Source organism: Arachis hypogaea, chromosome 17, assembly GCF_003086295.3.
Source record: "Arachis hypogaea cultivar Tifrunner chromosome 17, arahy.Tifrunner.gnm2.J5K5, whole genome shotgun sequence".
Taxonomy (NCBI): domain Eukaryota; kingdom Viridiplantae; phylum Streptophyta; class Magnoliopsida; order Fabales; family Fabaceae; genus Arachis; species Arachis hypogaea.
The window spans coordinates 7,118,233-7,190,321 of record NC_092052.1 but is presented as its reverse complement, the minus strand read 5'-3'; the positions used below and the strand labels follow the sequence as shown (position 1 = coordinate 7,190,321).

The window sequence follows — 72,089 nt, the reverse complement described above, 5'->3', positions numbered from 1 at the left end:
GATGATATGCTCTTGATATTCACTGTTAATGCGAGAGACAGAAAGAGTAGGATTTTTGTTCTTTACTTGTTGAAAAGCTAAGCAGTTGGTTTGGTTATGCCTATAAAATTATATATTAACTGAAACTACATGTGATCTAGTATTTGATTGATCATTGATCTTAATCATAAAACATATAAAATCAACAATTAAAATTCCTGAAAATCTTTAATATATCTAAAATGCATTCAATAATATATAGATATTCTTTTCCATATACACGTATGTTATTGGAAACAAGAAGAGTGAAATGAGACATTGACCATAAATGAATTGTTGGAATTACTGTGAGTAAACGACAGGGCATGTGAGTTAGTGGAAAATGACAATTTGAGAGTTGCAGTGATCAGAGTTGAGAGAAGAAGAATCTTAGATATGTGCATCACAGCTCGTGCTGGCTTCAATATTCATTCAACATAGCCCGACACATTAGGCGGTGCCACCACCTAATCATTTCTGTAAGCTTTCCAAGTAACATGCCTTTTTATCCATTTCTCTTACCTTATCATTACTCTAATATTCTCACATCACAAATTAATCCTACTATATTATTATTCGTTTCTAAGAAAAGTATAAAAAGTTGTTTTATTATGAAATCACTTTCTCCTAAAATTAACTTCAGCAAAATCAAGATCACCATATGGATTCATTCTTGTTTGATAAGCACATGGGCAGAGTTGCATCATCTTCTGATCGTTCTCAAAATGATGTGAGGATTTGAGAATAGTTTACTGTGTCAAAGGGATTAGATCATGAATTGAAACACTTGTACATGTTCGTGTACTTAATCAATTATGAAATAAGAAATTAAAGTTACCAGCTATTATTAACCAACACAAAACCCTATCATTGTTGCACACACATGACGTATAGTGTCAGAGGGTAACTATTTTTCAAGTACCTTTAGTCACATGGGTTCAACTTCCGGGGCCCAGTCAGGGATAAAAAGGGAAAATTACAATACACAATAACACAAAGAATATGCACTTTTAGGGTGTCAAAAATATATAGTATGATGCGGAGAATGTCATGTATAATTTGTGTGCAACTTTAGGAAATTTGTTTCAATTAATCCACTGAAGCATGCTGCATATATATGCAAATTTCATTTTAGATTTCGGAGTAGACAAAATTAATGACTTAAGACATGATAATAATATTCTTTGACTCATCAAGTGGATTGCATCAAGTGGGTTGCACTGTGTGTGGGATATTCATTGCAATTGAATGCATGAATAAAGAAATTGATTTTACTTAGATAATTAGTAAACAAACTTTTGGCAGCGTTTGTTGAATAATAATGTACTTAACCATCATTATTAAAATTGGCACTACTGTAAGCTTATCTAGTGAGAAGAGCCGTATTATTTTAGTATTTCCTTTTTCTACGAGAGAATAATGCTAGTTTCAGCGATTCTTCTCATTCCCATTGGCAGTAAAAAATTAAAAATAATTCATTCTTAGATTCCTACACGTTATCAAGTATTGGTGCTCATCATCTTATAGAAAGTTGCTCTACTCTTTTGCCTATGTGTTTTTCATTTTCTTTAAGAAGGAGGATTCACCTGCGGGTCATCTAAACGGGGAAGATGTTTCATTTTTCAAATGATTCTATTTCGAGTTTAAATTATGTTTCTATCTGAAAGTAAAAAATATTATTCTCCTGTAAAAGTATTTACGTAAAAGAAAGTGTACTCGCTCTCCCGTCTTCCCTAAAGTTCGTATGTCTAAAGAATTACAATAAAATAAAATAAAACATATAAATATATAAGTTCACTTGCAAATGTCAATAAACAATTAAACATCTCCTCAGCATCGTTGAGTGGCATTGAGATTTGAGAACCAAGAGAGAAAGAAAACAAAAGAACAATCCATTTTCCTTGACAGTAATCACTTCAAGTATTCTTGGGAATATTATAGCTATAGTTTAAACAAGTTTTCTTCTCTAACCAAGATTGTCAGAAGTTAATCCACATTAATCTATTACTACTACTCCAACATTTTGACACAACTCAGTGTAAGAAAAGGATTATTTGCCTTAAGATCTAGGTTTCAAAGTTCAAATACAAGTAATAAGTATACATATCTAAACCATTACAATGATTACTACTTTAGTCCCAAAATAAAGTCTACTGCAAAATGAAAATGAAACTTAGATATACAAATTTAGTAATCTCCAAAAGTTAATATAGCTACCCACTCCCCACCAACTGGAATGACTAAGTCCAAAAAATTTCTTGAAACTGATGATCGTCAACAACTACAATAAATTAACTCAGCTACTCTGAACTAGCCAGTAGCCACACTCCTCCCACCATATTCTTTTTTCAAATAACTTTACAATGCATAATAAGCCAAGTGCATCATACTCTTCATTCTTCAGTATCCAGTAGGGAAGTCACAGGTACCATACTCTGCACGCAAATAAATAAATAATAGTAAATTAAAAATAAAGACCATGAACATAAAAAATAAAACAAAATGGCATCCCAAAATTCACCACAGGCATATATAGATGGAATCCAATGTAATCCAGACACCCCAGTCTGACTTTTTGACTGTGTCTTTATTTCAGTAACCAATTTTCAACGCCATTTTTTATTTAATGTTATCTTTTTTTAATTAGCTCAATTAGACAATTACCCTTTTCTTCCACCGAATTAGTAAAAGGCAATTTTTTTTTCCAGCTTCCAAGGTATGCTAATACACACTATCCAATAAAGCCATGACACGTCATTCTCACGAAAGATTCCCTCCCAACCCTAATCACGTGCCTCTCTTACGTACCTGCACTATTTCCTCACCCGCTCACGTTAGCAACCCGTGTCACCATCATTCTAACCTACACCCCATAATCATAACCAAAAGACAGAAAAAAAAAGTGGAAGGGTTTTTTATAGAGTACTCACTAGGCTCTTGCGTGACCACGTACGCCGAACCCCCAAAATAGCAGCTACCACCCGCACGCGCCTTCTTCTGATAGTAACTGTTGAAAGCGAACGACGCGTGCGCCACGAGCGTGTTCGGATCGTAACACGTGGCACCTGGCTGTATCGGACGGCAATCAGCACCTCCCTCACCACAAGCAAAATCTAGAGCCACCTGAAGCTTCTCCTTCTGCGCATCGGGGTTCGCTACGCACCAGGTGTTCGCCGCGCTGCTCTTTGACACGCCACCATTACCGGTCGACGGAGCAGTCACAGGGTTCACAGGAGTCGCCGGAGCTGCCGTAGACGGCGATGGTGACGTCGACGGACGGTCGTGATAGTCCTTTAAACCCTCCGTTGTGAACGGAATATCGTAAACCTTCCTCTCGTCGGGGTAAAACAGTCCAAAATTCCTCTCAGACGTGGGTCCAAATTTCTGATTCTCATTAAAAAGCGCGAATAAATAAACGGTGAGATCTGCTTTAGGCCTTAGAGGGGTCCCGCCACCTGTCAAGATCTTACGGACAAGATTTCCATTGTAAGCTGCGGCGTTCTCTACACTCGCGCCTACCTCATTGTTATCTCCCTTGGAGGGCCAACCCGTCTCCGTTACAACGATCTCAACGTCGTTGTACTTAAGAGCCGAAAGCGCAGCAAAAACGGCGTCTATTTGAGCGTCGAAAAGGTTGAAGTACCTCAAGCCGTTACCGGGATCAACCACGCCGGCGTTCTGTCGGAACAGTGCATAGTCCAAGGAGATTACGTCAGCATTGGACTCGTAAGCGAAGAAGGGGTACACGTTGACCATGAGGTAGGAACCGGTTTCGCGGAGGAACCGGAGCATGGGCTCGAAAACGGGTTCGATGAGTTCCGGTCGGAATGACCCGGCGGAGGAGGGGTAAGAGTTTCCGAGTGCGGCTAGTGCGATCGGGGAAGAGACCTTGATTTGGTTGTGGAGGTTGAAGCGTATTAAAGCTTGGTGAATGTTCTTCATGGCGGGGACTAGGAACTTGGTGGTGTTGCCCGGGTCGGCGAAGACCTCGTTGCCGACGGCGATGGCCTCGATTTGGGTGTGGGGGTGGTAGGCAGCGACGTTGCGGTTGACCCATGCAACGGCGAAGGAGAGGGATCTGGCGGCGGCAAAGAGCTGCTGGTTGGGGAGGTCGACGGTGACCTTGATGTCGGTGCCGGAGAGGGCGTGGAGGACGGCGGGGTCAGTGTCGTATACCTTGACGCGGTTGAGGCCGTTGGATTTCAAGAGCTGTACGACTTTGACGGCGGATGGAAGGTTGTTGGCTATGCGGCCGTAGTTGACGCCAATGGAGCCGCCATCTGTAACAGAAAACGGTTAGTAACTTACTTGCCCAGCTTCAGCTAGCTAGCATGTAACAGAAACAGTTATTTAGTTATATGTTTAGTTAGTTAAAGAAAGAGTAACAGAAAAGAAGAATGCTTGCCTGTGAGAGTGAGGAGAGTGAGGAAGAGGGAAATGGCGGGAAGAGTGAGGCGCAACATGCTCTGTTTTTTGTGGTGAACACTAGACAGAGCTTTGTTGGGAATGTGGGTGGGTAGAGTGTTGTTGTGTGGAGCGAGTGGAGAGTGTTGTTGTTTATGTATATGAATGGCGAAGGTGGTGGATTGTGAGGCTTTGAGTAGCACGAGGCAGAGCGAACTGGGTGGGACCCACCCACGATGAAAGAGAGAGGGAGCTAAAAGACGAGTGATAATAGGACCACCATGGACATGGACATATGGTTGCCATTACCAACCTGGCCTGCACTGCTCCAACGTCGTGCTTAGCTATGCCATGCCAATGTGCATTGCTAATTGCGAAAAGAGAGAGGGTGTACTCAATGAGAAAACGGATCCATGTTTTTTGGTTCGTTTACGACCCCACCAAAACTGGACCGTTACTAAATTATTATCATTTTTGTGATTCTTTCTTCTTTATTGTTAATTAATTTAATTAATTACTTCTTATTTTAAGCCAAAATCATTACATTTTTAGTTTTTGTTTGTTTTTTTAGTGAATTAGTAATAGAATAATTTACTTTTTGCATGTATAACTTAGGCTTCCATGATTATAAAATAGATTGTCGTTTATATTTTAAAGAGTAACTCTCATTCTAAATAATGTTCATACTATATATTAAAAGTTTTATATCTCTTACAAATAAGGTCTATAGTATTTATAAGTATGTAACATTTTTTTATCTCCCATCTCTCAATTTTAAGCTAGTATTAAAGTCTATTCAATATATAATTGCCTGGATTCAACATCGAATATGTTGTTGAAAAATCTCACATGCACGCTTCTCTTTGTTTTGTGCATGTTAAATTGACTTTATTTTTAAACTAAATAAATCATAGAAAGATTAAGAACTTTTTGTCAAAATTTTAAAAATATTTCTAAATTTTATTTTGTTTTAATTTTGTTTTATAAAAGTTTTCGATTTGTATCAAATATACTCTTGATTGTTAAATTTTTAAAAAGGTTTCAATCCAACAATAATACATAATAAGTTAATAACTGTGTCTAATTTACTTGTGTTAAAGGTTGTTATTGTAAAATTATTTCAATGATCATAAATTTTTTGAAAAATTAACTGTTAGGATAAATTTAACGTAAATTGAAAATTTTTAGAATAAAATTAAAAATAATTTAAAATTTTTTTGCATATTTTAAAGACAAAACATATAATTTACCAATTTATATTTTATTAATCAAATTTTATCATCTTCCCCCCGAAAAGGAGATCGAAAACGAACTGAAGCAGCCAATAGAGTTAATATGTTGAGTAGGATATATTTGTTCATTTGTCATTGCGACACTAAAATTGTGAACTTCGTGAGGCAATGTTTTAGAGGGGCCAACATCAAGCGATTAAAAAACAAGTAATATTTGAGATTGTCAAAATTTTGTGCACCAAAGAAAATGAGTGCCAAATTTTCATAATGAATATTGACAAATCAAAGCCCGATAACTTTTTCTGGAGAGCCATACATCACTGAGTTCGAATAAAAGCTCATTTTCCAAAGATAACCATAACATATAACATTGACTCATGGCCATGAGCCCATGATCGTTTGGATAAGTTTGCTTTATACTCTTTTTTTTTTTTTAATTAAAGGAGATTAATTGCGGTAGTTTTTTGTTTGTCCTCGAAAGGAATTTGATTTCTATGTATTGAACCTAATTAATGATTATATTGGTATAACTTTTTACATAATAAATAAGACTCCACTTTTGCTAATATAACAATACATTGTTGGATACAAGTATAATTTTTGTTAGGGGCACTCTACTATACAGATTGAAGTGGTATAGAGAGAGTATAAATTCTTTTTATAGTTATTTTTTATTATTTTATTGTTATTTAAAATGTGAATCCTACCTTTATCAATTTCTCTTTCATCGTATTAAAGGAAAAATCTACAAACTTATATCTTTACCATATAATTCACTTTTTTGTTATATTATATTAGAGACTCAAGGTTTTTTTTAACCAACAATTGGCTAACAGAGAAGTGAATAGTGATGTGCAAATGTTAAGTAAAGAAAAGAAAAATTTAAAAGGTAAGATAAATATTGGCTGATTATTTACCTAAAAAAAGTTGGTTTTTCAATTTCTTTTTGTAATACTCACAAATGAAATAAAAAAATTTGTTCAAATATTTTTTAAATTTCTTTTTATAATATTACAAATGAAATAAAAAATTTTCCAAATAATTTTTAAATATTTTTTAGAAGGAGAATATATAATAATTTTTAAATATAGTATTTTATTCAAATAAAAAATATATGTTTGGGTAAAGCTTAATAGTTAATACTTTTTTTTTTGGTATTAATACAGGGTTAAAGCCCAAAAGAAAGACCTTAACTTTTTTATAAATTTTCTTTTGGTTTTTTTTTAGTGAAAAATATCTTTTTGGTTGCAACATGTAAATCAGCGAATCCAGATTTTGTTTAGCAAATCACCCTCTGACCCAACAACATATTGATCCAACTAAGGCCCATTTTAGTGATCGATATAGCCTGTGGGCCTCAGAGACAATTCACTGATGAATATCATGATTCCTGGCCCGTAATTTCAGCGCCACTAAAATAGAAACGTGGCTCTGAGTTATGACTTATGATTTTATGAAAGAATCAAAGAAAAATTAAAAGTTCGAAATCAAAATAAAACCCTAACTTTCTGAGAGAGAATCGCAGGAAGAACGAAGAACGATGGCTGAGGAAGACAAGAAGCCCAATGATCAATCTGCGCACATCAATTTGAAGGTCAAAGGCCAGGTTTGTTTCTATGTTCTGAATTTTTCTCACTAAATTTACTCCTTCAAGTTTTTAGAACAAACGAATTCACTGAAAAAACAAAGTACTTTTCTAAGAGGATCATATTATTCTTTTAATTTTTGGTTTATGCGTCTTCCTTGATTTTCATAAATTTTTCGTTTTTAAGTGCTCTGTAGCTCATTCGCTCCCTCTGGTGTTCTGATTTATTATCGTGATTTTTGTTTACTATATTTTTTTTCCCTCTCTATTTTTTTTATATCTGCACTTTATTTTTTAAATTGATGATTGCTTATAATATCCAGAATTCTTTCGATTTATGCTTAACCATCGCTCATAGTTGAAGTGTTTTCACTTCTAAGTTATCAGCTACGTTTTGTTTATCCAAGAGGAAATATATTAATTAGGTTTGATACTTTATGTGTTCTTGCGTGATGTGTGTGCTGTTTGAGATACATACAACTATGCTGAATTCCTAATTGTTGAAATCCTGCTATCTATATAGAATGCTCAAATGGCATAGTTCTAGTTATGTCAGTGCCTCAATTTTATTCTGAAGGGTTATATTTGCATGTCATGTTCGTTTTTCATTTTTCATCTTTTTGAGCATTCATGCTTCAGCTAAATCCTAAATGTCTACTTAGCCAAATTGCCATATAAAGAAGTGTGTGTTTGTTGCGCTTTACTGTTGTGTCACTTGCTATCCCCTATTTTCTCATCATGAAAACACATTACCAGTTCATCTGTATGTAGAAGTTAGTAAAATGACATTCCAAGGTTCCCTTAGAGAGTTGCATGATTCTTTTAGCACTTTGTTTCCTTATGTTCAATGCTGACTTTTCAATCAACAAAAGTTTGATGCCTCTCTGACATAAATTTTGTTATGGATGAAATCTGGTATTTTTGTGCAGTAGTGCAATTTATATGAATTGTTTCAGTTTGAAGCCGTGTTTCTTTTCTGGATTCTTTTTGTTTTGCATAATATGATGAGTGTATAATATAATCTGGTCAAAGGTAACCAAGTCTAATCGTTTATGTCGTGGTGTTTTTCTGTCATCTTGCATACAATGATTAGTCCTAAGTGTACAATACAGTCAAAATTTATAGCTCCTTATGGAGTTGGTCTTTTTTGTATGATGATGACGATGATGAACACTTGATCAAAGACTAACTTCTTATTGTTTTCTAGGATGGAAATGAAGTATTCTTCAGGATTAAAAAGAACACTCAACTGAAGAAGCTGATGAATGCGTACTGTGATCGACAATCTGTGGACTTCAACGCCATCGCCTTCTTGTTCGACGGGCGCCGTCTCAGAGCTGAACAGACCCCCGATGAGGTTTGCACTGTTCTTCACCTCTGTTGTTTCTTGATGCTGGGAAAAATATATATTAACATGCACCGTAACCCTGCTTGTTTTGTGTGTATTGCTTCAGCTGGAAATGGAGGATGGTGACGAGATCGATGCGATGTTGCACCAAACTGGGGGAGCCCTGTGAATTCAATCTATGAATATGCTTGTGAAGAATTTGATACGTAATCTAGTGTAGTTGTTAATTTGTTGGTGAGTGTTACCATGGATATGCATGATGGGAATTGTGATACACCCTTTATTGTAGGCCCTGCTTGAAATCTCTTATGGGGTTTTGTCAAGTTTGGTCAAATCGTATGATTATGAAACCTGGATCCTTAAGTCTATATTTTGATCCTTTGACAAAAGGTACAATATAATGTCTTGGAAGAGCCTCCTCTTATGTGCTATGGCCTTGAAATGTTGAGGATATACACATTTTTGGGAGAAATTCAAAAGGCACAAATAAGGGGAATACCCGAGAAATGCAATCCTTTTAATAATTCGCTGTTTCTTTCTATCTAAAGCATTCAACTACGATTTAGCTTTATGCAAACCGAGATCTGAAAATATTGCTTCATCACGATCTTTTGTAGTTTCATAGCCAACTGTATCACTAACAAGAATATATTAATTGAACTGAAAATAGGTGAATCAAATGTACCAACTGGTTTCCTGAAAAATTATCAGTGGCCAAAACATCCATAATTAATTATAATACCAAAAAGGCTTTAAGTATTTGTCATTAACAATTTAATTCGCTAATTTTTAAAAAATTGATTAGTTTATTTGAGAGTAAAGTATTTTTTTTTAGGGCAAGTTACTTAAATAAATAGAATAGAGAAAATATTTACCCAAATGTGCAAAACTGGTTCTTGTTACCTGCATATGCAAAAAGTCATTTCTATGTAATCCGTGGCAACCCACCACGGTTTCAAAACATGCATAAACCGTGGCAGGTCCCAACGGATTATGGCCAAAAGATATAGAGTGTAAACCGTGGTAGGTCACCACGGTTTTACTAAGGAGAGATGGCGTGCATAAACCGTGGAGAGTCACCACGGTTTATGAAGAAACTTGTTTGCACATAAAACCTTGTGGGTCACCACGGTTTATGTGTGGTAAATAATGGCCAGAAAACCTTGTTAATTTTATGTCCAAGAGACACAACTTATTTTTTATTTTTTTTTTATTATTCTTGTTAATTTTTTATAATTATATTTTTTATTATTATATTTTTTATCTCAAATTTTTTAATGAAAAAAATGAGAATAAATTATATTTTCATAATTTGTTCAAGTTTATCATCAAGCAGAATTACAAGAACACAAAATTTTATGTCTCTGTCCATCAGTATCTTGTCCTATCCTATTTTCAGTGTCTTATCCTATTTTGTTGTTGAAAACAAAGGCAGCCTAATAAATACACACTATATAGTACATTTTATAAAGAAAAAAAAATCATCTATTTCTATTGAATATTTATAATAAAAATTTTTCGTTCTCTTTATGTATTATTGACTAATATATACTATAAAATTTTTACATGTATTATCAATTATTTTTTCATTATGTTTATCCCTATTTTTCATTTTACACTATATTTAAATATTTATTATACTATAAAAAATATTAATGAACATAATAAAATAATTACTTATTAATAATTTTTAGAGTACTCATTAATATTCTTATAATATAATAAATATTTTTTATTTTAAATTTAACAAATACTAATGTATCAATATACACTTATATGTGAATTTATTAAATCTATATAAAAGATTTAATCAATAAGCATGTTAATGAATATTAATATACCAATATTAACGAGTAATTATTTTATTGTACTCATTAATATGTTATAGTGTAATAAATCTTTATTTCATAAATGAAAAAATAAAGATGAATATAACGAGAGAGGTCACCTTAAGCTTAAACGAACTTTTGAGTAGTTTTTATAAGTTCGCCTAAGATTTTAAAAACTTTATAAAAATTCAAAATAAAAAATAAAAACACAGATTCCAAACATTAATGTTTGTGTAATTTATTTTTAAAAATATTTTTTTTATTTTATAATAGAAAAAAATCCAAAAATTTCATGGTGTTTATTATTGGAGTCTAATTTTTTTCTAATTTATTTTACATAAAAAATTTTAAATATTTTAAATTTATTAAATTTCATCATTTTAAATTAAATATTAATTTTTTATTTTTTAGTAAATAGACATCAATTTTTTAAGCACTATAAAAATCATTTTCTTAGTATTATCTGATTTTTTTTTCTATTGTACTCTTTCTATTATAAAAAGTTGTTGTTGATAAGACATAATTTAAGATTCTGCTCATAAATTTATTGTGCTAATAAATTCATTTTCTATTAGATATAAAATTAACAAGGTTTTCTGGCCATTATTTACCACACATAAACCGTGGTGACCCACAAGGTTTTATGTGCAAACAAGTTTCTTCGTAAACTGTGGTGACTCTCCACGGTTTATGCACGCCATCTCTCCTTAGTAAACCGTGGTGACCTACCACGGTTTACACTCTATATCTTTTGGCCATAATCCGCTGGGACCTGCCACGGTTTATGCACGTTTTGAAACCGTGGTGGGTTACCACGGATTACATAGAAATGGCTTTTTGCACATGCAGGTAACAAGAACCAGTTTTGCACATTTGGGTAAATATTTTTTCTATTCTATTTATTTAAGTAACTTGCCCTTTTTTTTATATAGTCACAAAAAAAAAGTATGTTTTTTATATCTAGTATTTGTGATTTTTTAAAATATTCATAACATTTAATCTCATTTAACTTTGTTCTTGATGTTTTTAATTTGAGTAAAAAAAATTTGAATATTTATTATATTTAAAATATTAGAGACAAATTGACAAAATTAAAAATATTTAAAAATAATTTTGATATAAATAAAAAAGGTTAGGAATAAGTGGAATAAAAAATGTTCCATACTACTTTGTTAAGTTACACGTAGGAGGTCCAAGCGTATTGGAGTTGAGAACATACTTTACTTTTTTTCGTAAGTGAAACATACACACACAATAGGATGGTGAATTCGTGATTCAGTAATTAGATAGAGTAATTATTAATAATTATTAGAATTTAGTTTGTTGTAACGAACTGAATGACCCAACAGAATCTCATCGGCCCAATATATAGATTCGTGGCCCGTTATGTCAGCGTCCCGAAAATACAAGTCATTCTGAGTAATTAAAAAAGAAGCAAAGCAAAAGAAAGAAATTCAAAATTGAAATAAAACCCTAACTTTCTCATAGAGTGAGTGACGATTACACAGAGAGCGAAGAACGATGGCTGAGGAAGACAAGAAACCCAACGATCAATCTGCTCACATCAATTTGAAGGTCAAAGGCCAGGTTTGTTTTTCCTTCTCTCACATTATATATGTTTTAAGCCATCGAATTCCTACCAAAAATTGTTTAACCTTCTTGAAAAGCATCTCATGTTTTTCTGTGAATTTGTGTTTATGTGCCACCTTTAATTTTCGTAAAGTTTACGTATTTTCAGTTTGCTATAGCTAATCCCCTCATTTTGGGACTCTGATTCTCATGATCAGTTGTCTTTATTTGCTATATTTTTTTTTATTTTAGTCTTGAATTTATTTCTATCTACTTTATCTGCAAGTGGAATCGAAGTTTTCAAAGATCGGAATTGAACAGTGTTATATACACTCACATACTCTTACTTAATTGGTTTGATCCCTTGTGTGTTCTTTTGTGTGTGTGTTTGTGCTGTTTGGGCTACAAGTATAACCTAGGTATGGTATGCGAAATTCCCTTTTGAAAATCAAACCCTGCATGTGTCTATGCAATGCTCAAAATGTTTGCTATAGTTATGTTATGTCAGTACCTCAATTTTCTTCATATGTGTATGCATAGCATAATGTTGTAAAATGACATTGCAAGCAAGTAAATACATTTTTGTGCAATGTTCAGCAAAGCTGCTTTTCCTTTTATTTAATTGTTGCAGTTTCAGTGAAAGATGTATAATATAATGAGTTAATAATGCACTTGAAAAGTTTTAGTTCTTTATGGAGTTGTAGATTTATGCTTTGTATTATGGTGATGAGCACTTGATCAAAGAATAATTTTTATTGTATTGTAGGATGGAAATGAAGTTTTCTTCAGGATTAAAAAGAACACTCAACTGAAGAAGCTGATGAATGCGTATTGTGATCGACAATCTGTGGACTTCAATGCCATCGCCTTCTTGTTCGATGGGCGCCGTCTCCGAGCAGAACAGACTCCTGATGAGGTTCGCCCCCTTTCACCCCCTACAGTTCATTGAAGCTAGAAATAAATTTTGATATGCATCATAACCCTATTTGTTTTTCGTGTATTGATTGCTTCAGCTTGAAATGGAGGACGGGGATGAGATCGATGCAATGTTGCACCAGACCGGTGGAGCCCTGTGGACCTAATCTATATCTTTTCTCATGTAGTTCTTGTGAAGAATTTGTTAGTTTAGTTTTATTTGGTGAATGCAACTGCTAACACTATGGATTTGCATGATGGGAATTGTGATGGGTAACTTCATTGTAGACCTTGCTAGGAAATCTGTCTATGGGGGTTTTGTAAGTTTGGTCAACTCGTATGATTGTAAAACCTGGATTATTAATTCTGTAATCTGATCCTTTGATAAAACGTACACTATGATGTCTTGGGAGAGGATTGTGTTGTGCGTTAATGCTTGAAATATTGAGACATATAGACACGTTATTAGGAGAAAGTCAAAAGTCCAAAATATGGGACATATACGAGATCGTACATTGTAAATTATGATTTGTCAAAAAGACAGAAAAAAATTGTGATTTTTATGGTTTAGGGAGCTTCATGTTCTTTTGTAGTTTCTCAAAAACCATTGTAGTGGTGGCAGCTAAAATAGATAACAATTATTCTTTACTTCCCTTTGCCGAAAGAAGCTTCAACTTTTGTTTCTCAAAGTACAAGAAACGACAATTCAAATCTAATGCAACTTTTGTCTTCATCAAACAAACAATCTTTTGGTTAGAGTCTCAAATGACAAAACACAACTCCAATCAAATCCAAAACCAGTAGGTAAAGGACCACCATGTTTGAGGTTTAGAGTGCTCATATGGTTAAGAATTAAGAACTTATGCAAGAAAAAGGAACTATTAAATGAGTGGAATTATGGAAAATAATAAGACCCAAAATTCCGTTTATGGGTCAATATTACAAAGGTTGGAGGGTCATGTTAGGTTTTGTCTAAATAAGTTCAAGCCAATTTATAAAACTACTAGGTTGAGCTAAACCTAACATAGGAGATAAAAGGAGGGGTAAAAAAAAAGAATCACTTTTATTGCATCTACAAAGCATGGTCCCAAATGCTTTACAATCCACAGTTAGACCATGGTTACATAAATAGTCTGCAAAAAATTGAGAGATGTAAGAAAGCTAATATTAGCATTTTGTTAGTCATGAATTTTGGTCCAAGAAAATCTAATTTGCATTGCTGCTTCTGAATTCTAATCTTGATCAAGATCAAGTAGGTGGAAAGAATCTGTTGAGATTGAATGGCAAAGTGTAGAACTCCTCATTTCTGTTGTCTCCTCTAAAAGTTCTAAACTTGACCCACCATGGCATCCCTCTATCTTTCTTTGATCTTTCAACTTCAATAGTGTTGTCAAGGAACACTGCTACTATCAAACCAACTGTTGCTGGTGATGAGAATATGGTATTTAAGAATGCATTGAACTGCAATCAAGTAAATAGAGGAAAATGTAATTGGCCTCAAGTTGAAACTTAAGTCTTGAAATAACTGAAAGTGGCAGCACATGTTTACTGATAGCGAAAGATAAAGATGCTTAAGAAGAACTCACCCATCCGGCATTCGTATGAACAAGGCCGTGTCGATTCCAATACTGATTGAAAAATTGAGGCACAGATATTCCAAGGAACAATGTGAGGCCAATGATGATAAGGTTTCTCATGGAGTTCATGTTTGTGAACTGAAGAAATGATATTCCAACCGAAGCTGACGAATAAGAAAAGGTAGCAGTCAATAGAAGAATAATTGAAAAAAGAGTATGTAGTGATGGCAATGGAATCTCACTAGAGAAAGGGATGACATGACATACCAACAAGGCCAAAGAGAATGCAGTATAATGCAGCAAATATTGGGAAAGGTATGGATGCAAACACAGCACCAAACTTCCCTGAAGAATACACAACAAAAAGAGCACACAAAGAAGCATCAGTGATTAGCATTTGGAATGATTTTAGTGATGATTTGTATGTACAGACCCAGCATAGAGAAGAATATCATGAAACCAGCAGATATCTGAACAACTCTGCGACTTCCTACTCGCGTTAGTCCTAGGAGTCCCACATTTTCCCTAAAATGAAAAACAATCATGCCACTCATCAATCTCCATTGAAAGATACATATAAGAAACTTGTTATAACTTGATGAAGAGGAGGACTTACACAGAAACAGTAGAACCTGTCCCAGTTCCAAAAAGGCCATCAAGCATGATGCCAATTCCCTGAGCAATATAAACAAGGTTAGCTCCAGCCCTCAGTCGAAGGAAGTTGACCATACTATAAATATTACCCTTTCCATTCCAAAACATGTCATTTTAAAAATTTGGTATATTCATAACTCATCACATCCGGATACAGAATTGTTTGAATTAATGCTAACCTGCCAACCAATGCCGCGACTCAGCACAAAAGCAGGAGGTGGAGTGGCAATTGCTAACCGAGATGCCGCCTTGTATGCAGCAGTTGACTGCAACAAGAAAGGCCATGATCAAGGGATTATAGAAGATTCAAGAAAAACCCTGCAAATCTGAAAATTTGAATACTCCCTCCTCCTCAAAACAAGTGTCTCTTTTACTTTTAGGATTATTGAAATATTAATGTATTTGGACAATTTCTTAATTTAGGTACATTAAATTTTCAATTAATCTAAATGTATAAGAATCAGTTATTTTGAGAAGGAGGGAGTAATAGGCAACGGATAGAACAAGAAATAGATACCTCCACCATGGAGACAAGAACTGCAGACATCATAGCAAATGAATGGCCAGCCGAAAATGTAGGTGCACCCCATTGGAGAGGGTATGGGAACATGAACCTATTTGAAAGAAAAGAAACTTTAAAGTTCAAACACAGCAAAATTATTTAAGCATAGAAGAAGAAAATAATACATGCTATTTGTTGTATGTACCATGGAGCAGTGGATATCAAATTCGCTTTGTCAGTACGACAACTGTGTTGTGTTCTAACAGGTTTATGCCGGTAAGCTCCACTCGCTGTCAAGATTACGGCGTAAATCCAGATGATTGGAACACAAATCAACACCGGAAAACGTTCAAATATAGGGATATCTCTAAATGGCCTCACATGCTTTAAGTACTGCAATTATACCAAATTAGTGTGTGAACAATTTGATGAAAATCAGTTTCCATTTTGTTTAAGTTCATATTAAAGGCTAAAGCACTTACTTGTGACAATCCAATTACCAACAGCAGCATTGGTATACCAATTTCTACACAGTTTCCCAACTGAAAAAGAAAATATGAAAGAAAGTTATATAAACTTCAGTAAATTGTGAAGTACTGGTATATATCATGCTACAATGAGCATGGTGAATTGAAGGATTTTGCTAAAGAAAGTGTCATCAAAGTTAGTATCCACGGATAAATTAAGCATTATCAAATAATGTATAAAGATAGATATGTTCCTCAAGTATTATTTCTGAATAGAAACTTTCTTTTTCTCATCTTTGTATTTTCTGTCGAGACACACTTACCAAACTAGAAAAAGAGAGTGAACGATTTATTATAAAGATCATGACAATTAGAATTTAAATCACAGGCACACCTACCACAGGAAATCCGCGTTGAAATAATCCTAATCCAAGCAATCCAACAACGGGTGCCATGCCAAGAGGACTAAAAAATCTGAAAGAGAAAATCCAAAGTAAATGCTTGAACAATCAAACATTTTTTCTTAATTAGGTTCTTCATAAATTAATTCACATGTGAATAATTACCTTGAAAAGAGTCCCCATACTTGGCTGTAACCAAGGATTATCTGAATACTTGAGGCTACAATCATAGCTCCTTGTATGGCACGCATTGTTTGTGTAAATCTCTGCAAACCAATCACATGGCAAGTTCTCTTTCAATACCCTACCAAATAAGAAAGAAATTTAAGTATATTTCTAAGAGAAGCTTATATGATATGCAGATCCCTTAGTTCTTTTTAGTTTGCCAATGTCATTTATATGCAAATAACAGGTTTAAATATTCAGTGGAAGTTAAATGATTAACATTTCGAAACTAAAATTGAGTTTCACACTATTACCATTTTTGCAGCATAACCAATGGATTCTACTGATACACCTTTAAATTTCACTTCAATATAAATGCTTACGAAATAGATACATATACTCGTATAGATGTCTCAATTCTACAGATAATGTATAATTTTAAGGTGCTCTCTAAGTCCTTGTTTGGTAACTATTTCAAAACAAAAATCAGAAATACTTGGAGATAGAAAGAAGGAAAATTACTTCATGAGGATCCGTAATTCGCTGCAATGACGAGTCATTGATAATATAAGCAATCGGAAAAACATATGCAAATGAACCTCCAACTACTGCAGGCAATCTTGTTCCAAAAAGTGCTTGAAGAAGTGTGTTAATTCCAGCTACAAAGAGTAGAGTCTGTATCACCCTTGCCTTGTCACCCTGACCATATGAACAACCAAATCAATAACATAAGAAGACAAATTTTGAAGCAATAAATGTGTGCCAAAATCAACTATTGCTTTTTATGCAAGGAATTGGAAATTTTGGCATACATCACTTCCTCCCATGGCTTGAACTAGCAATGAGGGAATCATCACACTTGTTCCCAGCATCAATATGTAATTTTGAAATGCTAAGAGCACAGCTTCAGCTGCAATACAAGACCAGAACTTCACAGTGAGTGAAAGAGAAAAAGAATGCAAACCATAGTTACTAGAAATCTGGAAAGCATATCGATACACAGTTTGCTTCGATATGCAATTCGCTACTTTGTATGATTAATCTACAAATAATTTTTTGAGAGAATTCAGCATACGATACATACAACAGGAAATCCAATACATGATACAAGTAAACAAGAGAACCAAGATAGCTGTGGCCTAAATTGGATCACGAAACTCAACATTTAATTACTTAAAGCATATAAAACCAATGATCACATCACATTATCCGAATTTGCAAGAAATGAAGAATTCCAAATTACTTAGAACAATGCTATATAATAAGAAAACAGCAGCCAGATTTTTTACAAATAACATACATCATCATTAAGTAGGATGATTCACTATCTATACAGGAGTAAGAGAGGAGAAAGAATTATGATATATCTCATAAGTAAATTCAAATAAAAATTGTGACTATCTATCTTTACTACCAAGTATGTGTGTCCAGGTGACATAAACACATGATTAATGATTTACTTAATCCTAAATTAAAATGGGGGACCACATGCTTTAACATCATTATCAATGGCTAATGTTTTGATTTCATCAACCCACGCCAGAAGAAGAAGAAGTTATGTCAGGGTAAAATGGTAACTCTACTACAACTGTCATCATTACTAGCCTGCTGTTGTTATTACTTATTAGTACTGTTTCATATCAATAGCAATAAAGGACAAGTACAAATTAAAATTATAATCAAATACAGAGAAGCCAAATACGTATCTATTTAAAATTACAAATATCTCCACACCAAAGAATGAGTTTTGAAAAAAGTGCATTCGTTTAAATTTTTATCTTTATTTTAATATGATAACATCATTGTTAATGTTAAAATATAGATTTTCACTATATTCAATTTGAAATCAGCCCAACTAGCAAACAGAACCGAAGATCAAGGGAAAAAGTGCTAAACAACAGAAACAGCAAAAACATTAGCCCCACTCCATCTCAACAGAATAAAAATTTCAACTTTTTGATCCATATCGCCAGAACCGAAGTAACAGCATAATCTAGCACTTCTGGGATAACTCATTCGATAGCAAAGGAAAAAAACAAACAAACACAATGTGCAAAATCAAAACAATAAAAATAAAAAAAATAAAAAAGAAAGAAACTTTCTTCCATTTCTTCAATTCATTTGATTTTGCAATGACAAAATGAATCCACATGAAGAAGTTCTAATAACACTTTCATATCATAGTGCTGCAAAGCTTACAACCCTCTGTTTCCTCTGTTTTTTTTTTTTTAATTATTATCCTTCATTTTAAATGAATATAAGATAAAAGTGGAAAACTTAAACATTAAGAAGCTTATATATTCTTCTCACATGGTAACCAAAGATTATGAAAATGAAAATGGAGGATGAAGAGTGACATATACATATATTTACATAAGCAACTTTAAAGCTAGAGAGAAACAAGGTACAAGCACATTTCTGTGTTATGTTTGGATTATGATGAGAGAGAGAGAGAGAGAGAGAGAGAGAGAGAGAGAGAGATACCCCAAGGAGGGTTAGAGTCTAAGCAGTAGTCAAGGTCCTGAAGCTGTTCCATAGGTAGATGGGTAATGTCAGCCATTGTTGAAGCTTCTAATGAAAGAGCTTCAGAAAGAAGCAGAGAGAAGAATAAGAAAAACAGAGAAGAAACAGAGTGAAGCAGAGAGAAAGAAGAAGAAGAAGAAGAATTCCGAACAAAGTAAAGTGAATATATAAAGTGAGAAAAAAATTAAAAAAAGAAAGAAAGAAATAAGGATGAATATTTATTTATTAGACTGTGGAAAAGGAAGTGTCTCTGTAACGCCCTCTTCTCTTCTGTCATCAATAAGCTTTTGGCAACTACTCCCATGAAGATGGCAAAAACATCTTCTCATGATGATCCTTGTTCAAAAAGTGTAACTTATTTATTTAGCAACATTTTAAATAAAAGTAACACTTTTACTTCAAATCAAATCAAGCCCTACAATCTATCATCCAATGGTCAAAATGATGTATCTTCACATGATGATAATCATTAAATCTTCATTGGAGTAGCCACCTAAGCTTTGGCAACTACTCCCACGAAGATGGCAAAAACATCTTCTCATGATGATCCTTGTTAATAACAAAAAAATAAATTAATAACAAAAAATAAATTATATTAAAAATAATGAAAACACATAAATAATCACTAAATATATATTAAAAATATATAATAACTTTTTTAATGTACACATAATATTTTAATAGATTAATAATTTCGATTTAATATAAATATAAATATTTAGTTGTCACATTTATTACTTTAATTAAAATTAATGTTAAAATAAAATAATGAAAATTTTTTCTTACCAAAAATAGAAAAACTCGATCCCACGACTTTTTAAGTGAGTATAAAAAGACTATGTCATTTGAGTTATAATTCATTACCTAAAATAATGAATCCTTATAAATAATAAAAGTAAGAGTTTGTATCCCAGTGAGATGTCATTTTCATCCTAAGAAGACCAAGACAGTTTAGTACAATTACTCAATTAGTAAGTAGTTAAACTCATGAGTATTTTCATCAGATATTCACATTCAACCGTGTCTATTTTAATAATTTGGAAGCCTTGTCTTCAAGAAACTACCCAGTTACCTTTTTTAATCTTGGTGTAAATATGTTTATATAAAAAAATATTTTGATATGAGTAATGATTTGGGAGTTGCATAGTCCTACAAATTTGCAAGTGGGGTAAAGAGAGCAGCGAATAAATGATACTAAATAAGGAAGCCAGCAATGCACATTTGTCACTTTGGTCTTCTTCAGTCTTCAGAAACTTGTAAACTGTGTGGCCCAACTATTGTACATTTCCCTGCTATTGCAAGTTTAAATTCTCTTGTTGGGTCGTAGTCACAATGGTAATTTATTTGTCTTCTGAGTAATCTAATCATATTTCGGTCAAAATTAACCAACTTGAGTTGGTCGAGTGGTCAGCTCACTCATCCGCTTAAGTTGGGGGTTCGAATCCCGCCTTGTACATGCAGCAACCTATTAGCCAGCGACAGATCCTTAAATAAAGCTCCGATCCACGACAGATTTGTCATTGGCCTGTCGAATTGGGGAATATCGTGGGCAACCAAAAAAAATATATTTGGGTCAAAGTTTATATGTAGTAAATTTTCACGTAAAATTGATCGTTGAGAGTCATTATTAAATTTTCGATTATCAATTTCATATGAAATTAATTGTACCTAAATTTCTACCTCATATTTGGATTTAAAATTTGATTGAAATTAAGAACTCTTAAAGTGAATTAATATGTAATGTAAATAAAAAACTAAATAAAAATAATTTATCCAAAGTGACCTTAAATGAATTAGTAGGGGCGTGGTTTTGTTACATTAAATGCAACCAAACCAAAAGAACCATTTAATTTGTGTATTCTGTTTTGTGGCATTACTTTCACTCATATTCTGGTGGTTGTTTCGTTGGTGTTTCGTAATGGGAATGCAAAAGAGAAGAATATGTGCTCTTGCCTAAGTGGAAGCCGCCGCAAACAGTGCCTACTTTTTCATTTTTGTTTGCCAATTTACTCTTATTGTGTTTATAAATAATAAGTGACTCATGCTATGTAAATAAATTATTCTTATCAATAAAGTTCACCAATATATATCACTTTTGTGTAAAGTAATGTTAATTATATCTATTTATTTTATTTGTTGGTGAATTTTAAAATATTTATTTATTTACAATATTTAGATATATATTTAGTACTAATTTAGATCTCTAATTTTAAGAAGGCCAGGAAAACAAATATCATATTTTTATTCATATTTTTTCTAATATTTTTATTGTTACCAAACTATCTATTTTATTTTTTCAATCTGAGTATTTTTTTTTTCTTTTTATCATTAAAAAATAGAGGCAATATATAGAAAATACTAATAAGATAAATGTTATGATATTTATTATTTTGTAACTAAGTTACTAAAAGAAGTAAATAAATAATATTTAATAAATTTTATATAATTTATTTATTACTTTTAATATTTTATTTTTTATTTTAAAAAATAAGACAATTTAAACACCATAACAAAATACAATAGAATTTACTTACTAATAATAAGTCCAAAGACAAGACAACAATAATAATCAAATGAGAAATGGAGAAGATTGAGTTTCATCTCACACGAGCATTTGCGACTACATGATATCTAGTCATCTGCTCTCAAGACTATAATTAAATGGAAAAGTCTAGGAGACAGCAACTTTATTAAATTTTGTTCACTGTATAACCAGCAAAAAAAAGTGAGTCATTAGATGAAATCTCATATCAATTTCACACCATTAAAATTATCTTGATGACTATTTAATGGCTACAAATCACAAAAATTACTGTCCCCTAACATTCTTCTAATTAAATTATATTGAAATGTATGACGATTAAATATCTAAAAGTGAGTGTTTATGAATATGCAATTTAACTCAATTCAATAATAATAATAATAATAAAATAAAAATTTATATACAATTATTTTTATATAATACTATTTATTAAAAATTATTAGATAATTTAACATATTTAACTAAATTATTATCGACTTTCAACTATTGCATGTATGAGAGTGTTGACTAGACGTTTGAGTTTGAGAAAAAGAGCTTAAATGGATATCCGGTTCCAATGGGAACAGAGGAAAAAAAGATGGTATGCATCGTCATATTAGGAAGTAGGAAACTCTGATCTGTTTTGTAATTTGTCGTCACCATTGCATGCACTTTGCAGCTTTATCTTTCACTTCTCCCATCTTCCATAATAATTTCAAGACTTTTTGCGCCTATACATACGCTAACGCTGGATTTTTACAACTAGTATTGCTTTCGTTATTCAATCTATTAATTGCTTCACTTCAATTCCTTTTTTATTACTCAAAATGTATTATTATCAACATTCAAGGTTCATATGATACAATTTTTTTTGGGTTTTATTATTGGAGGATTTCATTATGTTTAAGAGTGCTGAATATATAGATAAATAATCTAATGCATAAATTAAAACTCCGTGAAATTATTAATAAATGGTTCCGTGTGGATTTAATTAGAAATGTTAATGTATTTAGGATATTATATATTACAATTATGCTACGTGTTCGTATGTAAAAAATCAGCAATTAATTATTTGTTGTATATAGAAATACGTATTTGATATTTAATAATTTTTTTATTATACTATTATAAATAAATTTAATTATTATTAGTTTATTTCAGGTTTAATTTGATTATATATTATGATAAATTTAATTACTCTAATGATTGATTATTTAGTTAAAAAAATTATGAATCAAATTATCAAATGTATGAATATACATAAATATATAATAACTCACTTTTAATGTACATAAAATATTTTTGTATATATCAATATAATATTTAAGTATATTTCGTATTGATTTTATATTTATTTAGTTTGATATTAGGTTATTAATTTTGTCCTTATGAATAAATTATATCATTATTGTTGGTCTATAAAAAAATAATCCTTGTTGTATAATTTTTAGAATATCTATATATTAATAAATTTATTTTTGAATTATTATCATAAAAAAACCTCATGTATGCTTAATTTGACGTGGTGGTATAGTATAGTACCTAGTGAGCATGGGTAATAAAAGTGTATAGAGTTAAGTTAGGCCTTTGGGGTTTGGACTTTGATAGAGTCAAATTAATGTATAAACTAGTCTTAACACTTTGATGGCTTCTATTCCATTGATTCAAGTGGCTCTCAAATATTAGTTAGGAAGAAGAAATGGAGTATGTTTTCAAATACAATAACATACAATATGCTTGCACCAGAATAACACTAGTGAGAGATCCAGAATTAATGTCTTAAACAGATTCTAGGTTCTTCAGGATATTTTAATTAGTATTTATGACGTCAGGATGTTGCTTGGATTACCAATCTTGGCGAGATTAACAACTTCACTATGGTAAAAGTAGCCAAAAATCCACTCTAGTTGGCAACTCTACTATGGTAAAAATAGCTAAAAACTCATTTTAGTTGGCTAAGCCAATGATACACCTCTTACTCTCAAAAAGCCTAAAGGAAAATAAGATAAGCACATAGCTTATTTCAATATATAACTCAATCAATTCAACTCATAAACAAAAGGGGTACATACGCATATTTATACTAGTAGGGGAGGGAGAACTTTCATGACTTGGGCGATGTGGGACTAACTCATAACACAATATAATAATATATGTTAAACTAAACTACTTTAATTAACAACACAAACATAAAGATACATGCTCCTGCATCATTCTCCCTGGGTTGGAAAGTGTTCCTGCATTATCCTCCCTGGATTGAAAAATGCTCATCTTGTATTAGCGAAAGATTTCATTGGTGAGTGCATTTGAAAGATGTAAAAAGGCATAGTTCAGCTTGATTCTTTTGACCATCTACATGTTGTAACAGAGTTAATACGATCTTCTTGCCATCTTTGATAAAGGAGTATGTATTTTTGAAACCATCATGAATAGCTCGACGATCATATTGCCAAGGACGTCCTAACAGTAAATGACACGCGTCCATCAGGATGACGTCACACCATACTTTATCCTTGTATTTACTTCCCATAAAAAATTGGACACAACATTAGGGATGGCAACGGGTCCCCATGGGGGCGGGGACATGCCCCCGCCCCCAATATATGTCCCCGTCCCCGCCCCGTCCCTATGACGGGTAACGGGGACTCCATATCCGCCGGGGACCTGGGTCTCCACGGATATCCGCGGATTTTTATAAAAATTAATAAAAATTAAAAAAAATTAGGGAAAATCAAAGATAATTCTCAATTGCCATTACAAACATAATATCCATAGTCTTTAAAGACTTAAATAGAAATAACAACAAACATAAACATTCAAACATATCCATAAACAACCAAATATTACATAAACAAGCTACCATATTCATAAACAACCAAATAAAGTACATGACATCACAAAAACATAATTCCACCGTCTCAATCTTCCTTTCATCCTGTAATGGTAGTGATGGTAGATTCCGACTTACTTGAATCCTACATCGACAAGAAAATAATTTAATGTTAAAATCATATAATAACTCAATAAGTCAATAATATAAAAACATAGTGTGTTATATGTAATTTAATAGTTTACTTACGTCAACATCTCCTTCAATATTATGAATTGTGTAGCACTCAAATCCTATGTTAGTTGTGGTGCCAAGTTCATTCCAAAGCCAATCTTGATTACACATTAGAGCTTCTAATGTGTCCGGACGCAACCTACTATGATGTGGTGTAACAAATCGACCATCCGTACTAAATGAAGATTCAGAGGCAACGGTAGAGATAGGAATCGCCAAAAAATCCCTAGCAATAGCTTGCAAAGTAGGAAACTTCGCCCCATTTGACTTCCACCAATTTAAGATATCAAAATCATGTTCAGTTTGTGGTACCGGTCTCTCTTCAAGATAATAATCCAACTCACTCTTTGTATCAATAAATGCGGATTCCTCACTTACATGTGCAGCAAAATCAGCTTGCCAATCTTCATGATTGAACTTCCTTCCCTTTGAATTTGAAGGAATTGATGGTGGTGGCGGCATATCTAATTGAGCAGCTTGGTCTCTTTCTCTTCCCTTTGTTGCATATTCTAAAACTAAATCTTGCACTACCCTTTTCACTTGACTAATTACAACACATGCCTCCGTCTCACCATATATTTTACGAAAAAAGAAATTCAATAAATACATCTTGTACCTAGGATCCAAAAGAGTCCCAATAGCCATAACTATATTAATCACACCCCAATACTTTTCAAACTTAGTTATCATACTAGTAGCCATCATTTCAATTATCTCATTTCCACAATTTTTCTACTCCATCAAAGCCAACTTAATCACACAAACCTTAGGAAAATAAAGATTTGATGTAGGATAAGTTGTTCCAGAAAATAATTCAGTCACATCAAAGAATATCCTCAATCTTTGAAAAATTTCATCCGCCATATCCCAATCCTTCTCACTAGGCAAAGATTTATATTGACTCTCACGCAATGACAATCTTTCAAACACATCTCTATACATAATTGCAACTTCAAGCATCAAAAATGTTGAATTCCACCTAGTTTTACAATCAAGACAAAGATTTTTTGTGTAGGGTATTTTAAGTTGTGCACATGTTTTCTTAAATTTTTCTTCTCTTTTAGGTGTTGCAGTCTAATAATGAACACTATCCCTCACCCTTTCAATAGCATGTGAAATAAGTTGTAACACATCCTTGACAATCAAATTTAATATATGCGCACAACATCGCATATGAAATAATTTACCACCCAAGATAAAGTTTCTATGTGACATTTTAGTCAAAATATTCTCAATCATAACGTCATTAGTACTGCAGTTATCAACAGTCAAAGTGGATACATTCCTATCAAGATTCCAATCCATCAAACAATCTACAAGAACCTCTGAAAGTACCTCAGCCATGTGGGGAGCCGGCACATATATAAACCTGTAATGATAATTTAGTACAATTATAAACAAGACAGCTTTGCAATTATATATAAGACAGCTTTGCAATCATATAAACATTCAAAAGAACCTATAATGATAATATTATTACCTCACAAGACGGCTTTGCAATTTCCAAGAATCATCAATGTAACGAGCCGTGATAGCCATATAACCTTTGTTTTGGTTGCTTGCTGTCCACATATCAGTTGTAATTGCAACTCGACTTTTATTACGCTCAAGGACATTCATTGTCTTCGATCTCTCATCATTGTAGAGCTTCAAGATGTCACTCTTTAAAGTGTTGCAAGTAATCACCTTGAAGAGAGGTTGCAAAGCATTGCAAAATCGTCGAAACCCAATGTGGTCCACAATAGATAGCGGATACTCGTGAAGACAAACCATAACTGATAACTCTTTCCTTGCATTTTCTTGGTCGAAGGTATATGCACCAACCACAACTGTTTTTCCACTAGTTGTTGGAGTTGTCTTCATCATACATTGTCTTATATCTCTAGTGGTGCGGAGCTTGCAGCTTTTGAAGTGATCACGTAAGTGCGAAGTGCCTTGTTTTGGGTCACCAAGTAGCTTCGATTTGCAATAATTACATTCAGCCTTTAATTTTCCCTTGAATTCCACAATCTTAAAGTGATTCCACACTTCGGAGGTTAACTTCCTCTTTCAAACACCACTTGTAGAGTTTGTCGTTCCTTCATTAGTAGTTGCGGTATCCGTTGGGGGTTCTTGAGGTTGAGATTGAGGAGCCTCTTGTGTAGTTTGAATATTAGTGCCTATAAGTTCTTCCGATGGAGTACTCTTCTCAAGAGTATTGCTCAATGCATCCGAAGAAGACATTCTATAAATTATGAAATATAAATCATGAATCAAATTCACTTTAATCCCAAATCAAATAAAATGAAATCTGTTATGCTTATAATACCTACTCTGATGCTTATAATAAATAAATATATATGTTATTAATCTCCTCAACATTATGCTTATAATGCCTACTCTTATGCTAACTTTCTTTATACATGACAATCCATCATTATCATTGGTAGTATTAGGAGAGTGCACGCTAAGGACAAACACTCCACATTCACATGACTTTTGGCTCAACTAAATTTGAAGTTTCTATCTAATCCACATATATGAATCATTCCAAGCGAACTATTTAAAAAAATTAAAATTAGGCATTCAAATAAGTATGCATCTTTATGAATCAAATTCACTTTAATCCACGTATATGAATCATTGTAAGCGAACTATTTAAAAAAATTAAAATTAGGCATTCAAATAAGTATTCATCTTTATGAATCAAATTCACTTTAAACCCAAATCAAATAAAATAAAATCTGTGAGTTACAATTTGTGAGTTATTATTAAGTAATAATCTTAACAAAATTGCATGTCGAAAATAATCCCTATTTGAAATTTATGAATAAAAATTTTGGTACTGTTTGGTTTATTTATTTATTTTTGTATTGTTGTAAGTTGAAGAACCAGTACCAGTAGTTATATTTCTGTGCAGTGTGCAAGATAGGTGCTAGTAGAGTACAACAATTCCCCAAATATAATAAAAAAAATCAAAATCAGAATACCAAATTTAGAATCAGAAATTTAGAACTCAGAATCAAATAACCCTAAATAGAAATCAGAATCAGAAACCTAATTACCCTAGATAAAAAATTCAGAATCAAATTTAGAATCAAAAATTTAGAACTCAGAATCAAATAACCCTAAATAGAAATCAGAATCAGAAACCTAATTACCCTAAATAAAAAATTCAGAATCAAATCAACCCTAAATCAGAAAATTCAGAACTCTAAACCTAATTACCCTGAATCAGAAATCCAGAACCAAATCAATCATAAATAGAACTCAAAAACAAAAATTTCAAAGCCACAAGACTGACTTACCTGACGTAGAAAAGGGGCAGAAGTGAAGAGCCGAAGACCAGCGACGAGGAGAGGACGACGTGGCCGCCACAGTGAGATCAAGACCTGCAGTGAGCGACCGAGCCACTTAGGAGTTGGGAGGCAGCACTGAGGAGAGGAGATGCGAAGGAGAGGTCAGAGAAGAGGAGAGGAGACGGTCAGCGGTTGGCGGTCGGCGATGTTCGAGAAGGAGAGGAGAGGAGACGCGGCAGTCAACAGTCGGCGGTCGGCGATGTTCGAGGGAGGAGACGAGACGAGATTTTTCATGGTGAGGACTGAGGAGTGAAGAGAAGAGGAGTTTTTTGTCTCTAAAGGCTGAAGCAGAGTAAAGCATGTATGAGTGTGAGCAGTGAGTATAATGTGATGGCTAGGTTTTCTTTCTCCAACAATGAATCATATATTATATATACTAAGGGCATTTTTGTCTTTTCATATATACGGGGATTAAACGGGTCTCCACGGGGCGGGACCTCTACCCCCACCCCCGCCCCGTTTATTATACGGGGCCCCGTCCCCCGTCCCCGCGGTTAGAAATTACCCCCCATATTTGTCCCCCAGCGGGTAAATCCCCGCGGGTACCCGCCCCGCCGGGGATTTTTGCCATGCCTACACAACATCGCATTGTTACTTTAACTTCATTCTCTTTTTTTAACCAATGCAATTTGTAAGGATGAGGATGTAACTCGGTTGGAAGCTTCAGTTTGTCTACCATATAATTTGAAACAACATTTTCACAACTTTCACTGTCTATGATGACCTTGCAAACCTTCTCTTCAACCGTGCATCTTGTGTGAAAGATGTTGTGATGTCGCCAACTCTCATCTTCTATTACCCTTGCAGTATTCAAGTTTCGACAAACTACTAAAGTTTCTCCACAATTGGGTGGAACTTCTTCAATAGTATAGTCAACCTCACCTTCCTCCTCTTGCTCCTGAATTGGTTCTTCATTAACCTCTTCCTCGACAAAAGTGATAACCCTTCGGTTTGGACAATCAGCAGCAATATGCCCAAAACCTTGACATTTGAAGCATTTCCTACCTAATGATTCACGCTCCTTGTTGCCTTTAAAAAATCCGGTCTTCACTTCTTGTTGAACATCAAGGATGACTTCTTTGTCCTTCAGCGACTGAGTGTTATTCCTTTGTGTTCTTTGCTTTTCAATCTTTAATGACAGTCTAATGAAATCATCCAAGGTCCAATATGGTTGCAGCTGAACGGCATCAGAAATTTCTGTGTTCAGTACTCTAAGATAACTAGCAATTTGTTTGTTCTTCAGACTCTTGAATGTCACACTTCATAAGCAGCTCTTCGAAGTCCATTGTATATTCTTTCACAGATAACGACTTTTGCCTCAAATTATGAAATTTGATGAAGGTGTCTTGCCTGTAATGTTTAGGAAGGAACTTGCGCTTGAGCTCACGACGCATTTTATCCCATGTCTTGATCTTTCTTCTTCCTTCTCTTTCTCGCTGACGCTTGAGATTCTCCCACCAAACTGACGCATGCTTCTTCAACTTGATTGCTACAAGCTTCACGCGCTTGTCGTCTGGAATATATTTTAACTCGAACACTCTTTCCACTGTGCAAAGCCAGTCGATGAAATCATCTGGTTGGAGTCTCCCTTCAAACTCAGGAATATCAAATTTGATTCCTAAGTCTTTAACTTTGTGAGTCATGTTGTGTCGTGTTCTTCGTGTGGACAAATCTTTAGACGAAGAAGAATAATGAAATGGATTTGCATTATCTTCTTTACTAGAAGAACTGTCATCACTCTGCCTACCATGATTATTTTGAGCAGCTTCATGTTTTGCAAGTTACTCTTGCAACTCCTTAACTTGACAGCGTAACTCCTCCATTTCAATCTCTTGAGTAGTTTTACGCTTTGGAGCCATATGCAATGAGGTTGATGCTTGATGTCGATGTTATGATGATACACAATGATGATGGGAATGAATGATAATCACCAACAGAAAAGACACCAAAAGAAGAGAAAAGAACAATATTACCCAGAACTTCACAGCAGACAATTCGTACTGACGACGACTCGTACCAATAGCAAGAGAACCGCACTAAAGACTGTACCCACGAACCAAATAAAATTTTACTGGAGCAAGTCGAGGACCGACCTTACTCTGATACCAAACTGACACCGAGATGTCGCTTGGGTCACCAATCTTGGCGAGATTAACAACCCCACTATGGTGAAAGTAGGAGTACATACGCATATTTATACTAGTAGGGGAGGGAGAACTTTCATGACTCGGGCAATGTGGGACTAACTCATAACACAATATAATAATATATGCTAAACTAGAATACTTTAATTAACGACACAAACATAAAGATACATGCTCCTGCATCAATTTATGCTTAATTAATTCTAAGATTCTAAATATTAAGTATTTGTTTATGGTTTATTAGAGCTAAAATGAGAATGTTAGTCTTGTGAATATATATTGTGAAACTTAATTAAATGAGTCATTTAATTTCATTATTTGTCTTTAAAATAGAACAATAATGTTTGGGAGATAATAAAAAATCGACTAAAATTTTTTTTAGTGTCTTTTTTTAATTTAGACAATTCAGTGAATTCACACTATAACGATTGAAAAATGACAATCTGTCCTTTATTCTTCTTTTTTATTAGACACATGAGCTCTTCTATGAGAATTTTCAATAAAAAATGATAGAAAATATTTACGTATGACGTTAATTTGTATGATTTGACTTTCACCTATTCTACATGGATGATAACCATTTGATTGAGACTATTTATTGCCTATACAGTCATCAAAATAATATTGCAGAGGGATGATAACTATTTGATTAATTCGAATATCATTTTGATAATTATGTAGGAGCTAAACAATCTCAATCGAATGGTTATAATTTACGTAGAACTGATGAACGTCAGGTCATACAAGTTTGATGGTTTATCAGTGGCTAAGAGAAGGAGGGTTGAATCTTAGCCCATTTTCGTTGAGTAACTATTGCTGCCCTTTTAAAATGCTTTAGGAGATATTTCTATTTTTTGTCTCGTCACTAGTTAAGAGACATTTTCTTTTTGTCGTAACCAGCAGGGAGATATTTTTTAATTTTGTCTCCTACGAACATATTCAGAAATTGAGTAGAAGAGAGAGAGAGAATCACACCAAGAAGTATCTTGGTTCAGCTGCTAAGTACAGTACAGCCTACATCCAATCTCCATCACAACAATGATGGAATTTCACTATAATCAAACAGATTACAGACACCAATTCTCCCTAGGAACTACCCTTCCTATCCGGGACAAGTCCAGAATTTATCCCCAATCCTGAACTTGACTTGGTCACCTACCAAGCTTTCAACTGCTAAGTGCTAACCCAACTTGCAAGGGGATTCCCACAGAATCATGAAACACAACACAGATGTACAAAGGACCTCTATGATATCTATGGCTTTTTCTTTTAATTTTGTATACTCTGCCTTTTTCCGCTCTATGACTTTTTCATACAAACCTCACTGTTTTCCTTTTTCCATGAGACTCAAGACAGACAAAATTAAACAAAAAACTACAACATGAAACACATTGAAGGAGAAGATTTTCTGTTAGCTTGGGTAGCTATGAGAACTCTGTGCTCACTCTCCTTTCTCCTTGCTTCAAGCCTTGGCTGTTCATCCTTATTATAGAAGGGAAAGCCTCCAAGGTTGAAACAGTTGAACCGAGCTAATATTCTTCTTCTTCAATACCAAACCGGTTCGAAGAGAGAGAATCGAATGCAAAATCCAACATGCAATTACCTCTTCCTCATCCCTTCTCACCAAACTTCATCAATCCAGGCGTTCCATCTTGACTTGCTCCCCAAGAAGGATTCCTGACCCTGGATGAGTCCTTGATGCTTGACAGCTTCATCTGCTCTATCTTCTGCTTCTTCCCCACGTAGCTACACTAGCTACCTCCTGTGATGGATGAACAAAAGTAGAGACGAGCCATACTCCAGAGATCTTCTTCTCTGACCGAGTTGGATCTCTTCCATTTTCGGGTATGGAGAACTTGGGACTTTTTCACCACATCTTACCATTAGTGACAAAGATCTCAGTCATACCCTACTATGGATTTTCTTTTTGCTAAGGATATCATCACCTTAACCCTTTTTTTGCTTCTAGCTTCTCTGTAAATTTTACTGATAGCTTGCTTCATCCCTTTTTTCCTGCTTGACATGACCGAAAGAGAGAGGAGAGAGAACAAAGAAAAAGCTTGTAATGGAATTAAGGAAGAAAATAAAAATGAGTTATATTTACATTACCCATGCCTAGTAACGTGTAACTCATTGATAGCAATCAAATCAATTCTCACTTTCTCTTTCATATTTCCAATGTTATTAAAGCAAGTTAATTGAATTTGAAATCCATTCAAAGATGAGAGTGAGTAACCGTGGAAAGCATGCAACCTAGCTTTCTTCCTTTTTTCAATTTTTCGGACCAAACCATGATGGTTTTGTAGCAAAGATTAATTTGGGCTTGTTCAACAAAATCTGGCTCAACTTTCACATTAATGATTCAGCCACATATTTTAAAACATTTTTTGCACAGGCTAATTATTTTTGCTAACCATTTTGGGCTTTGAGTTTTCTTTATGCCCAATGTCAAAATCTGCCGGCAACAAAATTATTAATTAATCAAATGTGAATTAGAATTCAAATTAACAATTTTGAGATTAATTATTTTAATAATATTTGATTATCATCAAATTAATTTAGAGTTTTTCAAACTCATCAAAGTTATATCACACGTAAGCATTTTTTTTGTCATTTTTTATTGAAAATTCTTACAGAAGAGCTCATGCGTCTAATAAAATGGAAAGATAAAGGCTCATGCATCTAATAAAAAGAAAGAATAAGAGGCGGATTGTCATTTTTCAATCGTTAAAGTACGAGTGATCTAAATTAAAAAAAAAATAGGGACCGAAAAAAAATTTTACCCTAAAAACCCAACTCAAAGAGTTTAAATTTACCAATTGTTTTTGTCTCCCTAAAATTATCGAGAATAAAAATAAGATGATATATACTTCAACAAAATATTAAAGTTAAACATGTATCCATAGATGCATGCAAGTTACTAAAAGAATGGGATAATCTCATGATAAAGACAAACAAAAACACACATAAAAAGAGTATGCTATAAGAATATATGTTGTAAGATAACTAAATAGGAGAAATTAAATGTATGTTTCTGAAAAATATATTAGTCTCTAACAGTATCGCTAACAGTCAAGATTCTTGATCCAAACCAAACAAACAAAGACAACAACTAACTATATATATAAGGTATCTATATGACTAAGTTGCAAATTAAACTAACTTTGGTGTTTCTCAATAATATGAAAACTTATTTAGAAACTGAAAAGAAAATCAAAATTTTAATATTTTGCCCTAAAAAAGAAAAGAAAACAAGCATATTGAGAAGGATACCTCCAAGAAGATGATGTTAGAGACTTTCAAAGTGTTGCACTACTTCATGATGACACCAATGCAATGCATGCAAGGCCAGAAAAAAGAGATATAGTACTAAAGAGTAAAGAGCATTTTGTTGTACCTATCTATCTTTTAGGGCCATAAAAGAAAATAAAGCCACTCAAGAAAGGGAAGAGTACAAATAGAATAAGGCATCCACACCTATATATAATTGGAGAAGAGACAAGTAGTACTTAGCCAAATATGTATGCAGAAATAAATGACCATTTGTATCCATAAAAAATGAAATTATTGACATATGTATTCACATTAAATCGAAACTAAATTTGTATTCATGCAAGATGCCCTTCACGTGACAAAAGTATCCTATCTTTGGAGGATTGAAGTGCCACGTAGGGTACTTTTGTTACATAGAAGACATCTTGCGTGGATACAAGTTTAATTTTCATCTAGTGTGGGTACATATGTCAGCGTTTTCATCTTTCATGGGTATAAATGGTCATTTATTCTATGTATGCATGTGAGTAAACTTAAATCTCTTTTTAAACTAAAAATAATAAAAATATATTGTTGATCTAAATATAATAAAAAAAGTTATCGCCTTTAAATTTAGATAAATTGATTTTTTTTAATTTATTTTTTATCAGATAAATTCAATTCTTAACATTTAAAAAACAAAAATATTATTAGTTCTTTTGCTAATGTAAATATTTTGTAAAAAATAAAAATATTATTAGTTTCTTTTTAAATAACGAAGGACAGATTTTTTATGAATTGAAAATAGCATTTGGCTGAATGTGTATCATCAAAAAGTGATTATTTGTTATTTGTTACTACCTTGCTAATAGCTCTAACTAAAGAGGTACTTTACATTATTAATTGATGTCATTAAATCATATTAAAAACATATAAGAAACTAATTTTTAGTTAGCTAACATTAATTAATTTATAATGCAAGGTTTATTATTAAGGATTTATGGTTTTGGTATAGAATTTAAGATAAATAAATTAATTTTAGATAAATTATTGAAGTTGACTGAAAAAAAATTAATTCTGTAATATTATTCTATAAAAAAATATTAAGTTTTGAGTAGAATTATCTAGTGTATGGATGTAAGATCTCTTTTAATGTTTTCAACTTTGAATACAACTATTTTGGGGGTAAGATTGCTTTATTTGGCACTATATTCTGCCCTTTTTATAGGAATATATTCCAATTAGCACACTTTATCATACTGATGACGCCTCCACTCACATTTTTATTTCCCATATATATATATATATAAAAAAAAAACACTCATCAGGATCCCTTCCTAATTTAAGTGCTACAAAAAGAGACAGTTATAAATCCATATATAGCAACATTATTTGAAGATCATTTTCTCCAGAAGTATATATATAAGTATGATCTTATTATTATATATTTATTCCATTTATATATCACATACACTATAATTTCTATAAATTTTTTGGGGGGTCTTTCTATTAAAAGAACACATGATATTTTTATTTTTATTTTTTTGTAATTAAGAACACATGATATTTGATTATGCATTTGTTTTGTTGAATTCATATTCATAATCAATTAAAAAAAACGCGGTGGAGTGAATTTTTTTGGAGGGGTGTATTGGATTTTTTGGCCGGCCCATACCTGTTGTAACACACTAGCCCATTAAAAAAACAATTAAAGTGACCACTGGTCATAAAAACATTAATCAAAATTAGAGTTTGAGTTTATCAATTTAGATTGACTTGTCCCCTTAACCAATTGTTAAGAGTTTGAATTTTCTTTTGTAATAGTAATAATTTACTGAGTAACAATAAATTTGTAAACAAAATTTTGGTCTATAATAAATTAATCTTTGTTCTACTAAACTAAAAAAAATATCATAAAAGAAATATTTTGAGTTGTTGTGGAGCAGAGAGGATAGGATTGTAGCTAGGAACAAATCTATTTTCTTGTTTCCTTTGAGAGAGTATATGTTTTTGGTTTCATGTTATGATTCCTGAGAGTGTCCTCATCCATATAATGACACCTTTTTGTCACAAGTGCTGCATTATGCCCTCATCATGCACCCATTCACATTTTCTAAAAGTTATATATAAAATAAAATTACTTCAATTTGGCATGTGGCATTGCATCTTATACATATAATAATTATAATTATATTAAGGTTAAATCATTAAGATGTAAGTTTTTATAGTTTTATTAAAATTTTAATTAAATTTTTATATTTTTATTTTTAAATGAATCTTTACACTATTTTTAATTTTATAGTTAAATTTTTTTATATCAAAAACATTAAAATTAAGAGAATATTTCTCCCAAAATACATGTGGTTAAAAATTTAATTAAATTTTGAATTATAAATATCTTTAATTTGTGAAGAAATATTCAGTTAATTCCAAAATACCTAATTACAAAATTAAAAATAATATAAAAATCTAATTAAAAAATAAAATATAAAATCTTATTAAAAACTTAGTAAAATTATAGAGACTAATAGAATAATTAAACCTCATATTAAACATCATCTATATATTAATCGATTTTAAATCCTTTAAATTAAAAAAGTTGATAAAATAATAAAATAAATAATTATTTATCATTAAATTTATAACTCTTATAAAATATATATTTTACTATCTTAATTTAAAAATAATTAATACTTCACTTTATTACTTTATCAATTTATTCGCTTTACAAGATTCATGTTAATCAGTCAAACGTGAATTCATAAAGTTGGGCCACAAGTTAGACGCGATAATACTGATGAGATTTGCATTGGCCTACATAAATATTTTGAGCAAGAAACTATATCACCGACTACTATATATATTTTCTCCCAAAATTATTCATAAAGTTTCGTGTCCCGCATAATTATTTTTGAGAAATAACAATAATAATGCAGCCAACATTTAAAATCCGTACCTTAATATACGTGGTGGACCAATTTCGAATGTTCCGATCCTCGTCATCACCTTATATAAACACAGAGAACAAAATGAACCCTAATTAATTTGATAAATTAACTAAATCATATTGATAGCTAAGTATATTATATTTTTGGATTATTCGTAGCTAATAAACATCAATTGATTTTGATTAGTACTAGGATTATTCGAGACTTTTTGTTCATTATTATTAGTATTATGCATAATGTGACTTTGTGGTTGTGGAAGTGGAACTTTATTAATTATTCCGGATTGGTCCACACGTAAGACACTGTATTTAATTAATTCTAAATGGGTTGGTGTATATATATAATGTCTTAATAAAAGTAATTGAGATATGGACACAATTTCATGAAATATTTAGCATTATTCGTCGGTGCCTCATGAATTGGGTGCACCTTTGGGCTTTGGCCATATACCACTCAACTTTATACTCTAAATATCTCGAGTTCTTCAAATAATTACTCGGTTAAAAAAATTGTGTCAACTATTATGTCAACTATGTTTTTTTTTTTTTATTATAAAGCAGTAATAAGGAAAGGATTGTTAAAATAAATTGCGAATAATAAACATTTTCATTAGTAGAAATTTTGTTGAGAATAAAATTAGAAAACCTAACGTTTGAAATTCATATTCATGTTTTATACAGATTTTATTTGATTTGAATTTAAAGTCAACTACTCAAGGGTAAAAAATATTAATCACGAGTTAATTAAATTAGGGAACTAACTATTTTGCAGCTTTTTTTTTTTAATTTATAAATTCTAATCCTAAATCTTAATTCCTCCAAAATGTGCAGATTAAAAAAATTGATTAATATTGACTAATTAAAAATTAATCTTTTATATTTATGAATAAAGTAAATATGAAAAATAAAATCTTTTAGAAGAAAAACAATATTTGTCTATTTGTGTATATATGTAAATATGTAATAACTTATCAATCACTAATAAATGTTTATTGCGGTAACAAGGGAATTATACTTTAAGAAAAATAATCAATTAAGTGTTAAAGAAGTTAATTGTTAGAAAGGACTACATTTAATCTTACTCTAATGTATGTAATGATGCTAAAAGTTCCCCAGAATTGAAAAGGTCAGTAGGAACTTGATTTTGATGTTAGGATCGGAACAGATAAGCCAATTATTATTTGGTCAGTGAAAGCAAGTCTCTCGATTAAGATACCTAAGTGCAAAGCATAGTTTAAATAGGAATAATAGAGAGCAGAGTTTTAATTATATTAGAAATCAAATTATTGTAATTAAGTATGTATAAAGCATAATCTTAACAATAAAACGTCGATTGTCAATGAGTAATAGCTCAAATGGTATAGATTTCCCATACTCAATTAAGAGGTTGCGGGTTCGAGTCTCCTATCTTTTCAAATTTTACCCAATGAATAATAGCTCAAATGGCATAGTCTCCTCATACTCAATAGGTTGCGGGTTCGAGTCTCCTATCTTTGGTAAAAAAAAAAAAAAAAAACAATAAAACGTCGATTCTCATCGGAAACAGCGTCACTTTGATTAATAGATCATATAGATAATTAGATAACACGGTGTGAAAGCTAGATACTAACAATAATATAATTATTACCATACGTTTTTATGTGATATGATGATTAGTACTTAATTAGCATGCATAATTAAATACTTCGAGAAATATATATATATAATTAATAATTATATTAACATTTTTGAAAATGATATTAAGCACTGATTTCTAACCAAAACCTCTCTTTAATTTAAGTCCTTTTTTCTGTTGTGGACAAAACCTTTTCTATTAAACTTCTTGTTCAATTTTTCTTTAATTTGTGCCATAATCATTTATCTCATATAATTTTAAATTTCTCACTTTTATGCATATATTAAGGTGGTGAATTCTATTAAATTATTTTTAAAATAACATATAATTTATGTTTTATGATTTGTTAATTTTTTATTAATTAATATTTTAATTTAATTACTAATTATATTAATAATTTAAATTATTTAAATTTAACTAAAATTAATATTTTAATTATAATAGAGACCATTTATAATTAGTTTGTTATTTAAAATAGATCATCTTTTTCGCTAAAGAAAAAGAAACTGTTGGAATAATATAATGGAAGAAGTTATTGAAAAATCATATATAACAAATTTACTAACTTAAACAATATTGGTTATAATTAACAAATAATTAGACCCTATAGCTAGAATAAAGTAATGGAAATTCGTCCTAGCATGAAGAACATTTAGATACAGTTTGGGAAGTTTTTAGAGGTTTTGATTTAATTAGATAACAATGGCCACGAGAAAAAATATTATTCTTAAGCAAAAGAAATAATTTATCATTCAAATATGTAAAAAAAATTGTTATTATAATATTCGGTGCAATATCATGTTTGAAAGTACATTTTTTTTTAATTTGATGACCTTACAATAACAAATATAGGCTCTAATTTTAACTTTTAGTATTATCTAATTTTGACAACAATTAAAGATTCATGACCAAAATTATTAAAATGGAGTGAAATTTATTAGAGAGGGAGTAAATTTTAAGTTATTAATATAGTCAATAATCAAATTAATTAAAATATCAACCAATCAAAAGTTGACACGTCATAAAAAATAAATTATATGTTATTTTTGAGAGAGTTAGATAAAAGTTATCGTTTTTGATGGTTAACACTTTAGATTAAATTAGATCAATTCATATAGATGGATTGCTCTGCTGGGGTTTCTTCTCAGGAGGAAGATTTGGTTGAACGAAGTACGAAAAAAGTCAAAACTCGCGATGAAGTGGATCTAAACCAACCGGGAGAGTCGATGGACATTTCGGACGGGGTGGCAGCTACTGAACGTATAGTGAAAAAGTTACGTATAAGGATTCGTTGTTGACTATATCCGGGCCGAGACTTGAAGGTATCCCAGACATTGATCTAGATGATGATATAACGGAAGACGATTCTAACCCAGAGGATCGATGGTATCAAGAAAATAATGATCAACAGGAAAATGTCAAGGAATTTGACCCATGCTCAGTTATTCCGGTATCAAAGGAAGAATTTGAAGATTGGTGCAAGCCGTGGAAAAATGCTCTTATTGTGAAATTGCTGGGCAAAAGGGTTGGTTTAGCCTTCATGGAACAACGTCTGAAGAGGGACTGGGTAAGAAATGGTACTATCAATGTTATTGATATGGACCGTGACTACTTTCTTGTTCACTTTTCAGATGACGAGGACTACTCTCATGCGCTTATGGAAGGACCATGGATGATTGCGGGTCACTATCTCATCGTCTAAAGATGGAGACCTTTTTTCCTCACATCAGAAGATATTGTTCGAAGGATTGCTGTTTGGATTCGCATACCTAACTTGCCCATTGAGCTTTATAATCAACGCTTCCTGTGGAGGGTGGGATCAGCCATTGGTCATATGCTCAAAATCGATCGTACGACTTCTATACATTCAAGAGAAAAAATCGCTAGAATATGTGTGGAAATTGATCTGGCTAAAAAATTGGTGCCTCGAATCTCTGTGTTGGGTAGTGAACTAAATATTGAGTATGAAGGGTTACATCAAATCTGCTTCGCTTGTGGAAAATATGGACATCGACTTGACTCTTGCTACGAAAATCTTGGAGGACAAATGCCGTCACAACCGGCAAACCCAGGTGGCGGTGAGACGACCGGGAGAGGAGCTACTGTTGACGGTGAGGAAGACCAAAATGGAAACAATAATCCAGGAATTAATGCACAGGAGCCCAGTGTTAAAGACTCTCTGGATTTTGGCCCATGGATGCTAGTTAAAAAGCCAATTAGAAGGAAAAAAGATATTTCCTTTCCTAAAAAGAAAGGAGCTCATTATGATTATGATTCCAATTCTAATATAGAAAGGGAAACTAATCAGGAAGCCATTTATTTGGAAGCGGGGTCACGCTTCAATGCCCTTTATGAGGAAGGAAATTTATCTCATGAAAACCCAAATGGAAAAAAGGAAAATGGACTTAAGGAGAATGGACCTTTATTTGTTAAGGCCCAAGGTGGGTTAGACAAAGAACAAGCATTGAGAAAAAGATCCCTTAAGGTTAATAATTCAAAAAACCAAGCTAGTCACAAGAATGGCCCAAATGCCAAAATAGGAGTTACAAGGAATGAGAAATCTATTCTTCCTAAAGTCCAGAATCAGGGAAAACAAGTAGCCATTCACGATGAAGCCATCGAAGCCCCCTCTCCCCAGGGATCAAAGTGCAGGGACCCAGAAGTAGAAGCTATGGAATTAGTAATGCTTGAGAGCATGCGTTGCCTTCAGCAAGAGCAAACGGAGGCATATCTAGCAATGAAGGAGCCCGGTAAGTCCATTGATCGGAACCTTGTAAGAACTGATCTCCCCAAGTGCAGAATGACCGAAAGTTCCACACCTAGTGGCGTCATGATGGAGCAAACCACGATTAGCCAGCCGAGCAAACCACCTGATGGGCAGGTGATTATTTTACCAACAGTCAAAAATAAAGAGGGGAGCTTATCCCGGAACCGGATTGGCCTGAAGCAAAAGGCGAATTCCCAGAGATGTTTTCCAGGTTTTTCATAACCTTATTTTGTTATATATTCCTTATGAATATTATTAGCTGGAATTGTAGAGGTGCTGGTGCTAAATCCTTTCCTTATCTTATTAGAGATTTAAGGCGTGAATTTGATGCTAATTTTCTTCTCTTATTTGAAACTCATTTAAGTGGGGATCGGGGGAAAGAAGTTAGAAATAAATTAGGCTTTGATGGTTGCTTTGTGGAGGAAGCAAATGGCCACTCCGGCGGTATATGGGCTCTTTGGGATTCAAGTATTTGGAAGGTTGATATCCTTGGCCATAATAGATAATTTATTCATCTTTTGGTCTCTTGTAATAATTCTACCACTTGGTTACTCACAGCCATTTATGGTAGCCCCCAAAAAATAAACAGAAAGTTTTTGTGGAACAATTTGAGGAATCTGGCTGAGAACATTAATGCTTCATGGTGCTTAATTGGTGATTTCAATGCTACTTTACATGACCATGAAAGACGCAGAGGTGCATTTAGAAATGACTCTGGCGCTTGCTTTGACTTTCAGAATTGTGTTTCTGATTGTGGTTTGATTGATTTGGGGTTTGTGGGCTGGCCGTTTACCTGAAAAAGAGGTAATTTAGCTGGATCGTGCTTTGGGGAATTTAGATTGGCAAATCCAATTCCCTGATGCTTGCATTAAACATTTGCCTATGCTCAAATCAGATCATGCCCCCCTCTGCCTTCAATTATCTCATAATAGTATGGGTAATGGAAGGAAAAGACCGTTTCACTTCCTTGCTGCTTGGCTGCACCACCCAGAATTTGATGGCATGGTTAGAAACTGTTGGAAGTTTGAAAGTTCTTGGTCAAACAGTGTTCACAATTTTCAGAGAGCTCTCAAGGATTGGAACAATTCAGTTTTTGGAAATATTTTCAAAAGGAAAAAAAGAATTCTCTTTCGACTTCAAGGCATTGCAAATTCCCTCTCTAATGGAGTCAACCACTACTTAGAGGATTTGCAATTTCGGCTATGCAAAGAATATGAAGAAGTGCTTGCTCAGGAGGAATTTTGTGGTTCCAAAAATCTCGGAGTAATTGGATCGAATTTGGCGATCGTAATACCAAGTTCTTCCATGGATATACGATGATTCGAAGAAGAAGAAACAAAGTTCTTGCCTTACAAAATGATGATGGTACTTGGGTCACTAAGAAAAACGATTTGGAGCAGCTTGCTTTCTCTTTTTTCTCAAATCTTTACCAAGATACCAGCGATAACCCTCCCTATGTGCTAAAAAATAAATTTCCGACTCTTAACACTACTAAGCTTAATATCTTGGGTGGTGAAGTGATGCACCAGAAGATTAAGGATACTTTATTTGGTATTGGGAGCCTAAAAGCGCCGGGCAGGGATGGCATACAAGCTGTTTTTTACCAACAGTATTGGGATAAAGTCGGACCTGACCTCTGTAGGTTGATCCAAACTGTCTTCCACAATCCCAAGCACGTCAGTGAGCTGAATGAGACCCTCATCACCCTTATACCAAAGGTAGATTCTGTGTCTAACCTCAAACAAATGAGGCCAATAAGCCTATGTAATGTTTCGTACAAGATTGTTACTAAAATTCTGGCTAGTCGTATGAGGAGAATCATGGAGAAGCTGGTTAGTCCGACTCAATGCAGCTTTGTGCCAGGAAGACAAAGTTCAGATAACATTATCATTGCACAGGAAGTAATCCACTCCATGGAAATAAAAAAGGGAGGCAGGGATGGATGGCGATCAAGATCGATCTCGAAAAGGCGTATGATAAGCTCAAATGGTCTTTTGTGGAAGATACTTTAAAGGACATTGGGCTTCCTTCCAATACTATTGAACTTATTCTCTCCTATATCTCCTCCGCAAGAATGCGAGTTCTTTGGAATGGTGAAGAATTGGAGGAGTTTAAACCAACAAGGGGTATTCGACAAGGGGACCCAATATCTCCTTATATTTTTGTCTTGTGCATTGAACGCCTATCTCAGCTTATTAACTGTGCGGTCAATCACGATTTTTGGAAGCCGATTCGCATCAAGAGGCGGGGTCCGGCACTATCTCACCTATGCTTTGCAGACGACTTGATTCTTTTTGCTGAGGCTAATATGGACCAGGCTAGTGTTATAAGAAGATGTCTGAATGCCTTCTGTGAGAGCTCTGGGAAAACAGTTAGCCAGGAAAAAACTCGTATCTTCTTTTCTAGCAATGTTGGGGGACCCATCAGAGAAGAGATCAGTGATGCCTTAGGCTTTGCCAGAACAGACAACTTGGGAAAATATCTTGGAGTTCCTCTCCATCACAATAAGGTGTCTGGTAGTACTTTCGATGATATCATTAGCAAACTCAACACGAGACTCAACTCTTGGAAGGCTTCATCCCTCTCCTTGGTAGGAAGAAACACCCTGGTGAAATCTGTCCTTTCTTCTATTCCATCATACACTATGCAAACCGCCTTACTTCCCTCTACTACTTGTAATGCTATTGATCGTAAATGCAGGAATTTTCTCTGGGGAGAAACCACTCAATCAAAAAAGATTCATCGCTTGAGTTGGAGAAAAGTTGGCGAGCATAAAAATAATAGTGGATTGGGCATTCGTCATGCTCGTATCCTCAATCGAGCCTTCATGATGAAAGTGGGTTGGGGCCTCATTGAGAAGAAGGATGCTCTTTGGGCTAGAGTTCTGCGATCCAAATATGGAGGAGGTGAAGACATTATCCCGAGAGTAGAGCGAAAACAGAGCAACTCAAATCTGTGGAAAGGAGTTTGCGAACACTGGGACAATGTCAAAAAACACACCATTTGGCGGATTGGAGATGGCTCGAAAATCAATTTCTGGAAACATAATTGGGTGCCTAATTTAGGGAGCCTGGATAAGCATGTTCACCAGGTAAGTATTGATACTATTGACTATAATAGCTCCCTCACAGATTTTCTGTCTATTTCAGGGGATTGGGACATCAAGAGGATTAAGGAATGGCTCCCGAACGATATTGTCAAAAAGATCAATGCATTGGCCCCACCATCCCCTTGGAAGGAGAAAGACCAAATCGCTTGGGCGCTCACCTCAGATGGGTCTTTTAAACTTAAATCGGCTTATCAAGATATTCATGATACCACCGGTCAACCCAACAACATCTTCAGCCTTGTTTGGAAGTGGAAAGGTCCAGAACGCATCCGCATGTTCCTATGGTTAGTGGCTCATGACGCTATCCTTACTAATGCAGCAAGGAAGAGACGACACATGACAAGTGATGATCGCTGCCCCAGGTGTAGCAGCAATGAAGAATCCACTTTACATGTCATTCGTGACTGCTTCTTCGCCAAGAGCATCTGGTGCAATCTCCTTCCTTCAGGTCAACTGCCTTCATTCTTCGGCTCTGATCTTTCGAACTGGCTTTTAAGCAATATATCAAAAGAAACAAACTGGTCAAATTTGTTTGGTTATGCGACTTCCCACCTGTGGTTCTGCCGAAACAGTTTGGTGTTTGAGAATAAGTTGATTCCCTCTACCTTGGCTGTTTTCAATATTAAAGCGAGACATGAGGAATACCTAAGAGTTATGGAGAGCCGGTGGAAAATGAAGCACACCGTTCCAGCCCACAACAACCTCATACGCTGGTTCCCTCCTGCAGAAGATGTTATTAAACTTAATGTTGATGGCTCCTTTTATGAAAATCAGAATAATGCAGCATGTGGGGGAGTTTTTAGAGATCACTTGGGGAGATTTATTGCTGGTTTCTCTTGTAATTTGGGTAGTTGCTCTATAATGCAAGCTGAAATTTGGGGGGTTGTGCGTGGCCTCCAAATTGCAGTGGCAAAGAACTTCCACCAAATCATTGTTGAAACAGATTCTACATCAGTTTTGGAGTTCGTAAAGAGCGGTTGCGCTACAAGACACCCATGTGCATCACTCCTCGCAGATATCAACATTCAATCTCAACGTCTGACTATCTCTGAATGGACCCACATTTTGCGAGAAGCAAATTATGTCGCAGACATCCTTGCAAAAAAAGGACAGACACTTCCCCTTGGCCTCCATATTTATGATGTGCCCCCTCCTGATATATCTTTGGCATTAGATTTAGATTGCTTTGGCTGTATGCGTCCTAGGGGCTCCTAGTTTTGTTTTGCTGTTTTTGTTTCTTTTTGTTTGGGTCTTTGACCCCCTTCCTCATAAAAAAAAAGATAAAATTTATCATATATCAATTATTTTTTATTAGCAAAATAACCATGTAAAGTTTGTATTCATATGGATCACCTCTTTTTTATGAAAACATAAATTAAATAATGAGTTAACCATAAAAAAATTAATGATCCTTTTTAATTAATGTCAACACTTAATCAAAACATTTGGTCGAGCAGGATTCAAGAAAGCAATTTCTTTCAACCCGGATCAATAGGGTAATTAAGCCATGCATCCTTCTCGAAAGCGTCTTTACTGCTTCACCGACTCAGATGGCGAGATTAGAAAGCATTGTACCTTCCTCAACTAATTCATTAACTACTAGAGCACTCCCTTGCAAACACATCAACATTATTCTTTCGTTCTTTAGTTACACAAAATTATTGAATAGAAAATATTAATATGACTACCTATACAAGATGTCTTGTAAAGATAATAACTAATTAAACCGTTTAATATAATATATATTAACTTTTTTAGTTATTACTTTTAAACGGAAATATTTTACCGGATAATTAATTTGTTCCATAAATTTGTTTTTTACCTGACAAACAAGCATCTGAATGCCACCTTCGAGAAACAATATCCTTCTTTCAAATTTGTCTACCACCTTCGAGAAACAATAGCCTTCTTCTAAATTTGTTTACACAAAAAATAGAAACAAGTGTAACAAGAACATTAACACAAACACCTCTTATGATAACTGTTAGGCCACCATCAGCTCTGATACCTCTTGTTAGGCCACCATTGGCTCTGATACCACTTGTTAGGCAACTGTGGGGAGCTTTCGACCACCAGGAAGATTTCGGGAAGGAATCAAATGAGAGAACATAAGATGAGAAGACACCACATCCAACTCAAATCCTTAAGGTAGTAAGTTAATGGGTCTCTCATCTTATAAACTCCTCACTCTTTATTGCTTTTTTCAATGTAAAACTAATTTCATACACTACTCCTCACACTTGTAACATCAATCTCCCCCTTAAGTGTGAATCATCTCCACATCAAGCATCAACTCTCCTCTAACTCCTCCACCACATTTGATTATTCGTCCATCACATTGTCGCACCACACTGCGGAACACGCCTACTGAACTATCTTTGTCGGAAAGACTTTCAATGCTTCACCTTGAATACTCCTTAAACTGGACCGATTAACTATCGGCTCTGATACCACTTGTTATGCCACCATTAACTCTGATACTACTTGTTGGGTCACCATAACCGATTAACCATCAGCTCTGATACCCCTTGTCGGGCCAACATCGGCTCTGATACCACTTGATTTCTCTCCAAAGTCTCCCTGCTGGTCGAGAGCTCTCCACGGCGGCCCAACAATAACCGCAGACATGAGGGAGGCATCACTACCAAAGCCCAAAATGGTAAAAAGTACTGGAGCATAAAACATGATGATATTAATTCCAGTGAGTTGTTAGGAGACCAGAATAAAAGAGCAGAAAGTGAGTTGTGGCCTATATCTATATTGTATAATGTTCTTCCACGAATTTTCCACCTTACTAGCTACCTCACTTGCATAAACAAAATCTTGATAGTTCTCATCAATATTTTTACTGCCACAAATTTTCTGCAACATTGTCTTGACTTTTACGTGTTGTTCTTTCAATCAAAGAGTTTGATGTTTTCTCTAAGCAAAGAGATCCTACACACAACAAAAATGCTCACACAGCTCCAATTCCCAAAGACACTCTCCATCCATTTTTATGCTTTGAAGTTGCATAGTTGATGAGATTTGTGCTTAGGATTTTGACTGTGATCATCATTTGAAACCCAATGTTGAGTACTCCTCTAATTTTAGCCAAAGTCATCTCAGACAAGTAAATCGGTACAAACTATTTTAACAACAGATAATAAAAAAAATGATTAGTCTTAAAGAACTAACTATTAATGCATGTGGATTAGAAAACTTATATATTAAAAAATTCTGTCATGTGGTTCTAATCCGTGTTACGCAATTTCAATTATGATACATTTCCCCACAAATATTGTTTCAACTAACATATTTGTCGCTTTAATGTCGGGAGTACTCTAAAAATACAAGTACAGGTAATGCCAACTACATAAAGAACATTGCGTATCATTGGAGTTTAATTTTAATTTGACATATTATCATTGGACAAAAGTATACATAGAGCGAAGTGGCAAATTTGTTGAAAATTTGTCCTTCATAAATTTGTTGAAAATTTGTCCGTCACAAATTCTCTTTTTGCAATATCATTATTAGACATTTTAGATCTACAATATATATATATATATATATATATATATATATATATATATATATATATATATATATTAAACAAATAAAAATAAAAAAATTTCTTTTTATTTTTTATTTCATTTTATAAGCGTAATTTTATATGGAATCTTTCAAATTAAAAAATATTCGATTTTATCACTATTTGATTCGTCCTAGAGTATATTATATATATATAAAAAGAAATAGCACGTATTTTTAGATATGACACAAACTCTGACTACACATCTCTTTGACTTTTTTTTTGAAATTTAAGAGTTAAAGTATTTTTTCGAATATTCTAATTCAATAACGTTCAAGATCTATTTTAATAGATTTGTCAAGAGATTATTTTTCTGTCATTTTTTTATTAAATAAAGTACATTTTATAAATTTTTTATGTTTTAAATGATTAATATGTGAAAAAAGATTATAAACTTATCTTTTATACCATAAAAATAAAAGTGAATTTTTTTATGAAAAATAAATTTATATAAAAAATAGAATTTTTTTATTTTTTACACCTCGTTGGCTCCACCACACAAAATTATATATTTATATTATATGGATCAGATATATCAGAATTGTTTTCAAAAATAAGCTTAGCTTATTAGCATCTTTTTAATCCGGATCAAATCTCTACTTAATCATTTATCTCATATAATTTTAAATTTCTTGCTTTTATGCATATATTAAGGTGGAGAATTCTATTAAATTATTTCTAAAATAATATATAATTTATTTTTTGTTTTATTAATTTTTTATTAATTAATATTTTAATTATAATAGAGACCATTTATAATTAGCTTGTTATTTAAAATAGATCATCTTCTTTGCCAAAGAAGAAAAAGCTGTTGGAATAATATAATAGAAGAAGTTATTGAAGAAGCATATATAATAAATTTACTAACTTAAACAATATTGGTTCTAATTAACAAATAATTAGACCCTATAGCTAGAACAAAGCAATAAAAACTCGTCTTAGCATAAAGAACATTTAGATACAGTTTGAAAAGCTTTTAAAGATTTTGATTTAATCAGAAAACAATAGCCACGAAAAAAAATATCATTCTTAAGCAAAAGAAATCATTTATCATTCAAATATATAAAAAAATTATTATTATAACATTCGGTGCAATATCATGTTTGAAAGTATATTTCTTAAAATATAAATTTTAAATTTTAAATTTTGATGGTAAATCCTAATTCTTCCAAAATGTGCAGGTTAAAAAGATAATTTTAAAAAATGGATTAATATTGACTAATTAAAAATTAATTCTCTATATTTACGAATAAAGTAAATATAAAAAATAAAATCTTTTAAAAGAAAAACAATATTTGTCTATTTGTGTATATGTGTAAATATGTAACAACTTTTCAATCACTAATAAAGGTTTATTGCGGTAACAAGGGAATTATACTTTAAGAAAAATAATCAATTAAGTGTTAAAGAAGTTAATTGTTAGAAAGGACTACATTTAATCTTACTTTCGATTAAGATACCTAAGTGCAAAGCATAGTTTAAATAGGAATAATAGAGAGCTGGGTTTTAATTATATTAGAGATTGTAATTAAGTATGTATAAAGCATAATCTTAACAATAAAACATCGATTCTTATCGGAAACAGCGTCACTTTGATTAATAGATTATATAGATAATTAGATAACACGGTGTGAAAGCTAGATACTAATAACAATAATATAATTATTACCATACGTTTTTATGTGATATGATGATTAGTACTTAATTAGCATGCATAATTAAATACTTCGAGAAATATATATATGTAGAAGTAATAATTATATCAACATTTTTGGAAATGATATTAAGCACTGACTTCTAACCAAAACCTCTCTTTAATTTAAGTCCTTTTTTCTTTTGTGTCCAAGACCTTTTCTATTAAACTTCTTGTTCAATTTTTCTTTAATTTGTGTCATAATCATTTATCTCATATAATTTAAAATTTTTCACTTTTATGCATATATTAAGGTGGTGAATTCTATTAAATTATTTTTAAAATAATATATAATTTATTTTTTATGATTTGTTAATTTTTTATTAATTAATATTTTAATTTAATTACTAATTATACTAATAATTTAAATTGTTTAAATTTAACTAAAATTAATATTTTAATTATAATAGAGATCATTTATAATTAGTTTGTTATTTAAAATAGATCATCTTCTTCGCCAAAGAAAAAGAAACGGTTGGAATAATATAATGGAAGAAGTTATTGAAAAACCATATATAACAAATTAAATTTACTAACTTAAACAATATTGGTTCTAATTAACAAATAATTAGACCCTATAGCTAGAACAAAGCAATGAAAACTCGTCCTAGCATGAAGAACATTTAGATACAATTTGGGAAATTTTTAGAGGTTTTGATTTAATCAGAAAACAATGTCCATGAGAAAAAATATCATTCTTAAGCAAAAGAAATAATTTATCATTTAAATATATAAAAAAATTGTTATTATAATATTCGGTGCAATATCATGTTTGAAAACATTTTTTTCTAATTTGATGACCTTATAATAACAAATATAAACTCTAATTTTAACTTTTAGTATTATCTAATTTTGACAACAATTAATGATTCATGACCAAAAATATTAAAATGGAGTGAAATTTATTAGAGAGGGAGTAAATTTTAAGTTATTAATATAGTCAATAATCAAATTAATTAAAATATCAACCAATCAAAAGTTGACACGTCATAAAAAATAAATTATATGTTATTTTTGAGAGAGTTAAATAAAATTGATCATATATCAATTGTTTTTTATTAGCAAAATAACCATGTAAAGTTTGTATTCATATGGATCACCTCTTTTTTATGAAAACATAAATTAAATAATGAGTTAACCATAAAAAAGTTAATGATCTTTTTTAATTAATGTTAACACTTAATCAAAACATGTGGTCGAGCAAGATTCAAGAAAGCAATTTATTTTAACCCAGGTCAATAGGGTAATTAAGCCTTGCGTCCTTCTCAAAAATATTTTTACTGCTTTACCGACTCAGATGGCGAGATCAGAAAGCATTGTACCTTCCTTAACTAATTCATTAACTACTAGAGCGCTCCCTTGCAAATACATCAACATTATTCTTTCGTTCTTTAGTTACACAAAATTACTGAATAGAAAATATTAATATGACTACCTATACAAGATGTCTTGTGAAGATAATAACTAATTAAACCGTTTAATATAATATATATTAACCTTTTAGTTATTACTTTTATACGGAGATATTTTACCAGATAATTAATTTGCTCCATAAATTTGTTTTTTACCTGACAAACAAACATCTGAATGCCACCTTCGAGAAATAATATCCTTCTTCCAAGTTTGTCTGCCACTTTCGAGAAATAATATCCTTTTTTTAAATTTGCCTACACAAAAAAATAGAAACAAGTGTAACAAGAACATTAACACTAACACCTCTTATGATAACTGTTAGGCCACCATCGGCTCTGATACCTCTTGTTGGGCCACCATTGGCTCTGATACCACTTGTTAAGCAATTGTGGGGAGCTCTCGACCACCAGGAAGATTTTGGAAAGGAATCAAATGAGAGAACATAAGATGAGAAGACACCACATCCAACTCAAATCCTTAAGGTAGTAAGTTAATGGGTCTCTCATCTTATAAACTCCTCACTCTTTATTGCTTTTTTCAATGTACAACTAATTTCATATACTACTCCTCACACTTGCAACATCAATCTCCCCCTCAAGTGTGAATCATCTCCACATCAAGTATCAACTCTCCTCTAACTCCTCCACCACATTTGATTATTCGTCCATCACATTGTCGCACCACACCGCGGAACACGCCTAATGAACTATCTTTGTCGGAAAGACTTTCAATGCTTTACCTTGAATACTCCTTAAACTGGACCGATTAACTATCGGCTCTGATACCACTTGTTATGCCACCATTAACTCTGATACTACTTATTGGGCCACCATGACCGATTAACCATCAGCTCTGATACCCCTTGTCGGGCTAACATCGGCTCTGATACCACTTGATTTCTCTCCGAAGTCTCCCTACTGGTCGAGAGCTCTTCACGGTGGCCCAACAATAACTGCAGACATGAGGGAGGCATCACTGCCAAAGCCCAAAATGGTAAAAAGTACTGGAGCATAAAACATGATGACATCAATTCCGATGAGTTGTTGGGAGACCAGAATAAAAGAGCAGAAAGTGAGTTGTGGCCTATAATGTTCTTCCACGAATTTTCCACCTTACTAGCTGCCTCACTTGCATAAACAAGATCTTGATATTTCTCATCAACATTGTTAGTGCCACAAATTTTCTACAACATTGTCTTGACTTTTACGTGTTGCTCTTTCAATCAAAGAGTTTGGTGTTTTCTCTAAGCAAAGAGACCCTACACACAGCAAAAATGCTGACACAGCTCCAACTCCCAAAGATACTCTCCATTCATTTTTATATTTTAAAGTTGCATAGTTGATGAGATTTGCATTTAGGATTCTGACTGTGATTATCATTTGAAACCCAATGTTGAGTACTCCTTTAATTTTAGCCAGAGTCATCTCAGACAAGTAAATCGGCACAAACTATTTTAACAACAGATAATAAAAAAATGATTAATCTTAAAGAACTATCTATTAATACATGTGGATTAGAAAACTTATATATTAAAAAATTCTGTCATATGGTTCTAATCCGTGTTACGCAATTTTAGTTATGATACATTTTCTCACAAATATTATTTCAGCTAACATATTTATCGCTTTAATATCAGGAGTACTCTAAAAATACAAGTACAGGTAATGCCAACTAGATAAAGAACATTGCGTATCATTGGAGTTTAATTTTAATTTGACATATTATCATCGGACAAAAGTATACATAGAGAAAAGTGGCAAATTTATTGCAAATTTGTCCTTCACAAATTTGTTGAAAATTTGTCCTTCACAAATTCTCTTTTTGCAATATCATTATTAGACATTTTAGATCTACAACTATACCTAATAAATATATTCACTTATATAATATGTTATTTGTTATATATATATATATATATATATATATATATATATATATATATATATATATATATATATTTCAGTTTATTAAACAAATAAAAATAAAAAAAATTTCTTTTTATTTTTTATTTCATTTTATAAGGATAATTTTATATGAAATCTTTCAAATTGAAAAATATTCGATTTTATCACTACTTGATTTGTCCTAAAGTATATTATATATATAAAAAGAAATAGCACATGTTTTTAGATATGACACAAACTCTAATTACACATCTCTTTGACTTTTTTTTTTTAATTTAAAAGTTAAAGTATTTTTGCAGATATTCTAATTCAATAACGTTCAAGATCTATTTTAATAGATTTGTTAAGAGATTATTTTTCTGTCATTTTTTTATTAAATAAAATATATTTTATAAATTTTTTATGTTTTAAATGACTAATATGTGAAAAAAGATTATAAATTTATCTTTTATATCATAAAAATAAAAGTAATTTTTTGATGAAAAATAAATTTATATAAAAAATAATTTTTTTTTTATTTTTTACACCTCGTCGGTCCCACTACACAAAATTATATATTTATATTATATGGATCAAATATATCAGAATAGTTTTAAAAAATAAGCTTAGCTTATTAGCATCCTTTCAATCTCGATCAAATCTCTACTTAATCATTTATCTCATATAATTTTAAATTTCTCGCTTTTATGCATATATTAAGGTGGAGAATTCTATTAAATTATTTCTAAAATAACATATAATTTATTTTTGTTTTATTAATTTTTTATTAATTAATATTTTAATTTCATTACTAATTACACTAATAATTTAAATTGCTTAAATTTAACTAAAATTAATATTTTAATTATAATAGAGACCATTTATAATTAGCTTGTTATTTAAAATAGATCATCTTCTTCGTCAAAGAAGAAAAAATTGTTGCAATAATATAATGGAAGAAGTTATTGAAGAACCATATATAACAAATTTACTAACTTAATAATATTGGTTCTAATTAACAAATAATTAGACCATAGTTATCAGAACCGACCCAATAATCAATCCGGTCATATGACCGGGTCACCGGGTTACTGGTTCAATTGGTGGATCACTAATTCACCCGGTTAACCCGGTCATAACTAAAAAAATATAAAATTATATTAATAAAATTGAAATAATGTCTTAAAACTTAAAATGCGAGTCTTACAAACATTAATAATCAAATATCAAGTCTTAAACATAACTAATAATCTAAAAGAAGAGTTAATAAACTAGTTTCTAGTATAAAATATGTTCTCAATTTAAATCAACAAGAGCAAGTTAAAGATAACACAATTATTAAATCATGTCCAAAGGGTGAGCTCAAAGTCGGCATCAACATCTTCATAGGGCAAATTAGGAGCTTGATTAACATTTCCCTCATTTTAATTTGTATCCATATCTTCCATAGCATTGTTACTTGGTCCATCATTATCTTGGTCATTGTCCAAATTTAATTGATCTACATTTGTGTATTTTTGACAAATCAATATCAAGAATAATTCGTAATAGCAACTGACAATTAAAATATTCAAGCAATTGAAGAATTTACCAAGATCATCCAAAGTTGGTTGAATGGACATATTTGCCAAATCATTTCGTAGAGCATCAACCTCTTCAGGAGTTAAAAAGGGCGGTGAATCTTCCAATATCCAATCCGAATGGTCATCAAATGTATCAAGACAAATTGGATCATAGCTTTGCTTTCTCATTAGATTCCTATGTTATCAAGTTATGTAATTACTAAACTAAAGATTAAATTTTAATGAACAATACTTTTTAAAATTAGATAAATAATTATAGAAGATACCTTTGTTGTAGCCTCAAGTTATAATGAACGAAAACAAGATCATTAAGCTTTTGATGTTCTAACCGATTCCTCTTCTTTGTGTGGATGTGTTAAAAAATACTCCAATTTCGCTCACAATCAGAAAAACTACAAGTTTGACTTAAAACACGAATGGCTAACTTTTGTAAATTTGGTGCTCCAGTTCCATAAGACTCCCACCATTGGTCTTAAAATCAAAAGAGGCAATGCATTATAATTAGCCTTTTTAAATAAATAAATGAATAAAAAAAGATAAAACTAAATAAATATATTTACCTGGCATCACTGTGCTTCATTCACGCAGTGCAGATTGTCTTCCAAAATCATCTTCAGCATTAGAATATATTCTCTTCTCACTTGTCAACTTAGTATTCAATTCTGGATCATCATATGAATATTTCTCAATTACATCTAGTAGGCCAGAAGTGATTTGCTTATGTTTTTTAAATTTAGCAGCGTTGAATCGAAAAGCAGGGTTTAACCAATAGCCAGCAGCATGAAGATTTTTTTTAAGTTGTGAATCCCAACGAGTATCCAAAATCTTCAAGTAAGGCTCCACAATCTTCTTTCTTCGTCGAAACCTCTTCACCATCTCTTCTCTAGCCATATTAAAAGCTTGATAAAGAAAACCCATTGCAGCTTTATCTTCACTATCCACAATACGAAGCACACGAACAAGTGGCTCAGTAAGCTTGACAACATCTGTACATTGATTCCAAAACTTAGAGTCTAAAATTTGATCCACAAATGTTTTAGCTTTAGCTTCTTTGGAGTAGGCTGAGATTGTCCATTCTTTAGAAGTTACCATAGCTCTTAATGCATCTTTTTGAGCCAAAATACTTTGTAAAACTATGAAATTGGTAGCAAAGCGAGTTGGAGCTGGACGAAGTATTTCTCGTCCACCGGTAAACTTCCTCATAAGATACAGTGGATGACAATGATTATATATGTATTTAGTAATCTTTGAAGCATGTGAAACTGTCTCACTGACTTTATTCAACTTTTCAATATCTTGCAACATCAAATTAATACAATGCGCATCACAAGGAGACCAATACAACTTAGGAAATTTAGCTTCCAACAACCGTCCAGCAGCAACATAATTTGCAGCATTGTCTGTCACTATGTGAACAACATTTTCAGGACCGACAAAGTTGACAACATCCTTAAAAAGCTTAAATAATAATTCAGCAGTTTTGGAGGCATGAGAAGCATCAACAGACTTTAGGAAGATAGTTCCTTTAGGACAATAAACCAAGAAGTTAATTAAAGTGCGCCTACAACGATCAGTCCATCCATCAGCCATGATAGTACATCCAGTTCGCTTTCAAATTTCATGATACTGTTCAATCATCTTTTTCACATCCTCCACCAACTTACTCAACAAATACCCACGAACTCTACCAAAGTTTGGACCTTTATATCCTGCACCCATGTTTGCAATAGCATCAATCATTGGTTGGTAATATGCTGAATTAACTGCATTAAATGGCACAGAAGCATCAACCATCCACTTTGCAATGGCAATGTCACATTTTTCCACAATTTCTTTACTTTGCAATACACTTTTTATCGTTGGTTGGGCTCCAGGTGTTGTTGAAGATGGAAAAAAGTCTCTATTCCAGTAGTTTTTTTTCCCTTTCCTAGCTGCAGGTGGTGGCAACCTTGTCCTTGAATGTTGGAGTTGTTGCTGCCGTGCTTCAAGCTCTTCCATTCTATCAAATTCTCTTTCAACATCATCACATGCTCTATAACTTTCTGCATAATTTTCTTGAGTTTTCCTTTTCTTATTCATAAATTCTTCAATATTTTGCCCAAATTGATAAGCAACAACAGGTAGAACCTTTTTGCACTTCTCAACATCTCCTCCTTTTCCAGCCAAGTGATACTTAAATCGATTAATCCCACCTCCTCTAACAGGTTTGTCACAATATATGGACATCGTAGTAATTTTCCCTATTTTTTCCACAATTTGTTTACAATGACCCCAAGCTGGATCAGTCTTTCCTCTATTATTATAAACTCTTTTAGTGGTAAGATCAGGGGTAGGAGTTGCTGATGATGCTTGTTCTTGAGATGGTGGCGTTTCTGATGGTGTTTGAGATGAAGCCATTTTTAAAATTCTAGCAAAGAAACCAAAAATATTTTCAGCAACAAAGGATTTGCTTAAATCAGTTTTTAAGCAACACATCAATCACCACCATTTCACCAAAGTTCCCTGATTTAGCAACTCTAAACAAACCAGCAATAAACAACAACAGCTCTAAAAAAACTACAGTAAAATACAATAGCAATTAGCAGCAACCAGCAACTAAAAAACTATATACCAAATTACCAACACAGCAACCAGCAACAGCAACAGGGAAAATACAGCAATTTTAACTAAAATTCAAGAACAAATTTAACTAATATATCAACCAGGTTTTAACTAATATACCAATTCAAGAATAGATTTTAACTAATATACCAATCAGCAACCAGCAATAATACAATTCAAGAACAATTTTAACTAATATATCAACAGATTCCAATTCCATAACAATAGTCAATAGGTCAATAGCAGAGGCACTGACCTGAGGGAGCAGAGGCTCTGAGCTTTCTGACGACCAGGTGAGGTACCGACAAAGGACAGAAGCAAAAGCAACGAAGTAGAACCAGAAGAAGCACAACCCACAAACGACCAATATAACAACGAACACGGCGAGGTGAAGGGAGAAGCAGTGACGGCCGGGAGAAGTAACGACGCCGCGGATAGTGACGACGAGGGTGACGGAGAGACGGAGAGACGAGGTTCGCTGAGGGGGGTATCGGCGGTGACTGGTGACTTCGGCGGTGACTGATGAGGCCGATTGATGAACTCAGTCTCAGACACTCACTCAACTCTCAAGAGATCTGTCTCAGTCTCTCAGATGCCATAGGGAGATCAGAGATGTGAGGGTGACGCAATGGGGGAAATGGGGATAGCCTAGGGTTTCAGTTTCAACGAAAAGGGGGGGGGGATAGTAGAACGACGCCGTTTAGGTTTAGGATATTAAAAAAAAGGCACCACCCGGACCGGGTCAAATAACCCGTCCAGGTCACCGGTTTTAGTCAAAACCCGCCGGGTTGAACCGGGTTCCACCGGGTCCAATGCATGTCCAGTTCAACGTGTGGCTCGGCCCGGCCAGGTGACCGAATTTCCGGTCGAACCGACCGGGTCGAGTCGGGTCTGATAACTATGAATTAGACCCTATAGCTAGAACAAAGCAATGGAAACTCGTCTTAGCATAAAGAACATTTAGATACAGTTTGAAAAGTTTTTAGAGGTTTTGATTTAATTAGAAAACAATGGCCACGAGAAAGAAATATCATTCTTAAGCAAAAGAAATCATTTATCATTCAAATATATAAAAAAAATTGTTATTATATAACATTCGATGCAATATCATGTTTGAAAGTATATTTCTTTAATTTCTAATTTGATGACCTTACAATAACAAATATAGACTCTAATTTTAACTTTTAGTATTATCTAATTTTGCAACAATTAAATATTCATGACCAAAAACATTAAAATAGAGTGAAATTTATTAGAGGGAGTAAATTTTAAGTTATTAATATAATCAATAATCAAATTAATTAAAATATCAACCAATCAAAAGTTGACACGTCATAAAAAAAATGAATTATATATTATTTTTGAGAGAGTTAGATAAAATTTACCATATATCAATTGTTTTCTATTAGCAAAATAACCATATAAAGTTTGTATTCATATGGATTACCTCTTTTTTATGAAAACATAAATTAAATAATGAGTTAATCATAAAAAATTAATGATCCTTTTAATTAAGCCGACGGTCATGAAAGAATTTAGGCCTATAAGCCTATGTAATGTCATATACAAAATTTTAACTAAGGTCCTTGTTAATCGCTTCCGTCCTTTCCTTACGGAGGTCATTGGTCCCTTTCAAGGGGGATTTATCCCGGGGAGAGGAATGAGCGAGAATATCATTATTGCGCAAGAGATCCTTAATTTTATGCGCAAGACCAAGTCCAAGAAAGGTACTATAGCTTTCAAAATTGATTTAGAGAAGGCATATGATAGGGTAGATTGGAGATTTCTTCAACATATTCTTACTAGTTTTGGCTTCCCACAGAACATAACTAGCCTAATCATGAGGTGTGTTTGCTCTTCTTCTCTTTCAATCCTATGGAATGGTGAGAGATTATAGAATTTTAATCCTCAAAGAGGGCTAAGACAAGGTGACCCTCTATCTTCGTATCTCTTTGTTATGTGTATGGAACGATTGGCGTGCCTTATCTCTCATTATGTGTCTAATGGATCTTGGGTCCCTGTTGCCATCTCCAAATAGGGATCTAGGATTTCACATCTTATGTTTGCTGATGACCTTCTCCTTTTCTGCAAAGTAACAAGGTCGCTGGTTGAAATGGTTATGCAGGTTCTTGAACTCTTTACAAAGGCATCTGGATTGAAAGTTAATCTGGCCAAATCTAAGGCTCAATGCTCTAAGAACATCACTCAGCGGAGGAAGGAGGTCTTGTCAAGGGTTTCTCAGATTCACTTAACTCGGAACATAGGCAGATATTTGGGGGTAAACATTGGCAATGATAGAGCGGCAAAAAAGACGGTGCAAGAGGTTATTGACAAGGTCCAAAGGAGGCTAGCTAGCTGAAAAGGTAGGCTACTTAACAAGGCAGGAAGGTTATGTTTGGTTAAGTCTGTGTTGACTTCCATTCCAGTGTATAATATGCAAGTAGCCTTTTTTCCCCTCTTATGCTTGTGAAAAAATTGATTCGATGATGAGACAATTTCTTTGGAAGGGTCAGACTGATGGGAGGGGACTACCCCTTGTGAATTGGATTAAGGTTGTCGCTCTGAGAAAACACGGAGGCCTAGGGCTGAGGGACTCTAGGTGTGCGAACATTGCCCTTCTGGAAAAGCTTGTTTGGCAACTTCTTCATTGCAAAGAGAAACTATGGGTACAACTCCTAACCAAGAAGTATCTGGCTACTGAGAAAATTTTTGTGGAGGTTATTGGGGCTTCTTATGTTTGAAAAAGTGTGATTAAATCGTTCAATAGTTTGAAAGAGGGCTTTGCGTGGTGGTGTGGTACTTTGGATCAATCCTTGTGGTTTGATCAATGGTCTCCTTTGGGTAAACTTGCAGACTTAATTCCATACGTTCATATAACTGACCTCCACCTTTCTCTAGATGACGTTATTTGCAATGGTCGATGGGATCTTAGCAACCTCTATTCTCCTCTTCCTCATCATATCCGTTCGCCCCTAATTGAGTTTCTTGTTCCTGGTAACAACCACTATGGCCCAGGGTGGGTTTGGGCTGCTGCCGCAACAAAAGAGTATTCTTCTAGAAGTGGATATCTTTGGTTGGCGAAAAGAAAATTCCAATGGGATGAAAGCGAAGACTGGAATTAGATATGGAAGCCTTTCATCCCGGAGAAGATCAAATTCTTGCTCTGGCTTTCTCTTCACAATGTTGCCCCTACTGACGCCCTCCAGTTCAAGCGCAAGTTAACACCTAGTGATATTTGTAAGAGGTGTGGTGCCCATTCGGAATCAATTCTGCATTGTTTTAGAGATTGCGATAGGGCCAAAACTGTTTGGAATATCATCGACCCTTCGTTCATCGAGACTAGAGGATCGTCTGATTTAGCTCCTTGGGTCAAACAGGGCATATCTAGTATGGGCTGCCTCTTCGCATCCGGAATTTGGTGGATATGGAGGTATCAATGTCATGAGGTTTTCAACTCGGATGAAGTTTGGTCCGATAAGAAAGTGGCGATCCTAACTAGAAATATGAGCTTTGATCTTAGAAACCTTCATTACAACTAGATTATCTATTCAGATATTGAAAGAAAATTTAAGTGGGTGCCTCTACCCAATGGCACTTTCAAGGTCAACTGTGATGCGAGTGTTCTTCAGGGAGTCCAGCGAGCTGATTTTGGTTGTGTTCTGAGGGATGATAGAGGGAGATAGGTGTTGGGCCGTTCAGGTGCTCTTCCTTTTTGGTCTGTTTATCGTTGTGAGCTGCTGGCTTTTTGGCAGGGGCTGATGTTAGCCTGGGAAGCTGGTTGCCAGAGGGTTATTTGTGAAACGGACTCGCTAGATGCTTATCTTGTGTTGAGTAACATCACTTGCCACACAACACATGAGGTGAAGAATATTGTGTTAAAACTCCAAGATTTTTTGTCCAAAGACTGAAAGATCTAGTTCTATCTAATTTGAAGGGAAGCTAATAGTGTCGCTGATTGGTTAGCTAAATCTAGAACAAAAAGTGATTCAGCTCATATTTCTTGGATAAACCTGGTACATATTTGGAACAAATCATAGTAAAAAAGGCAACTGATTCTAGCTAGTTTGATTTGACTTGTATTTTATTTCTTTATTTTTTGATATTTTCAGTCACCAAAAAATTTGTGCCATAGTAAATACATTGAATCTTTGTCATTTGTAAGAAAAGCTTTACACAATGATCCGTGTAGATTCATGCATTTAAATAATTTTTAAATGATAAAATTTAAAATTGATTATCTATTAAACAATTCATAAACTAATAAACTTTTATCTTAAATTTTAAGCTCTTAAAGATACATAATAATTAAAGTTTTATCTTAAATTTTAAGTTATTTTGTTTAGCTAAAATTAGATTTAAGTTTTATCATTTTATTATTCAATCAATTACTATTATAATCACTTTAAATTAGGATTGTAATTAATTTATCTATATATAATTAACTCTAGCATAATTCGTATTTGGATTTAGCCAACTTTTGTTCTAATAAAATTCATCGTATAAAATAAAAGTAACAAAATTTACAGGCAAGAGATTAATAATTTAATAAGCAAATTTGATACAACAATGCTAAATGTAAGCTGTAACATCACCAAGGGAAAGGAAAAAGAAAAATAATAAGAACTAATTAAGTAGCTAGAGAGAAGAAATATCAAATTTTGTATTTAAAAGAGTTATTAGCTCCACATAGATATAAATAATATTTTTGTATCTGATACATGAGAGCGATGTTTAAATGGATTGATGTAAACCAGGCATTAAGAAGAACAAAGAAAACAACGTGAGCTTCAAATTTGGAACACGTGTATTGCATATATAGCTATAGGTACTATGTCGGTGTTAAATCAAGAACCAAATAAAAAATTAAAAATTAAAAATAATTAAGTACTATATATATTGTGTAAATAATAATAATAATAATAATTTTTATATATCTATGTAATTTCCTCTATCTATAGATGATTCAACGTTGTCTTAATAATTAGTTAAGATGAAACTAAATTAAAGTTTTTATAGAGGAATTGGAGCGAATTATAGGTGAATATATATTATAGAGATTAAAATTAAAGTAGTTTATCAAAATTTATCTATTATATATATTAATTTATGGACACAAAAGAAATAATCAAAACAACCATCTCTATTACATATAAAACAGAAAATGCAATATTATTTACAAGGATGATGTTTCATTGGGGACCGCTACTTTTAATAAGAAATAATATATGATCCGTCCACTTTTTAGTTTTTAGATCTAATTAATTAACCTTTAATCTTAATTAATTATCACTTTTTATGGCTTTAATTACTAAGTCAACAGATGCAATGATGTGACAATTAAGTTTACTCATAAAATGACAAGAGTGAGTTTGTTTTGGTGGACTAGTTTATTGAGGATTTGATAATGAGGTGCCATCATTATTATGTTTTCCTTTTTATTGATCCGAGACTAATTATTATGTTTCCTTAATTGAATGTTACCCCTAATCTTTTGTTGATTGGTGTAACTAAGAATCATCATGAGTTTCGTCTTTTTTTGGGAAAATTTTCCAGGGGTTTGTCTCTTGTATTTCTTTCTCCTCCTCCGATCCTTATTACGAATAGGAAAAATATAGGTGAACAATAACATTGGTGAACAATATGAACAATGGAGTTAAAAAAGTAAATTAATCCTAAATGTAATTAATGATTTGATTAATTAAATTATAATAATAACCATATTTTAAATTTTAAAAAATAAGGGTTTGCATATTAAACAATTACAAATCTTTCATCTCCTCTAGCCGTATCTCCTCTCTCACTCTCAGTGGACTTTCACCGCCCTGGACGCCAGCCATAGCCGCGTACCCAGAGCCGACGCCACCTCCCATTGCGTCAACGTCCGACCAGCCCCCTAATCGATGGAAATTTTTTTCCCCACAGCCCACAACACGCGCAGGCCCCCGCAGGCCACCGCGCCCACGCACCCTGCAGCCCCCAACGCGTCCATCCTCACCGCATCTTCGTCTCGGACTGATCCGGCCTAATATAGGGGAGAGTTGCGGTTGCCGCTTCATAGGTACGTGACCTCTCAAAATCCCTTCAATGGACTCCAATTTTGTTGAACCGGTTTCTCATGCCCCAACTTTCTTCATCGACGGCAATATCACGCTTTCAAATGACAATCTTCTCAATTCTTTCGACGTGGAAGGTGAAAAGTCTAACAAGGTAAGCAATGTATGTTAGTGAATTGGTACTTTATTTTCATATAAATGAGATGGTTATTCTAAGTCCAACATTCTTAAACGTTGATTGTATTCAATTCAAAAATTTTTTTATGGTGTTCTGGTTCATCAATATAGTAATTAGTTAAAGCATAATAAATCATAGATTAATTTCTATTGAAGAAGATGAACCATTTATTTTTTTGATTCGATAAACTATTGTTACCTTTTTAATAAGTTTTACTGAAATTGGTTCATTATAGGTTTAGTGTTAACGGAGAAAACATTGCTCATGGTTGCCATTAGGTTGTTTTGAATCCCTATCACTATACTCCCATGTCATGCATGCAGAACCAAATATGACTACATATGTAAGGAAAAAAAAGTACAGCAACTAATAATGAGCTTTTTACTTTTCAAAGCATAGAAAAAAACTTGGTTTTATGTTGTGTAGGTGTGTTTCATATGTGGCGGCCATGCATACTATATATAAATAATTAATTAATACAAGCCTAATTAGTTAGGTGAGAATTTTTCTGAATACACTACTCATTGTTATGATTTCTGTTAAAAGGCGTTTACAGTAATAAATTTTTAATGATATTCTTAGAAAAAGTATGAATAAAATATTTTTACATGACACTTGTTTAATAGTACCGTATTTAATAAGTTTGTTTGTATATGTTTGATTGTAGGCAATAGAATATATGGACATTAATGAGTTTGGAAGTGATAACACGGATCTTGTTGATGACATCTGAACTCTAGTATATTGCTATTTTTTTTGTGAACCTCATGTTTGAATCGACCATTAATCCTCATGTTCATCGAATGATATTTGTTTTGAACTGATTCGTAGTTACCGGATCACAGTTGCCTTAGCGAAGACGAAATACCAAGAGTTGGAATGCGGTCTAAGCATTTGAAGTTGGCCCAAGATTTTTATGCGATATACGCAAAGAAAGTCGATTTCGTAAGTAAGATACGGAACACAAATTATGACAGGAGGACAAAGGAACTGATTAGTCAATCTATTCATTGTAATCAGGAGGGTTATAATGTAACGGCCTTGGTGTGGTGTTTATAAATTGTTACAAGCTGTTTAATCTAGATGTTCGAATCAATAGGCTAGCGGATGTTTATTTCTATTGGTACCCAAATGGTTATTCGGAATAATATGGGTGTAGTGTGTGATCAGTTACAAGTATTTTAATATGGATGTTCGATTCAAGAGGATAGCGGATGGTTATTTTTACTGGTACCCAGATGGTTATTCGTAATAGTCTTGGTGTAGAGTATGTGATCAGTTACAAGTAGTAAAGGTTGGATGTTCGATTCTATAGACTAATAGATGGTTATCTCTATTGTCACCCAAATTGTTATTTGTAATAGTCTTGGTGTAGTGTGTGTAAATAGTAACAAATAGTAGAGGCTAGATGTTCGATTCCATATGATAGCGGATGGTTATTTTATTGGTATCCAAATGGTTATTCTTAACTAGTAGCTTTTAACATCTTGAAACAGAATAAAAGAAGTTAGAGAACTAAAAATGTTATTCACTATGGAAATCTATCCTTTCTGTTGTAACAAAACTCCACCGCGAAAACACGTAAACAATGTGAAAAAGGTATTTGTGGTCTTAAGACTAAGGCCCAATTTGGGTTAACAATTTAAATAAGCTCTTTTGAAAAAAGAGCTTAAAATAGAAGGACTTTTATTAATAGCAACTTATAAATAAGTTAATTTGTGTTGATTTTTAGTTATAAAAGTACTTATTTTAAAGTTGTAGTGTTTGGATAAATAACTCAAAAAATACAATTTTTTTACACAAGAGGATGGATATTAAAATTCTAATTCACAATAATCTTGATGGCAATGCCAAAAAAATTATTGTGTAGTTAGTATTTGTTGTTTTATTTTACATGATATGATAGGTAAAAATAAAAAATAAATATGAAATGTGTGTCAATGTATATTTTGTTGCTGTTTTTTATTTTTTTATTGTGACTTTTCATAATTCAAAAGTAAAAAAAATAAATAAAATAAAAAGTAGTTTCTGCTACTTCCCAAACGGGCTCTAAGTACATCTATTGCTTTCTTCGATTCCGATTCTTCCTCACAAGTTCATCAATGTCATAGTGCTTGGTGCTGTGAAGGGTGATTTAACCTCGACATTCTTCATTTTGGTCCAACAAAGTTCGCACCTGTTCAATTGATCCATTGTGTGCTCCCATGACAATATCTTCCATAATCTCCACTCTCATTGCCCGAAGCATATCTGTATGGTATTTTCATTGTGAGAGTGATGAAAAAACAAAAACGAATAAGACCAACCGAATTTTAGAACTATATACACAATTTTTTCTACCGTTATAATTAGTCTTCCATAAAATTCAGAACCGAAATAATATATCACGAGTTACTTCAACACAAAAGTTTGCCTCAAAATTGCATCAAGGTGTCTTACAAAACCAAACATCCCTAACAGATATCATTTCAAATTAACTCAAACGAAATATAAATACATACAAATTAAGACGGTTGAAATATTGTTAATCAACTCAAACTGATTTCATACCAAAAATAAAATAAAAAATGACCCTTTGTCATTTTCTTAAAATATATTCCGAACACAAAAAATTAAATAACTAACATTTAATTTATCATGAATTAATGTTAATTTATTTTGTATCTAGAATGATCATGTGATCTTATATATCTTATTTAAAATAGAACATCCATGGTCAACCAAATAACAAAATAAGATAGTAATCATGTAAAATGTATATTACACTATTAACTGTTATTAAAAGGGTATCAAATAACCCCAAACTAGTTCAAAAACCTTATATATAGGCAGGTTTTGTAACATTAGAAGAACACAAGCGAATAATTACCTACTCTTTGTTGTATTCGAGGATGACTCCAAGCGACACGAACATGTAAGGACTATAACCTACGGAGGCGACGGGGCCACGGATGCTCGCCTGCTGCTTCACGTCTTCACAACGGAGGCGCCGATAGATGGTCAGTTCGGCGGGTGGCAGGGTGGACGACGGATTGCAACGAAAAAGAAGCGGCTAACGTGGTCCCTTCGTCAATGCCATTTCAAATGGCTGTGAGGGAAGGCTAATGTTTCCTTTCCTGAATGGTGTTCAAAACGTAAAGAAGGGGAAAGGTTTTTCCTGTTGGGTCAAAGAAGGGGGGAGTGGATGGGGTGATTACGATGGAAGTAATTAAGATAATTAAAATTAGGATTTAGGGAAGGTGGGTGTTTACGAGAATACCTATGTTAATAAACTAATTGGGCTAATTTCGGACCCATTGTTCATATTATTCACCAAATTTATTGTCCCTCTAGCATTCCCCTTACGAAATAATATGAGAAGATAAATTTATTTCCGTTCTAATAATATGAGTCAAACTTTTGGTATGAAAATTGAATTATAATATGTTGCCGACGAAATAAAGGTACATGCAATGCATCAGTGCTATTAAAAAATATTATTTAAAATTATTTTATATAATATAATATTTATAATTTTATATACAAATATTTATAATTATATATTTATTTTAATAATAATAATTAATAAAATAATTTTTAATTATTTAAACTGATTTTTTATTATCTCTTAAATATTAGGGACATTTAATATCATGCAAACATAACAAAAAAAGGGGGGTTATTATCATCCTCACATAATTATTAGTTCTTTTTTGTTTCAAAACCCTGAGCAAATAAAGAAAGACATTGAGAGAAGGAAGAGCTAGGTATATGCTTCACCAAATGATTTTCAACCTCTAGTTTTTTAGATGAATTATTTGCTGGCAGAGCCGGAGTTTAATTTTGACAATGGAGGTCAGGACGGGAATTTTTTATTTAAATAAAAACTTTTATTTATCAATTTATGTATTTAATGTCATGTTTATAATCAATAAATACAAAAATAAATTTAAAAGATACATATATTCATAACCAACGAAAACGAGATTTTTATTTATTTATTTTTGCATATCCTGTCAGCAAAAAAGAAACAAATTTTTTTTTTCATATTTTTGTTATTCTTAGCAGTAAAAATATGTGTATATATGTGTGATATAGAGAATGAACTTTTATAGCAAACATTTTCCTTTGAGTAATTATATATGTGCCTTTTTTATTTTTGCTTTTAATATTTAAAGTATTATGTTTTGTCAATAAATTTAATATTATTCTATTATTAAATATAAATAAAATACTTAATATCGTTAGTATATATTTAATAAATGTTACTAATAAATAAGAAAAATTAATAATATTAATTTTTAAGTATTAAAATTTATGTTTTGAATAAATAAATTTCTATAATTATTAAATATTTTTTTCTTGATTTAATAAAAGAATAATATTAAATTTATTTAGTTTTTTTAAACAAGAAATAAAAATTTTCATACTTTAAAAATAAATAAAATTAACATTAGGCCTATATATAAATATAGAATCCTAAATGGGTGCTTCTAAATCTTAGCTACAAGGAAATTATGAAATTTAAAGAACATAGTTAATAAGGAGATATAACATAACAAATTTTTTTTTTGTTTCTACTGTCTCCCTCAATCTGACAGGTCAAGGATTAATTTGTCGCGGTACTGAGTTTCATTTAAAGGTTTGCCATTGGCCAATAGGTTGCTGCATGCACAAGATGAGATTCGATTTTGTTCTTGTACTGTTGTTATGTAGGACATTTTGTTAATTATTTAATTTTGACCTCACTGTGGGACTAAATTGATGCTAAATGAAACTTTTTTGGATTCAAATAGAACACTTTAAACCTTAAGGACCAAAACAGAATTACGCTCAAACCTAGGAGACCAATTTAGTACTTTACCCTTAAATTATTTACGATTCAAAAAGCATCATTCTAAAGTTTTTTTACAATCTTTATTTGTATAGTTATTTTTTTATTATCATATTAGGAACAAACTAAAAAAATTTTCTTCAAACTCCGTCCCACTGTTTGCTAGGAGTATTATTGTTATTTTTGTTTCGTATCGTTTTATCACTAGATAAGTAGTGATATTTATCAATTTTATTTATTTAATTATTTTCTTGGATCAAGCTAGTGTTTGAAAGCAGCATGCACATCGCTTTTGATGCAAGAAATTGACCAACTTTTGGCCATAAAAGTGCCATATTTTGTTCAGATTAAAATTGGTGCATATTGGATACACATGGAATAATAATAATGAAATAAAAACTATATATTTACAAAGAAGCATTAATGGAGTAGCCAAACTCAAGTAGCAAACCCTTCTTCCAATGACTCCAATTAGTTTACCAAGTTTCCAATTCATTCCTTAAGTTCTAAACTATATATACAACTATGCATGCGTCTACATACATAACCATTTTACAATACGTGGTGTACGTGAACATTTTTTTTTTCCCTTTATTATAAGAAAAATAAAGTGCGTATAAAAGTTTACATTATAATACGTATCGTGCGGACGAATATATTGGTTGTAAATATCGAATTTCGTATACCATAAAGTTAAAGGTGTGAAAATATAAACTGTGTTGAGATCTCTTTAGAGATCTTCTAGAAATTTTTAACAACCCTTTTTTGCATGTGATTTATTATATTCCGCGATTCGCACGATGATAAATTGATAATTAGGAATGAGAAAATGGAGTTCCGATCTATCAATTCCTATAACATGAAAAATTATACTATAACTTTTAATTTTATTTATATAGATTTAAAATTAAAATTTTAAAATAAATTCTAGCCAACCCTCTCTCAAACAAGGGGTATGTTACCCTCTATGATATATTTTATGATTATTAGAGAAATTTGATTATTATCATACTTAATATTAACCATCTTTTTAACTAGAGTTTAGATAACTACATAGCTATTTATAATAAAATTATTGACTTCATTTCTTGCTCTGGATTAACCATTTAACAACTTAAAGAATGCTAATAATCTACTAGACATAAAACTTGTTTGTGATTACACAAAATTTTAATTCAAACAGATCAACGTGAGTTTGAATTAGATTAGCCACGCGAGACAATCACAAAATTTTAACCGCAAATAGTTGGATAAATATCATTGAAAAATAAATTCTGGATAGTGGAAGTTTTTTTTTTTGGTCAAGTTCCTTCATTCACGGTAAAACTTATGGCTTCAATGATATCTTGCAGATATTAGTAAATAATTAAAGGGATTATTAATCATACACAAGTGTGACCAAAGAATTAGGGGTGGCAAAGCGGGTCGGCCCATCCCAACTCGGCCCGCCCCGCCTAAATCATCCGTCCTATAAACGGGGCGGATCGCTTGCTCCGCCAACTAAAATAAGTTTAAAATGCTAGCTTGTTCCGCTTTATATCGGATTGGCGGGTCGACGGGCAAGCAAAAAAAAAAAAAAATCACTAAAAAATTGATTTTGTTGATATAAAATTTAGACAAATACTATTATAAAGGTGTGATTGATAACACATAAAAAAAATCTTATATATTTAAAATGGTTTGATTTTAGAATGCATAAATTTTTATGTTGTTTGTTTAACTTAATTTGGTGTTTTTTGATGAAAACACATGAATGGACAAATTAGTGATCATGCTAAATAGACAAAAAAAAAGTTAAAATGTATTTTATTTAATATTATTAATTGTTATAATCATTAATAAAAATTAAATAAAATAAATTTTAACTATTTTTTATTAATTCATCTTGATTATCAAATATTTCTGACAAACTAGCTACATTATTACTAGAGATTTTGCCAATTATTTTGCATGATATCAATCTGTCAGTTTTTAATATTTTTTTTTAAGTAACAGTATTATTAATGAATAAATCTAGTAATACTTTGTTTGACTTAGTCACTAAAAACAAAGGTCCTCAGGTCCAACTCTCGAAGCTACAGTGATAGTGTGATACACAAGCAAATCATTAAACAAAAAAAAAACTACACGTGCAAAGGATGCTCCATACTATACATTAAATATACTTTTATCTTTTTTTCCCAAAATTAGAAACCAAATTTAATCCTTAACCTCTAAATGAATAAGTCACTAAAAAAACGAACTTTTTATTTTTAATATGAAGAAAGGATTGGTGTATATCTAAACTATAGGGGTGTATGGTGATTCACTGGCATATGATGGCTGTTCAAGAGAAATCAGACCGTCCGATTGGATGTACTGAAAACTCTGGATCCGATTTGTGTACTGACAGAAAACTCTGGATCCGATTTCAGTATCCATAAAATTCTGCAATAAAAATCCTGGTCCGATTTCAGAAAATCTTGGTTCCGATTTGTGCCCCTCTCTCTCTGCAATGAAATCGAGCGGTCCGATTTCTTCCCACTAAAACAAAAAATTGAACGTCGCCACAACCGTGTATATCTCCCTAATACTCCATAATTCAGCATAACTCACATGTCAACCTCATATTAAAAATAGGAAAAGTCTAGGGGCCAGCAACTTTTTCAAATTCTGGCCAGCATGTAACCAGCAAGGAAAAGTGAGCCATTGGATGAAATCTCACACCAATCTCACACCATTAAATCCATCATTGATAGCTATTTGATGGCTACAAATACCAAAAGTTGCTGGCTCCCTAGCACTTCTCATAAAAATAATTAGCCCTAAAAAAACTTCTAAATGAATATGATAAAATTATGCCATTTAAGTTATAATTTATTGGTCATTAAATATATTTTTTAACATCTATATTATCAATACTATGTATTCCATAATAATATTAAAATTTCAGCCATTTTATCTAAATAAAATAAAAATTGATATTTATTATATAACCCTAAACTGAAAATGGTTATATATTTGACGTCTTTCTTAATTTATAAGTGATGATTTACTAACGAAGATAAATAGACATAAATCATATTAGGCTAATGAATTTTTAGAATTATACATAAAACTCACTAACCTAACATGATTTATATTAAAAAAACAAACATTTGACGTTATTCTGTAAAACTCAAACGAAACATAAAAAACATAAATTATGTATAATATTTCCATAAAAAAGTAACATTAATAAATTTATAACAACAAAATATTAAACAATAATAAAAAAATAAACATGAATTTTTTAAATTTTAGTCATATAACAGAAGTCTTAAATTTATCAACAAACAGTATAATCTCTCCGTATTCATCTTAAATTTGTCAACAAATCTCTCTATACTCATATAATCTCTCTATACTCATCTAGATATCACAGTTCAATTCGTCCTATCTTTAATAAAAAAAAAATTAAATAAACAAACAAAAGTCTTAAATTTTTTTTTTAGTAGATAATGGATGTAACATTTACTAGCAAGCAATGAAAATAAATCTGTTTGGGAAAATAATATTTTTCCAAGAGAGAAGGGGGGTTTATTTTCTGTTTTAGGCACTAACAAAGACATCCAGGTATCAAAGTCTTAGAAATTTCATATTTATTTGTACAGACAAATACCAAAGTTTCACATTGAGATCAATGTGGGGCTAAAGAAGAGAGACCCCTCCTACATTATAGGCACACATACACATGTTACATATATCACAATCTTCCAAACACCCTTCAAATCTCACACCATAGGAGTATGGTGTATAGTGTATGTTATTGAATAATCCTAAGTCACACTATTTTTTTTATTTTCTCATTTTTGTTTCCCATTCCTTCCTTCTTCACTCCTAAAAAGAATTAAACTTGTTTAGGAGGGAAAGAAGGGAGAGGGGGAACAACAATGGAGGAACAAACACAACATCATCAATATCATAGGAAACAAACTAGTAGTTTTGGAGATTCCAAGATTGTTCCCCCCTTGGTACTTGTACAGCATTGTTGTTCTTCTTCTCTTTGGTTCTTGTTCTTCTTCATCACCATAACAACCATTTTCATCACTACTACCAATGCTCAACAAGCCTTTGATTATGGTGATGCACTCTCAAAGAGCCTCCTTTACTTTGAGGCACAGCGTTCAGGAAGAATTCCTTACAACCAGCGCGTCTCTTGGCGTCACCATTCCGGCCTCACTGATGGTCTAGAACAAGGGGTTAGTTAGTTACGCCAATTTCTAGTTCTAGATTTCTAGGTGTTTGTGATAATTCCCAAGTTGAAAATTGAAGTATATATGTTCTTGCTTTTGAAGGTGGACTTGGTTGGAGGGTACTATGATGCAGGTGAT

General features: G+C 32.6%; 6 protein-coding genes and 1 long non-coding RNA gene across 7 annotated transcripts in view; 4 read left to right on the top strand and 3 right to left on the bottom strand.

Moving 5' to 3' along the window:
- Positions 1-2,057: 2,057 nt before the first annotated feature.
- Positions 2,058-4,809, bottom strand: LOC112765049 (glucan endo-1,3-beta-glucosidase). The gene is made up of 3 exons (XM_025810908.3): positions 4,424-4,809; positions 2,949-4,298; positions 2,058-2,453 (listed from the first exon to the last, which is right to left on the bottom strand). Exons 1-3 carry the CDS (start codon positions 4,479-4,481, stop codon positions 2,419-2,421), a joined length of 1,443 nt encoding a protein of 480 aa, XP_025666693.1. The 5' UTR covers positions 4,482-4,809; the 3' UTR covers positions 2,058-2,418.
- A 2,215-nt stretch (positions 4,810-7,024) lies between these two features.
- Positions 7,025-9,111, top strand: LOC112765050 (small ubiquitin-related modifier 2). The gene is made up of 3 exons (XM_025810909.2): positions 7,025-7,260; positions 8,447-8,596; positions 8,694-9,111. Exons 1-3 carry the CDS (start codon positions 7,195-7,197, stop codon positions 8,754-8,756), a joined length of 279 nt encoding a protein of 92 aa, XP_025666694.1. The 5' UTR covers positions 7,025-7,194; the 3' UTR covers positions 8,757-9,111.
- Positions 9,112-11,616: 2,505 nt separating this feature from the next.
- LOC112765239 (small ubiquitin-related modifier 2) lies at positions 11,617-13,312 on the top strand. Its single transcript, XM_025811154.3, has 3 exons — positions 11,617-12,003; positions 12,752-12,901; positions 12,999-13,312. Exons 1-3 carry the CDS (start codon positions 11,938-11,940, stop codon positions 13,065-13,067), a joined length of 285 nt encoding a protein of 94 aa, XP_025666939.1. The 5' UTR covers positions 11,617-11,937; the 3' UTR covers positions 13,068-13,312.
- Positions 13,313-13,760: 448 nt separating this feature from the next.
- Positions 13,761-19,369, bottom strand: LOC112765238 (nucleobase-ascorbate transporter 1). The gene is made up of 14 exons (XM_025811153.3): positions 19,151-19,369; positions 17,479-17,576; positions 17,189-17,365; positions 16,667-16,767; positions 16,499-16,574; positions 16,116-16,175; positions 15,839-16,026; positions 15,649-15,745; positions 15,311-15,397; positions 15,094-15,152; positions 14,911-15,002; positions 14,745-14,822; positions 14,487-14,641; positions 13,761-14,361 (listed from the first exon to the last, which is right to left on the bottom strand). The coding sequence occupies exons 1-14, from the start codon at positions 19,224-19,226 to the stop codon at positions 14,149-14,151; spliced, it is 1,557 nt and encodes a 518-aa protein (XP_025666938.1). The 5' UTR covers positions 19,227-19,369; the 3' UTR covers positions 13,761-14,148.
- Positions 19,370-24,640: 5,271 nt separating this feature from the next.
- On the bottom strand, positions 24,641-25,419 carry LOC114925718 (zinc finger BED domain-containing protein RICESLEEPER 2-like). Its single transcript, XM_029294690.2, has 2 exons — positions 24,790-25,419; positions 24,641-24,685 (listed from the first exon to the last, which is right to left on the bottom strand). The coding sequence occupies exons 1-2, from the start codon at positions 25,417-25,419 to the stop codon at positions 24,641-24,643; spliced, it is 675 nt and encodes a 224-aa protein (XP_029150523.2).
- Positions 25,420-40,656: 15,237 nt separating this feature from the next.
- Positions 40,657-64,234, top strand: LOC140180856 (uncharacterized). Its single transcript, XR_011874891.1, has 2 exons — positions 40,657-41,048; positions 63,756-64,234. It is a non-coding gene; the product is annotated as an uncharacterized lncRNA (long non-coding RNA).
- A 7,007-nt stretch (positions 64,235-71,241) lies between these two features.
- The window catches only part of LOC112766736 (endoglucanase 11), a 4,355-nt gene continuing 3,507 nt past the window's right edge, over positions 71,242-72,089 (top strand). Inside the window, exons 1-2 of the mRNA XM_025812626.3 lie at positions 71,242-71,957; positions 72,054-72,089. The exon at positions 72,054-72,089 is cut by the window's right edge and continues 177 nt beyond it. Of these exons, the coding sequence (XP_025668411.1) occupies positions 71,649-71,957; positions 72,054-72,089 (345 nt within the window). The 5' untranslated portion in view covers positions 71,242-71,648. The remainder of the gene's footprint in view (positions 71,958-72,053) is intronic.

Bases quoted from the DNA above. Each gene is read 5' to 3' on its own strand.
- LOC112765049 (XM_025810908.3), bottom strand. From the start codon at position 4,481: ATGTTGCGCCTCACTCTTCCCGCCATTTCCCTCTTCCTCACTCTCCTC. The intron at 4,299-4,423 runs GCAAGCATTCTT...TTTCTGTTACAG, and splicing joins CACTCTCCTCACTCTCACAG to ATGGCGGCTCCATTGGCGTC. The intron at 2,454-2,948 runs GTGAGTACTCTA...ATTTGCGTGCAG, and splicing joins CGTGGTCACGCAAGAGCCTA to AGTATGGTACCTGTGACTTC.
- LOC112765050 (XM_025810909.2), top strand. From the start codon at position 7,195: ATGGCTGAGGAAGACAAGAAGCCCAATGATCAATCTGCGCACATCAAT. The intron at 7,261-8,446 runs GTTTGTTTCTAT...ATTGTTTTCTAG, and splicing joins ATTTGAAGGTCAAAGGCCAG to GATGGAAATGAAGTATTCTT. The intron at 8,597-8,693 runs GTTTGCACTGTT...GTATTGCTTCAG, and splicing joins CTGAACAGACCCCCGATGAG to CTGGAAATGGAGGATGGTGA.
- LOC112765239 (XM_025811154.3), top strand. From the start codon at position 11,938: ATGGCTGAGGAAGACAAGAAACCCAACGATCAATCTGCTCACATCAAT. The intron at 12,004-12,751 runs GTTTGTTTTTCC...ATTGTATTGTAG, and splicing joins ATTTGAAGGTCAAAGGCCAG to GATGGAAATGAAGTTTTCTT. The intron at 12,902-12,998 runs GTTCGCCCCCTT...TGATTGCTTCAG, and splicing joins CAGAACAGACTCCTGATGAG to CTTGAAATGGAGGACGGGGA.
- LOC112765238 (XM_025811153.3), bottom strand. From the start codon at position 19,226: ATGGCTGACATTACCCATCTACCTATGGAACAGCTTCAGGACCTTGAC. The intron at 15,003-15,093 runs GTAAGTCCTCCT...TTTTCATTTTAG, and splicing joins ACAGGTTCTACTGTTTCTGT to GGAAAATGTGGGACTCCTAG. The intron at 14,823-14,910 runs GTCTGTACATAC...TGTATTCTTCAG, and splicing joins GATATTCTTCTCTATGCTGG to GGAAGTTTGGTGCTGTGTTT.
- LOC114925718 (XM_029294690.2), bottom strand. From the start codon at position 25,419: ATGGCTATTGGGACTCTTTTGGATCCTAGGTACAAGATGTATTTATTG. The intron at 24,686-24,789 runs GTAAGTAAACTA...TTGTCGATGTAG, and splicing joins ATATTGAAGGAGATGTTGAC to GATTCAAGTAAGTCGGAATC.